This window comes from Lissotriton vulgaris, chromosome 2_1 (assembly GCF_964263255.1).
Source record: "Lissotriton vulgaris chromosome 2_1, aLisVul1.2, whole genome shotgun sequence".
Lineage (NCBI taxonomy): Eukaryota > Metazoa > Chordata > Amphibia > Caudata > Salamandridae > Lissotriton > Lissotriton vulgaris.
In genome coordinates this window covers 521553844-521625932 of record NC_141687.1, presented here as the reverse complement: position 1 = coordinate 521625932, position 72089 = coordinate 521553844, and positions in this window count along the sequence as shown.

Below are 72089 nucleotides of genomic sequence, written 5' to 3'. Positions count from 1 at the left end.
AATGACCCGAGCGTTCCCGATCTATATAAGAAGAACTTAGGGCCAGATGTAGGTAAGTATATTTTACCGATTCATAAATACTGAATTTTACCGATTCGGTATTTATGAATCTGTAAAATAGAAGGGGGGAGATGTAGGGAAAATCGGTAATTGAATTACTGATTCTGTAGGAATCGGTATTTACCGAATCGGTATTTACCGATTCGGTAAATACCGAATTCTGCAAGGGTGCAGGGGGTGTCACTTTGACACCCTCTAGCACCTCGATTTTAGGCATGTGTGACATGTGGCACACAGACTTGCCCTAAGGGCATGTCCGTCTGTCACATGCCATAGGTGTGCATGCACACATGTGCATGCACACCTGGAATCGGTATTTTACCACCCAATTGGATTGGGTGGTAAAATACCGATTCGGTAAGGCCTGTGGGACTCAAAAGAGTCCCACCTACATTTCAAAATTACCGATTCTGTAAAAATACAGATTCGGATTTTTTACCGTTTCGGTAAATTTACTGATTCGGTAAATTTACCGATTCGGTAAAATAGGCCACCTACATCTAGAATAGCCATTTACCGTTGGTAACGGCCGAATCGGCCGTTACCGGTCGGTAAATGTCTACCTACATCTGGCCCAATAACTCTTAAACTTATAGAAAATGGACTGACACCACGAGGTGGTACAGTCATATTCGTGGTTGGGGCACATGAATATCGGCAGACAGAGGTATTCTATTCATGGATACATTTTCCAGCAGCACACGCTGTGACAAAAGACTTCCACTATTACAAAATAGAGGACACTCCGGGAGAATACACTCCTTTCGAGGAGATCGAAATCCCACTAAATTACCAAGAGCACCTGCTCTGATTTAATGGCGCCCTAAAACATAATAATCACATCACCAGGCTCGGTCCACTAGGTAGACCAGGAGCAACGTGGTCGGTTCTAGCCAGCTACACACCACATCCAGACATTGAAAAAATGTTGACCGTGGAACTTTTAGCTCAGCTAAAACTCTTAAATAAAATACATAGACAATTGGTCCAATATGTCATGCGGACTTCAACAGTCCAACCCACAATTAATATTCCACAGTTGACCCCTCATCAGGGGAACACAAACAAAATCACACCACAGAACATACAATCATGTCTTGGTAAAGTACCCAGAAAACGGGAACAAATTCCATTCTGGTTAGCACAAAAAATTACTCAAATAGAGGCAGTATTTCCAGATACTACTCCTACTGAGAAACACAGAATTCTGACTATCTGTCTTCCAATGGGGATCGCACCACATGTGGAAGACTGTGACACTTGGGGCACAGTCTTTGCTTCCATCTACACAAAAACACATAACCGGTCTATGGCGGTCATACCAGATGTACTAAGACAGATTCAAAATGAATACGGTCCAGAACCTGCTTTAACTCTGGGTATGAAATTACTGAAAGACTTCAAGCAGGTCTCGGCTATATTATTAGCCAACATAAAAGGAGAAGCAGCATCTGTGGCGATCTGCCAGAAATTGAAGGAAACATATAGCAGACCAACCATTTGAACTCGCCAGAATCATAGAAAAATCCTATGAAGAACTAGGAAGAGATAGTTTGGGTAGGAACCCGGTAAAACCCCAACTAACTTAAAATCCTGAAAAAACATTTATTAAAAATAATTTGAAAACTCCAAAAAAGAGTTTGGATGGTAATAAACAATCCACTCCCAGGGAAAAACGTTTCCAGTCCAGAGGAAGGTCTCCTCAGCGGAGAGAAAGATCTCCAGGCCAAGAAGACAAGTCTCCCCAAAGGGAGCCCTCTGAAAAAAGATATACCTTAGAGATAGGGATAAAATAAGAAAACCTGACAGATATCAAGATGTTGATACACGTCCCTCTCGATCCTTCTCACTCAATCTTTCTCGATCTTCCTCACAGAAATCGGAAAGAAGAGGACGGTCAGAACACAGAGAAGAGCACGTCAAGTCCAAAGACAAGGAACCTGCTCATCAAAGTAAAAAATTACAATTTCCCAGAAAGAAGGTAGCAAGTATTAAAATTAAACATGCCGAGAATTCTGAGGACACAACTGAAAAACGGAGAGTGGGCACAGACAATGCTAGACAGCGCAGCAGAAGTGACAATAGCTCGCAAGATCCTGACAAATGGAAAGGGGCGACCGCTCGGTCCCCCCGAACGTATGGTGGAGTACCCCGATCCCCCCGGGAAGCCATTTTTGGGCGGGAGGCGAGTCTCGGCTGGTATGCCCGAAGCGGCGTAGCCGGGGTGCGCCTTTTTCCCGCCCAAGGAGGGGTTGTCCTAGACACCTACACCGTTGGCCACGCCCTGGAGGCGGATTGGAGGAGGGTCCACGCCCGCCCGAAGGAGGATAAGAGGAGCGACGATCCAAGGAAGCATCCTCTTGTTCTTGTGCTCAGAAGCTGCACCTCCCCGTTGCACGTGAGCTCGAGACAGAACAAGGAGCCAATTTTGAGAATTTGTAATTCTTGTGTTTTCTCTTCTAGCGCTTCGAACTCAGAGAATGCCGGGCAAGAAGGTCGGAAAGAAGGTTAGCACCGACCAAATGCTCCGTATGCTGGTGAAGGACATGGCGAACATGAAGAAGCAGATGGCGGCCATGAACGGTACGGGCCGGCCTAAGAAAGTCATCGGACCAGCATTGCCGGGGGTAGTCCCTGCCGGGAGTGGTAAAAGGGCCAGGAACAGGCCCCAGTTCCGATTCCGGATGCAGGACAGCCGATCCCTGTCGTTGTTACACCTGTGAACGAGGGGGATATGCCACCCGAGTTAGCCGCACAGTTGGCGGCGTGGTTGGGCAAGAATAATGAGGGTGCCATAGCTCCAGGGGATACGGCCGAAGAGGCCAAACTAATAATGAAGCAGTTGCGGCAGTCTCGAGATGCTGCGAAGGCACCTTCTCCTTTTGTTCCCCCTCAGGTTCCCGCGGAACAGCCGTCTTCGGGCGTTGGAACAGCGGCAGCAGCGAGTTCAGCTACTGATTCGGGTAAGAAGCCGTTGCCAATGGCTGGGGAGGGGTCGGTACCCTCAAGAAGGGAAAAGGTGGTACAACATATCCCGTTGGCCACAAAGGAAATGATATGGGCGGATAAATATGTGAATATATTTTCGCTATTAACTGATCATTATGAAATAGAGCACGTTAAAAATCAGAAGGAATTGTTGCATCCAAGTGTATGGCGAGCAAAGATGGCGGGTTTCAGAGTTGATGAGACAATCGCTAATTGGGCCAGGGCTTTCGGGATGTTCACTGCAATCATGGGGGAACGTAGGCCTGAGGTATTGACTGAGTTGGCTTGTTACCAGACACGAATAATGGAATTTTATGAATCTTACGATGGTGATCAATGGTTGGGTTATGATAACAAATTTCGTAAGGCCAAGGAGCACGACTCATCCCTGACGTGGGATTGTTTCGACTCCATTTCCTGGCAGAAACAGGTCAGGTCAAACCCGACAAAGCCGTCTTCGTTTGGCGGGAACGGGGCAGAGCCTTCCCGCCATTCCCCGGCGGTGCCCTTTCGAACGGGCGCCGGTGGTGATCAGCACACAAGGAGTAATGGGAACTCTGGCAAAAAAGGGGTCTGTTGGAGCTTCAACAGGGGCAAGTGCACTAGGCCACAGGGGACGTGCAAATTTAGGCATGAGGGTGCGGACAATCTTCACACCCCGAGAGTTCATGCAGAGCCAAGAATGGCGATTCAGGGGGCAGAGGCGGCGCCAAACAGGTCTAATGACGGCCGAGGGGCGCTGCTACCTACTCCCATCGACATCATGGCAATGATCCCTTGGCTGAACGAATACCCTGATCATGTCTCCGCTGGGGTGTTGAGGGACGGTTTCTCATGTGGTTTCCGCATCCCGGCGGGGGATTTTCGGGGGGAATCGCTGTGTGACAACCAACTGTCGGTTCGTCAGAATGCGATTGTAGTACAGGCAAAGATTGCAAAGGAGGTGGCCCGAGGTCGGGTTGCGGGTCCATATGCGAACCCGCCTGTCCAGAATTTTGTTTGTTCACCATTGGGTGTAGTCCCCAAGAAGGACCCAGGTGAGTTTCGGTTAATACATAATTTGTCCGCTCCTAAGGGTCTTTCCGTGAATGATGCGATTGACCCGGGAGTTTGTTCGGTGCGGTATGCTTCCTTTGATGAGGCTGTCGCCATGTTGAATCGCCTGGGGCCCGGAGCGCTGATGGCAAAGTCGGATATCGAGTCAGCGTTCCGGTTGCTCCCGGTACACCCACAGGATCAGCGTCTGCTAGGTTTTGTGTTCCAGGGACGCTATTACATGGATAAATGTATGCCAATGAGTTGCTCCATATCTTGTGCGTATTTTGAAAAATTCAGTAGTTTTTTACAATGGGCGTTCACCAGAGCCACAGGCTTTACGCAGGTTATGCATTACCTTGATGATTTTCTGTTTCTGGGGGCAGCTGGGGACACGGAATGTGCACAGGCGTTGGGAAAATTTTGTGATCTCATGAGAATATTTGGCGTGCCACTGGCACCGGGCAAAACAGTGGGGTCGTCTACTTCGCTCGAGTTTCTAGGAATTGAGCTCGATTCCGAAGAGGGGTGCTTCCGTTTGCCTAAGGAAAAGGTATTGAAATTTATGGCCTCACTCGAGGCATGTGTTGACGAGACGAAAGTAACGTTGCACCAGTTGCAGCAGGTTGTGGGTCAGCTTAATTTTGCCCTTAGAGTGATACCAATGGCTCGCCCCTTTTCTCGCTCTATTGCTCAAGCCATGGTGGGCCTTAGGGAAGGGCATCACCGCACAAGACTCTCGGCAGAGGTTCGCCAGGACATGCGCATATGGTTGGCATTCCTGGCGGATTTTAACGGTCGTGTCCTGTGGAACAAACCACCGGTTTCCCCCGAGGAGCTGGGTTTGTGGACCGACTCGGCAGGGAGTGTGGGTTTTGGCGCCATCTTTGGTAATCAATGGTCGGCACAAACATGGCCGGCATGGTGGCACGAGAGTGGGCTCACAGGTAACATTGGGTTTCTTGAACTGTTCCCTATTCTAGTGGCCTTGAAGACATGGCCGGAGGGATTTCGTGATCGCACTGTGGTGTTCTGGTCGGATAATATGACTGTGGTAGAATGTGTCAATAATCAGGCAGCTCGCTGCAAATTGATCTTGAGATTGATGAAAGAAATTGTCCTGCTATGTATGAAATTAAATGTACACTTTAGAGCAAAACATGTGCCTGGGGTACTGAACCAGGCGGCTGATGCACTCTCTCGTTCCCACATGCAGGCCTTCCGGGGCCATCTGCCCTCTGCGGACTTGGTGGCGGCACCATTTCCCGAAGTTCTCTGGTCTCTCGTGCCCCGGATTACAAAACCTCGTGGGAGAGAGTCTAGCCCCCAGGACGAGGAAGGCATATGAAGGGGCGTTCCGTTCCTATTGGGCATTTTTGGGTCCAGCTAGGGGGGAGCACTGGGGGCTGGAGGAGTATGTCCTGAAATTTCTAGTCTCATTGCATCAGGCAGGCCGATCAGTGGCAACAGCCAATAGACACCGAGCCGCCATTGCATTCATGGCGCAGGCTCATGGCATTCAGGACCCCACAGCGTCCTTTCTAGTAAAGAAGGCGTTGCGCGGGTGGCAACGCCTTGAGGGTCGTAGGGAGGACGAGAGGCGCCCGATAGGGCTAGCAATGTTGTCCCAGTTAATGTCCGTACTCCCTGCGACTTGTTCATCTCAGTCAGAGACAGTGCTGTTCCGGGCCGCTTTTACATTAGCCTTCCATGGGGCTATGCGGATAAGCGAACTGGTAGCAAGGAACAAGCGGGATACGGGGGGAGGTCTGTGTCGAGAACACATCCAGATTAGAGGTGACCCGATGGTAGTCACTATAGCCAAGTCCAAAACCAATCAGGGAGCGATCGGAGACAGTGTGGTTGTTCAGCGCATGCGGGGATCCCTCATGTGCCCAGTGAAATGCGTGGAGGAGTACTTAGCGCAAAGGGCGGCATCATGGGGGGGGGGAGCTTGCTGAGGCATACCGACGCCACCCCACTGACCAGGTTTCAGTTCCAGCGGGTGTTAACAATGGCAATCGCGGCAGCGGGCTTGAACCCGGGCGATTTTGGGACCCACTCATTCCGGATAGGTGCTGCTACAGAGGCTACAGCCAGGGGGTTGAGTGTGGATAAAGTGAAACAGTTGGGGCGTTGGTCCTCGAATTGTTATAAGAGGTATGTGCGGTTGCACATGTTGTGAAGCTAATGTCAGGCACTCACGCTTCTTGTTTTCTGTTGGGTTTTTCAGTTTCGCGAGCAGGCTTTGCGGGGCGGACTGTGCAGTTGACCCGACACCTGGGGACCAGCGGTCAAAGATCACCGGCTGAAGGAAGAGTGGTGTGGGTCGTCGGCCATTCATACGTGAGGCGTGCCGCAGACGTATTCAAAGCAGGTGACATGATTCACATGGCTGGGGAATACGGGTACAGGGTGACCTTCTACGGAAGGGGCGGGCTCTGTATTGACCAGTTTCAAAATTTTATGGAGGGTTTGTTAGGGCGGACAAGGTCACCGCCATCTGTAATCATAGTGCATCTTGGGGGCAATGATTTGGTGACCACTGGTCGACGAGTACTTCTCGAATTAATCTTATCCACAGTAAGTTGGTTGGCGAGAAGGGTTCCGGGGTGCACGATTGCATGGTCACACATGATTCCGCGGAAGGTGTGGCGGGGGGCTATCTCTGTGTCAGCTTTAAATCAGTCGGTGAAGAAAGTAAATAACAAACTTGGTAGGTTGTTTCGTACAGGTACATTGCATTGTATTCCTCATGGGTGTATCCGGGGGGACCATATGTATCTGGAGGATGGGGTCCATTTGTCCCGGGAGGGGAATGTTTTACTCATAGGAGATTTTGTAGCTTGGTTAAAGAGTTTGTGCAGCCATGACCTTTAGGTAGGAATTTTGTGGGGGAGTCCGGATAGCCGGTCAACTATCCGGCCTGTGGTGGTAAGGTCATGATCGGTGAGCAGTAATTGGAAGATCCCTAGAGGTGGGGGCGTCACCCATTATGGATGGGAGCGCCCGGGGGGAGGCGGCCATTGGCCCCTCAAACGGGGAGGCGGTCCCCTCTAAGGATAGGGCCGCCGAAAGGGAAGGTGGTCATAGGCCCCTCCCTGGGGAGGAGGGGCTACGGGCCCCTCCTGGGAATTTCCCGGGGCCAGGACATCTGCGACGGCAGATGTGGTAAGCAGTGTGGGGTGGGAGGGGGGTCTACGCTACCTTCTAGACACCTCACACGAGTCCTCGGACGACCACTAAAGATGGCGTCGAGTAAATATGGGGCCCCCATTAAGACAAGGGAAATTGGAAGTTGGCACAGAGGGACAGTCCTCTGTGCACCCGCCCCTCACAAGTGAGGGGGGAGTTCTGGTTTAGGGATCTGACACCGGTTACGACCTTGCCGTTGGCCCGTAATGTTAGGATGTACAATTTGAATTTTTGAAATTCATTTACAGGATGTTTTAGAATCGGCTAGTAGAACCTTTGTATTAGAGATGTGTTAAGGTTAGCCCATGAAACATCGTAATGTGTAAATGAAATTGTACATGATATGAAACTGTTATTTTTAACGTTTTAATTTTGTTTCATATTTTAATAAATACGGCCGGGAGGGTAACTCCCTCCCGCCTTCCAAAAGTTCAAGAACCGTTTCCGTCTTCCCATTCTTGGGGAGTGTGTTGGGAGGGGGTGACGGGTATCCCAACCATATGGAAAGGGGCGACCGCTCGGTCCCCCCGAACGTATGGTGGAGTACCCCGATCCCCCCGGGAAGCCATTTTTGGGCGGGAGGCGAGTCTCGGCTGGTATGCCCGAAGCGGCGTAGCCGGGGCGTGCCTTTTTCCCGCCCAAGGAGGGGTTGTCCTAGACACCTACACCGTTGGCCACGCCCTGGAGGCGGATTGGAGGAGGGTCCACGCCCGCCCGAAGGAGGATAAGAGGAGCGACGATCCAAGGAAGCATCCTCTTGTTCTTGTGCTCAGAAGCTGCACCTCCCCGTTGCACGTGAGCTCGAGACAGAACAAGGAGCCAATTTTGACCCACCCACCAGCCCCTGATGACAGCGATTTGTTTTGGAATAAAGTCGAGTGACACGATACTGTTTCCTTTTTAGGTTGTTTTCGAATAAAGTTCGTAATTTTTGGTATGTAAATAAAGTGGTTGCTCTTTCTGCATGTATGTCGTCAAAGCTTAGTAGGAGTTTATACTTTGAATCGCAGTATGTCTGTCTTTTTCCATCCTCTTTAGTTTAAAAAATGTCGTATTTATTTTGGTCGGGCGGTAAGGTCATGATCGGTGAGCAGTAATTGGAAGATCCCTAGAGGTGGGGGCGTCACCCATTATGGATGGGAGCGCCCGGGGGGAGGCGGCCATTGGCCCCTCAAACGGGGAGGCGGTCCCCTCTAAGGATGGGGCCGCCGAAAGGGAAGGCGGTCATAGGCCCCTCCCTGGGGAGGAGGGGCTACGGGCCCCTCCTGGGAATTTCCTGGGGCCAGGACATCTGCGACGGCAGATGTGGTAAGCAGTGTGGGGTGGGAGGGGGGTCTACGCTACCTTCTAGACACCTCACACGAGTCCTCGGACGACCACTAAAGATGGCGTCGAGTAAATATGGGGCCCCCGTTAAGACAAGGGAAATTGGAAGTTGGCACAGAGGGACAGTCCTCTGTGCGCCCGCCCCTCACAAGTGAAGGGGGAGTTCTGGTTTAGGGATCTGACACCGGTTACGACCTTGCCGTTGGCCCGTAATGTTAGGATGTACAATTTGAATTTTTGAAATGCATTTACAGGATGTTTTAGAATCGGCTAGGAGAACCTTTGTATTAGAGATGTGTTAAGGTTAGCCCATGAAACATCGTAATGTGTAAATGAAATTGTACATGATATGAAACTGTTATTTTTAACGTTTTAATTTTGTTTCATATTTTAATAAATACGGCCGGGAGGGTAACTCCCTCCCGCCTTCCAAAAGTTCAAGACCCGTTTCCGTCTTCCCATTCTTGGGGAGTGTGTTGGGAGGGGGTGACGAGTATCCCACCCATATCTTCTGGAGACAGTGGACACGAATGAATACATTCAGGTGGAAACTGCAGACACACGAGTTAGTGTGCCCCATAAACTATATGAAATAACATTACGTATAGAGGGAGATAAAACTAGGAAAATAAAAGGTCTCTTTTGGGAAAAACTTTCTAAAGGCTATGACATCCTGTTAGCTGAGAAAGACTGGCCACCAGAGTTTGTCAGGGAGTGCCCTCATGGCGAAGAAATGATTATGCCTGCCTTCTCAAATCATATTCCGATTCATAAAAAATACACATTGTCGGCAAGAAAATGAGCAGTGGCCCAAGCTCCTGCTTTTGTAGTGTAGTTCCTAGTTTCCCACTAGGCCCTGCGCATTGGAATAACATAAACAGTAGTATCGACGTGGAACTGCTTATATTCCAGGCCTCCACTGACTATGCTAAACTTAATTGGGTTGTGTTACCAACTAGCTCAGAGGTCACTGGAAACTTTCTTCTCTGCATAGGAAGTGATCAGCTTCCTTGGCACAGACAAGAAGGGATTCAGCTTTCCAACAACCGTGCAACATGACAACTTTGCTCCTCAGATCAAGAGTCGATCTCTAGGGTCGTGTGAAACAATAGACATAGATTTCACTCAGTCAGTCTAGTGCAGTTTACTTTCACGGTATGTAGAGAATAGAGAGACGGGCGTTAGTCAATAAAGGTTAACATTTATTGAACAGTCTTTCTTCTCATACAAGAGAAATGTATTGCCACAATTGCAATAACTGTTATTATGAAAAGTACGTACAGTAAGATAAGTATTGCGAAATAGAACTGTAAAAGCATTGATATGGTTTCTTAGCCATACAATGGTTTAAAAGTAATAAAACATATATACAGTCATATATACATTAGGCTAACATACTCAACTGGTGCTTCTAACTAAGCCTACCCCAGTGTGCCTGACCTAAGCCTAACACGTGAGAGGGGGAGTAAGTAAGTAGCTTAAGTTAAGTTGGTTTTGCCAAGGTTTGTTTCAAGAATTCTCGTCTAAGGGTTTAGTCAACACCATACCTCTGAATAGAATGATGGAGGATTGGTATCTCCTTCAGGGGTCTCTCTCGATATCCCAGTCACCTGCGAGGGTAAACTGGAAGCGCCGGGACTGGATTTCTCTGCACGAGAAAGGCAGCGGCTTCTCTCAGCGCGTCTGGAGGAAGGAGGGGTGACAGCGTCCGCGGGCAGCTGGGCTGGATGTCTTCGCAGAGGACGGCTGCACGGCTCCTCAAGCGTACTGCACCATAGGTCGCGCTGTAGCGGCGATAATGGTAATCAGTAGCTTCACCACCACAGGATAGCAGGCTGCAGCGACAGCAGTTAGCTTCGCTCTCACAGCTCACAGCTTCGTATTGCTTAAGGCAACGTTGGTAATATTTATACCTGACAGGTGCCGGGTTTGACGCAAGTTTGCTGGACATAAGACGTCAATTAAAGATGTCACTAGGAAGTGGCAGCTATCAGTTGCTCATTAGAGTTCCATTACTAATCAAAACATAGCAAGCGGGGATTTCCAGGTTTGCTAAGTTTTTATCTTGTTGAAGAACTCGGAGTGTTATCTAGGAATATCAGATAGTGACTGCTGCTCTGTCATTGCACTAATTGGTCGCAAAGGAAGTAGCAGAGAGTCATGCTGGAATGTGGCTCTGTGGCTCTGCTCGTGTGAGGCCAGAGATGACTTTACAGAAAATCGCACTTGAACGGTTATGCCAATATAGGGAATAACTGGATTTATAGCCGAATAGGGGCATAAGGTCACAGTATCGATCAGGAACCTAGATAAGCACATGACACCCACTCCACGAATTCATGTCCATCAAAATTACTAAAACTAAGCAATTTAGATGTATGTGTAACATTGTGTAACATAGCCCACCCCAAAAATACATAAATGCATTCGAAATAGGCGTACTTGTAATACATGGAATTTTGGTACTGTACGTTTTTTAAAGCATAGTAATCATTCAAAAGGTATTGCATATGAAGTCAATGAACGATTATGCAAAAGAATTACACATGAAGTATCTCTGACAGAAGAAATGCGAGATAAATCATCACATAAAAATGCATTGTAATAATATGTGTGCTAGAGGCTGGTGTTATGTTATTATGTCTCTAGATGTGTTTAGAAATAGAAGTGTGAAGCTTCTGTTCTCTAAGAATAGTTTTTACGTTAAGCAAAGAATTGTTCGTGCCAAAAAGAGAGGGTCAATATTTTAAAAAAATTGTCCAATTCAAAGAAAAATCAGTTTACCAAAGCTCCTGGCAGTTTTATGTTGATCAAAACTGAAGGCCGAATTCAGAGTTCATGGGAACGCTGTGTGTCGGAAAGCTTCTCAAAAGTTATTGTTTCTCTGTGGGTGAGAACATCGTATCAGACAGGCTCGCAAAGAATTGGTCTACAAAATCAGGTGATAGTTCAACCAAATTAGATAGCGCTGAAACTTGGCAGGTGTGAGAATGATTGCTGTCATCGAATGCAGGATCAGCAATGCTCACAGAACGTTGTACCTGGATGATGTTGCTTTTGTCACTCGCTCCACTGTTACCACTTGGATGTAGCACAGGAGTCTCCACGAATGCCGTCATCAGGATTGGTAGCCGCTGGGGACAACACAATGCGTGAGCCGTTATTGGACTTAGCAAAGTATCGACGTCCATTGGTACTGCTGATGGAAGTGAAAGACAGATGTCCAACACGCATTCCTCGCCGCAAAGCATACACCGTAGCACAGGTAAAATGCAATTTTGCCATATTGGTCTGAATGAAAGGAACCAGGTCATGTTTAGATCTCTCAGCCTGGCCAATCCGAGGACGTTAGTTATCCTGTCCCTGTAGCGCATTGCTAGGATTGTCTCTTCCATTCCCATGGGAGCTATGTCTGAGCCGAGGTTTGCCATAACGTAGCAGAAGGGTCAAAAATAGAATCCCTGCGATGAGTCCAAAAAATAGTGGAATACCACCAAAGATGGAGTGCACAAAATTAGGAAAGATTCCCAAAATTGCCTGGAAGGGTGTTAGCAGTCCCGTAAAGACTGTCTTAAATATGCCTGGGATGCTTGTAGCACTAGACATGTTAAGGAGTTGGTCGAGCATTTGTACGAAATGCACGGGGCAATTTGTTGCGCTTGAAGACTAGAAGATCATACGTCTCTTTAGATGACGTTATAGGCACTGTTGTCTGTAAAAGCACAGATTTCATTTTGCTTAATGTATCAATTCGTATAGAATAGAGATTCAGACGAGGCCAGAGGGGAGTCACTGTGTCTGGAGGCCCGCTCGGGAACAATGCTTGCATACAACATTTGACCATGGACGTTACTTCTACTAGATAACTTAGTCCGGGCGCGAGGCCACAGCACCTGTGATCCGTTCTTAGAATGTAACTCCCGTTTGCGAGTTGCATAAAGAAGGGCTCTATCTGAGTTGCAGGTGTGACTAGCTGGTGGCATGAAAGGTTGTTTGAATTGCCATCACATGCTCCGTGTAAATTAATACCCTGACACAAAAGTATACCGCTTAGTGAGTGTTTACAGTTGTCACCACTAAGAAATACATTTTTGTCGCTGTCACTATAGCAAGAATGAGTGTATGGTAATTTCCATTCGGATTTAACATATCCCTTACCCAATTGTTCATACTGGCCAGCAGGTATGTATTCAAGGCATTTATGAAATCGGAAAGTTGTTATCGGAATTGTGATAATTCCGTGTATTATCCATTCAATGACAGGGCTCTCTGACATTGTCAATGATAATCTCTCGAGTTTCTCGATGCTCAAAATTGTATAGTCTGCTCCTTTCTGTGCCAAACTGATCTGTTTATCAGTAAGGTTAAAAATGGAAAATAATGACGTTGTGTTTATCAGACGCCAAGGCACATAGCCTGAACGAAGATTTTGCAGCGTCCAGCCTAGTTCTATAATAGAGCGTAATTGAGACTGGCCATGTTGTAACATTAGCAAATCTCTGTCTATCACATCAAAGGCAGAGGATACAATATTGTCCAAAGAATATATTCTTGAAGACAGAGTCATTAACCCATTGTCTACCACAGAAAGTGATTTCTCCAAATTAATACGATCAATTTCTCGTATTTTTTCAGCAGTTTCAATTTGCTTTACTTTCCAAGCCTCGTTGTAAGCAGCATAGATACTGGTCGCTATGAAACGCTTTTGACGCTGTTTGCGTGGTCCAAGAATGAAATCGCGCAAATCAGCACCATCTTTTAACAAAGACAAGTGTTGCTTAATTTCAGCCAGTGTGGATGAAGTTAGCCATTCTAGGCAGAGTTTACCTACACTGTATGTGGTTACAATTCCTGGATGTTGTCTCTGGGAATATCTAGGGTCTAATCTGGTCATTTTTAAACCCTGTGTTTTGTTCAGGAATCTATCTTGACAGCTATTTGTGTCTGTAGGCCAGATTAACCACTTTTTCCAATCAGGATGTGTTCTGTTGAAATGTAAAATGTGTGACACGTCTAACTCATTATCTGCAGTTGTATTCTCAGCTATTGGCTTTGGTATAGACGGTGTTTTCATTTCTTTGTTCTTAGCTAGGCCAAGACAAGATGTTTGGTGTACAGTGTCATTTAAAAATAACATTTGTTCTGGTATCATGCAGGTTCTAAACAGTGCTTCTATGCCTTGCACCTGCCAATCTTTTGTACCCCAAATTGATTTCGTTTCAATATTATTTTTCCAATAATCAAAACCAAATGTCATCATTTTGTCATAAAATGCTTCTGAATATATCAATTTAGAATTTGTCAGCATTGTTTTCATTCCTGTTTTATCTAACAGTTTATAATAAAACGTTTCTGCATCACTGGTGTTAAACCCTGAAAAATATTTGAATTTCTCAAAAAATGCTATAGAACTGCTTTTAGGTGGTGTAGAACAATGTTCCCATTGATTATACATAAAAACATTTCTAGGCTGTGCAGATTTATGCAAGTAATGATCCCCATAGTGGGTATAACAGAATAACTGCTCATAACTAGATGAACCTTGTAAATAATCATGATCTGTGAATCTAGCTGACATTACTAAATCAGACATCATGTCATTAATACTGTTAAAGTCCCAATCATCAGAGAATGTACTAGGTGTAACAAAGTCACTTAAGGAAACCTTTAGTTGATGAGGATACTTCAGGATTTCGACCGGACCATAGATCTCATAGTCTGTTTTCTCCCATACTACCCCACCAGGTATTGGAATTGCTGTGACATTTACTGTTGACAGTTCTCTTTTCTTCACGTGGGATGATCTGTGTGGTTTCAGGACTAGGTTGATGTTCTGACTTGCTGTGTCCATTGTAATATATTTTCCTTCAATGAATTTTCCCAAACACAGTACCATGATGAGCCAAAGCAGGAGGAAAAATACACCTAGACCGAACCAGAACTCTAGCCAAGGGGAAACGAGGTAGATTTCCTTCAGTTGATAAAAGAGTTCAGTTGCTTTTTCTTTAAAAGACTTTTTTGTTTCTGGCATCACTTCGGGGTCGTTAAAATCTTCAGAGAAGTTGTCGAAGTTGATGAAATAACCAGAGGCAGTTCTGTCAATTGATGGTATTGTTCTTTCAATCTGTCTCTCGGTAGCACTTTCTGATGCCACATTATTGTAGACTGGTGCTGTTACTTGATGAACTGTTTCAATCTGTGTTTCAAGAGGCACGAGTTCCATGGCATTATTGCATAGTCCTTCATTGTGCACTGCAGGCTGATCGAATGTGATTAGTCTTTCAGTTTGAACCTCTTGGATTGTTGCAAGTTTGGGTATTCTGTTGTTTCTTGGGAGTCCACTGGGCCTACTGTTGATTATAGGCCACATGCTTGTGGTTTTACCAGATCGATGGACACGACTCTGTTCTCCTTTTTACCAGCAAGGGGCGGTAGCACAACTGATCTTGTTCCGGTGACTGCTAAGACAGGTACTGCTTTTCTGTAAGAAGGCCCAAATTCCTTCTTAACCGCGATCTTTTCTCTGACTAGATCCCCAATCTTTGGAATCCAGACAGGCCTTGCTGGGGCTGTTGCGGGTGGTGCCTCGTCAGTGGTATTTGGCTGTTGCTTTAACTTTATGTTGCTTAATGATTTTCTTGTTTCATTCAGTTCCTGTAAAACAGCCAAACGGTCTTTTACTTCAAACTGCTTTGTTTCTTCTTGTACCACTGACATCTGACTATCGAGGTCCTGAACGTTCATTCTTATTCCGAACAATAGTTCGTATGGGCTGAAACCTTTTAGAGAATTTCTTGGCATGTTGTTAAGACTAGTCTGGACACTTATTAAATGTTTGACCCACCCAGCGCCTGAACCTAATACCTTCGCTGTTATAGATTGCTTTATGTCCCGGTTTTTTCTTTCTACCACACTTGTGCGACGGACAAGAATACCGCAACCCAATTCCCATGCTAGCCATGGCCTCCTTATAAGCTTGAGAGCTGAAAGCAGGACCCTGGTCAGAATGGAACGTGGTAATTGCGTATGTGCCGATATGGACTCGCAAATCTTTTATAACCGTTCTAGCGTCAGCCGAGTGCTGGAAGCCTCATTTTTTTAAGTGCTTTTCGTCTTAACTGTTAATAGGACGCAGGATGGGGTGTAGGCAGCGTTACGCTCTTTCTGACTGGTAGCCGGTAGCAAGGTTCGCTACTGCGATCCCTATTACAGTTTTCACAGTTGTTTGCATATAGTTGGTGTTCTACACTCATTCCCGGCCACCAGAATACTGATTGTAATTCAGTCAGTGATTCCTTGATCTCTCTGTGCCTAAGACCCAAACCCATGTGTGCGTCTGCTATTAAAAATATTCTCCTGTTCATGTTTGGAATTACTCTATCCCCCACTCCAGGGATTCGAGCAAAAGGAACGGAGTTTGCATCGATTATGTATGCATAATTGAGTGGATAGTTTACGGGTAGTGCTGCACAGTCGCCTTTTACGGTCGTTTTTACTGCCAGCATGGTTTCCCCGTCTATGTACTTATCTGTACGCTTTTCTGTGGCTACGGAAGCCGGGTTAGTTGCTTCCGCGGTGGCTGTATTAGCCAATGAATTCCCTGCAACGTGAACGCCATCACGTTGAAGACTCTGTGCGTGAATCACGTGAGTCTTTTGTAGTTCTTTACTTAAAAGAGCTACCTCGTTCCAGAGCAATTTATGCTTTATTGTGGCACCTGTGTCATCTTTGTAGTCGTTTTCGATCCAACTCTGCAGTTTGTTGTTGTAAGAATTGACGCAAAAATGAGAATCGCACACGATAAGTGTGGGGAATTCGCGTTCTGCATTTTCGAGCGCCATCTTTAAAGATCTGATTTCAGTTCTCTGAACCGAACAGTTTCTTACAGATTCAGTTTTTGTTACTTTCGGTCTGAATTTACCGCATAGCCAACGACCTTTAATGATCGCACATGCTGCATTGTAGGATTTACTCTCTACATTAAAATGCTGTACAAAGCTATCTGTATAGATTATACAGGCATATTGTGGGAGAGGCAGGATTTCGATTGGCAGAGGATATTCTTCTTCATATTCTAAATCATTCAGTTCTTCAAATTGCGGGGCGAAATAGTATTTCACGTCTTCCGCTCCTAGAGAATCTATGCACTGTATCCACTTCGGATCCAGTGACACTGTAGGCAGGTTTACTGAGCTGAATAGCGCCTCGAAGGCGGATTCCGCTGTAAGGATATTAATCCGTTTGCCGTGTGCTAGTTCTCGTTCATTTGCTAATGCGATTTGCACTGCGTTCACAGTTCTTTCTGTGCGACTGAATGTTTTTTCTGCTTGTGTGTACAAGTGAGATTTAATTGAAATTGGTACCTTTTCTCCCTCATTAGAGGTCAGGTACGTGAATCCGCATCTTCCTGGGATGACTCGGATTACAAGATCGATCGTGTTGTCACGTGTATCTAATTTTGTTTTTGCTAACATGTCTGTTTGCAGTGATCTCAAAATTTCTGTGTGTTTTTGAGTCCAATTGATTTGTTTTAAATCAGGTTTTATTAGTTCGTAGAGAGGTTTAACCCTCTCTGCGTAATTTAGGATGTAAGTTCTTCCGAAATTCAGAAAACCTAGTATTGATTGTAAATTCTTCAGCGTTTTTGGAGCTTGGAGTACAGCGCACTTCTCTAAGAAGTTGTCTGCTAGGCTTTTCCCTTCACTTGATAATTCGTACCCTAAAAACAGTACTGTCAGATGGGCAATTCGGGACTTTTTAAAGTTGAATTTATAACCCTCTGCTGCGAACCCAAGTATAATGGTGTTCACTCTTTTCAAGTGAGTATCCAAGTCGTCGTCTGTGAGATAAATATCATCTACGTAAGATAATGCTTCATCATCATAGATTTGTAGTAACTCTGTTACCCTAGCTGAGAATAGTCCTGGGCTGTTCTTGAACCCTTGTGGGAGTCGACAGAATTTTTTCTGTGACCCAAATGCGGAGAAAGCGGTCAAATACCTGCTTTCTGGTGCAATGTTTTGACAAAAGAAACCATTAGAAATGTCTAATGTCGTTTTATATTTTTTCCTAACTATATTATTCATTAGGGCTGCACTATGCGAGTTTTGTACTGCAAAAGTTTTGCAACATGTATTAAGGTGTCTGTAGTCCAAAACTAGACGATATGAATTGTCTGGCTTGGAGACAGGAAACAAAGGATTGTTCATTTGAGAGGTGCATGTTTCAATCACCCCCTGGTACTCAAGTTGATCTAAGATCTCCCTGACCTGTTTTTTAGCTTCTTGCTTTATGGGATACTGCCGTTGGGCAGTTGGTTCACTTTTTAGTTGGATTTTGTGAGGAGGTGAATCCTCATCCCATCCTACATGATTTTTATACAATGCAGGTGCCTGGGCTACAGCCCATTTCCTTGCATATGTGTATTTTTTGTGAATCGGTATGTGATTCGAGAAGGCAGGCATAATCACTTCTTCGCCACGAGGGCACTCCCTGACAAACTCCGGGGGCCAATCTTTTTCAGCTAACAGAATATCATAGCCTTTTGAGAGCTTATCCCAAAATAGACCCTTAATTTTCCTAGTCTTATCACCCTCTATACGCAATGTTATTTCGTATATTTTATGGGGCTCGCTAAGCCTGGCGTCGGCAGTTTCAACCTGAATGTATTCATTCGTGTCCACTGTCTCCAGATGACTCATCAAGATCTTGCGCGCTATACTGATTTCTGCTGCACTGTCCAACATTGTCAATGCCCACTCCCCGTTTTTCAACTGTGTCCTCAGTATTCTCGGCATGGTTGATTACTCTAATACTGGCTACCTTCTTTTTCTGAAATTGAGATTTCTTATTTTGAGCAGGTTCCTTGTCTTTGGACTTGGTGTGCTCTCCTGGGTCTGACCGTCCTCTTCTTTCCGAATTCTGTGGAAAAGATCGAGAGGGACGTGTATCAATACTTTGATATCTATCAGGTTTTTTTATATTATCCCTATTTCTAAGGTTATATCTTTTCTCAGAGGGCTCCCGTTGGGGAGACTGGCGTTCTCGAGTCGGAGTTCTCTCCCTCCGTCGAGGAGACCTTCCTCTGGACTGGAAAACTTTTTCCTTGGGAGTGGATTGTTTATTTCCATCCCAGCTCTTTTTAGGAGTGTTTAAATTATTTTTAATAAATAATTTTTCAGGATTTTCGAGCAGTTGGGGCTTAACTGGTTTCCCACCCAAGCTGTCTCTACCTAATTCTTCATAGCATTTTTCTATGATTTTTGCAAGCTCAACAGGATCTTTTATATCTGTTTCCTTCAACTTCTGGCGAATCGCCACAGATGCTGCTTCTCCCTTTACGTTGGCTAATAATATAGCCGTGACCTGCTTGAAGTCTTTCAGTAATTTCATACCTAGATTTAAAGCGGGTTCTGGACCGAATTCATTTTGAATCTGTTTTAGCACGTCTGGTATTACCGCCATAGACGGAACACCGTGTGTTTTTGTGTAAATGGAAGCAAAGACTGTACCCCAAGTGTCACAGTCCTCCACGTGTGGTGCGATTCCCATAGGAAGGCAGATGGTCAAGATTCTGTGTTTCTCAATAGGGGTAGTATCAGGAAATACTGCCTCTATTTGAGTGATTTTCTGGGCTAACCAGAAAGGAATTTGTTCCCGTTTTACGGGTGTTTTACCAAGACATGACTGTATGTTCTGTGGTGTAATTTTATTTGTGTTCCCCTGATGAGGGGTCAGCTGTGGTGTATTAACAGCTGGCTGGACTGTTGCAGTCCGTATTACATATTGGACTAATTGCCTATGTATTTTTATTAATGTGTTTAGCTGTGCTAACAGCTCTTCTCTAGACATTTTTATAATGTCAGGATGTGGTGTGTAGCTGGCTAGAACCGGCCACGTGGCTCCTGGTCTACCTAGTGGACCGAGCCGGGTAATGTGATCATTGTGTTTTAGGGCGCCATTAAACCAGAGCAGGTGCTCTTGAAATTTAAGTGGAATTTCAACCTCCTCGAAAGGAGCGTACTCTTCCGGAGGTTCCTCTATTTTGTAATAGTGAAACTCTTGTGTTATAGCGTTTACCGCTGGAAAGTTTATCCATGAATAAAATACCTCTGTCTGCCGATACTCGTGAGCCTCTATCACGAAAATTACTGTACCACCTTGAGGTGGCAGTCCGTTTTCTATAAGTTTTAAAGTTATAGATCTTCTTAACTGGACCGGGATGATAATAGCATCCGGGTCTGCCTGTAGGAGACTCGTGTCTTCCTCTATTAGTATGGAAGCCAGCCTAGCTGCTTCCCTTTCTTCTTCATTGTCCGACATTTTAAAAAAATTGCAGGCTTTTGCAGAGTAGGTCTCCAAGGAGACAAAGATTAGATGCACAATATTTTGGAACACTGTATCCTTCAACGTTGAATAAACCAGAGCTTTACATAGGAATCTCTTCCTACTAAGGTCGGGCGGATTTTAACCTTTCACCCACTCCAGACGTCTATTGGAGTATTTACGGGAGAAAGGGGTGTGAAATATGCACGACTGAGTTACTCTACAAGTCTTACGTTAGTTTATCGCCTTACCAAACGTTGGGCGCCATGTAGTGTAGTTCCTAGTTTCCCACTAGGCCCTGCGCATTGGAATAACATAAACAGTAGTATCGACGTGGAACTGCTTATATTCCAGGCCTCCACTGACTATGCTAAACTTAATTGGGTTGTGTTACCAACTAGCTCAGAGGTCACTGGAAACTTTCTTCTCTGCATAGGAAGTGATCAGCTTCCTTGGCACAGACAAGAAGGGATTCAGCTTTCCAACAACCGTGCAACATGACAACTTTGCTCCTCAGATCAAGAGTCGATCTCTAGGGTCGTGTGAAACAATAGACATAGATTTCACTCAGTCAGTCTAGTGCAGTTTACTTTCACGGTATGTAGAGAATAGAGAGACGGGCGTTAGTCAATAAAGGTTAACATTTATTGAACAGTCTTTCTTCTCATACAAGAGAAATGTATTGCCACAATTGCAATAACTGTTATTATGAAAAGTACGTACAGTAAGATAAGTATTGCGAAATAGAACTGTAAAAGCATTGATATGGTTTCTTAGCCATACAATGGTTTAAAAGTAATAAAACATATATACAGTCATATATACATTAGGCTAACATACTCAACTGGTGCTTCTAACTAAGCCTACCCCAGTGTGCCTGACCTAAGCCTAACACGTGAGAGGGGGAGTAAGTAAGTAGCTTAAGTTAAGTTGGTTTTGCCAAGGTTTGTTTCAAGAATTCTCGTCTAAGGGTTTAGTCAACACCATACCTCTGAATAGAATGATGGAGGATTGGTATCTCCTTCAGGGGTCTCTCTCGATATCCCAGTCACCTGCGAGGGTAAACTGGAAGCGCCGGGACTGGATTTCTCTGCACGAGAAAGGCAGCGGCTTCTCTCAGCGCGTCTGGAGGAAGGAGGGGTGACAGCGTCCGCGGGCAGCTGGGCTGGATGTCTTCGCAGAGGACGGCTGCACGGCTCCTCAAGCGTACTGCACCATAGGTCGCGCTGTAGCGGCGATAATGGTAATCAGTAGCTTCACCACCACAGGATAGCAGGCTGCAGCGACAGCAGTTAGCTTCGCTCTCACAGCTCACAGCTTCGTATTGCTTAAGGCAACGTTGGTAATATTTATACCTGACAGGTGCCGGGTTTGACGCAAGTTTGCTGGACATAAGACGTCAATTAAAGATGTCACTAGGAAGTGGCAGCTATCAGTTGCTCATTAGAGTTCCATTACTAATCAAAACATAGCAAGCGGGGATTTCCAGGTTTGCTAAGTTTTTATCTTGTTGAAGAACTCGGAGTGTTATCTAGGAATATCAGATAGTGACTGCTGCTCTGTCATTGCACTAATTGGTCGCAAAGGAAGTAGCAGAGAGTCATGCTGGAATGTGGCTCTGTGGCTCTGCTCGTGTGAGGCCAGAGATGACTTTACAGAAAATCGCACTTGAACGGTTATGCCAATATAGGGAATAACTGGATTTATAGCCGAATAGGGGCATAAGGTCACAGTATCGATCAGGAACCTAGATAAGCACATGACACTTTATACAAAAATCATGTAGGATGGGATGAGGATTCGCCTCACCACAAAATCCAGTTGCAAAATCAGCCCACTGCACAAAGGCAGTACCCAGTTAAACAAGAAGCTATAAAGCAAGTCAGGAAGATCTTAGATCAACTTGAATATCAAGGGGTGATCGAAACATGCACCTCTCAAATGAACAATCCTTTGTTTCCTGTCTCCAAGCCAGACGATTCATATCGTCTAGCTTTGGACTACAGACAACTTAACTCCTGTTATAAAACATTTGCAGAACAAAACTCACATAGTGCAGCACTAATGAATAACATTGTGCACAAAAAATATAAAACGACATTAGATATCTCTAATGGATTCTTCTGTCAAAACATTGCACCTGAAAGCAGGTATTTCACCGCTTTCTCAATAATGGGATCGCAAAAACAATTTTGCCGACTCCCACAGGGATTCAAGAATAGCCCAGGTTTATTCTCAGCAAGGGTAACAGAGTTACTACAAATATATGATGATGAGGCATTATCCTATGTCGATGACATCTATTTATTTATTTATTTATTTAAGTAGCTTATACAGCGCGCAGCTACCCCCGGAGGGGTGTCCCGGCGCTAAAAACAGAACCTTAGGGAAGGAGGAGTGGAACAAGCTTATTACAAGACAGGAATCATAATCTGGAGAACAGCCAGGTTTTTAATTTAGCACGGAAGATGGATTCAGACGGGCAGAACCTGAGGTCGAGTGGGAGGCAGTTCCATAGTTTGGCAGTGATTACGTTGAACCCTCTGCCGCCCATTCTGGAACGTCGAAAGCGAGGAGCAATCAAGAGGCGTAAGTTGTTAGATCTCAGTGATCTGACAGATTGAGAAATTGACACTCGCTTTTTCAGGTAGCTAGGTCCAAGGCCGTTGATAGCTCGAAAGGCGAGGGTGAGGATCTTAAATTGAATGCGGCTTGCAATGGGGAGCCAGTGGAGCTCTTTGCGATAGGCGGCAACCGACTGACCGTAGGGGATATTTCCGATCAGTCTGGCTGCCGCATTCTGAACGATCTGAAGTCGATCGATCAGATATTGAGGAGCACCGGCACATAAGCTGTTGGCGTAGTCTAGGTGAGAAGTGATGAGGGCCTGAGTGATTGTTCGGCGGGCGTCCAAGGGAAGGTAAGGAAAGATCTTCTTAATCATGCGCAGCTTCGCGAAGCAGGCAGAGGTGACTTTGTTGACTTGTGCTTTGCAAGAGAGTGAGTCATCGAACTGATAGCCCAGGTTACGTGCTGATTGAACAGAGGTGTGCGCAGGGTCAAGTGCTGTGGGCCACCACAGGCTGGGGGAAATAGGTGTTTTCTGGTTAAAAAACAGGACTTCTGTCTTGTCAGCATTCAGTCTTAGGTGATTGTTGGTCATCCAGTCACAGATGTTGTTCAGACATTGGCGGAAGTTGGCAAAGGTGGAGTCTGAGTGGTCTCTAAAGGAAAATATCAACAGAGTATCATCAGCGTTAGAGACCACTCTGACTCCACAAGACTCCACCACTGAGGCCAAGGGTGCGAGATAAACATTAAAAAAAGAGGGCTCAGGGCAGAGTCCTGCGGAACACCACACAGCAGGGGTTTACCCTCTGATTTGAAAGGCCTAAGCACCACCTTCTGAGTTCTGCCAGTGAGGAAGGATTCGATCCTGGCGAGAGCGGAGCCACCGATTCCGACCTGCTTTAGACGGTTTAGTAGGATTTTGTGAGAGACCGTATCAAAAGCAGCGGATAGGTCGAGGAGGACCAGCATGGCCTCCTCGCCCCTATCCACGCATTCACGGATAGTCTCAGCCACTTCCAGAAGAGCAGTCTCAGTGCTGAAACCTGCTCTGAATCCGGATTGGGAGTCGTGCAGCAGGGAGTTATCTTCCAGATACTCTGTTAGTTGCAGCTGCAACGGCCTTTTCCAAAATTTTTGCGGGTTTGGGGAGGAGGGAGATTGGGCGATAATTGGAAAATTTAGTAGGATCGGCGTCAGGCTTTTTCAGAATGGGGACCAGCAGAGCTTCCTTCCACGTAGTTGGGAAGATGCCATGATGGAGGGAGGCATTCCAGATAGAAAGAAAAGAGTTGGCCAGTGAGGGGGCTAGGTCACCCATGGTCTTGGCAGGGATTGGGTCGGAAGGGGAACCAGATCTGCATTGGGTGAATAGCCTGAGTGCGGTCTCAAGAGTCAGCTCGTTATAAGACTGCAAGGAGGCGGATTCCGGGGCCATCACATGGGGGGATCAGGGGGGTACCTCAGTAGGGAACGAGGTACAAATTTTTTCAATTTTTTCAAGGAAATAGTCCGAGAGTCCATCGCATAGTGCCTGGCTGGAGGGGTTCTGCGTGGCCCTGGCGGGGGGGGTTTACAAATTCTTTGTCACAGATGATGACCTGGAGACTCACTTAAAAAGAGTGAACACCATAATACTTGGGTTCTCATCAGAGGGTTACAAATTCAACTTTAAAAAGTCACGATTTGCCCATCTAACTGTCCTGTTTTTAGGATATGAATTATCAAGTGAAGGCAAGAGCCTGGCAGACAATTTCTTAGAGAAATGTGCTGTACTCCAAGCACCAAAAACGCTGAAGAATTTACAATCAATACTAGGTTTCCTGAATTTCGGAAGAACATACATACTAAATTATGCAGAGAGGGTTAAACCTCTCTATGAATTAATAAGACCTGATTTCAAACAAATCAATTGGACTCAGAAACACACAGAGATTTTGAGGTCATTGCAAACAGACATGTTAACTAAAACAAAATTACAAACTTGCGAAAACATACGCAATCTTGTAATCCGAGTCATCCCAGGAAGATGCGGATTCACATACCTGACCGCTAATGAGGGAGAAACGGTACCTATAGCCGCCACCTGTTTTGGGCTAATGAGGATGCTTCGGAAGGTGCTCCCTTTGCTCCCATTCCAGGCGAGGAGGGTCATGGTCCAGGCCCTGATACTCTCCCGCCTGGACTATGGGAATGCTCTCTATGTGGGAGTCCCAATCTCCGTTACTCAGAAGCTCCAAATCACACAAAACAGTGCGGCGCGCCTACTCTACAACATCCCCCGCTGGCAGTCAGCTAAGAACGCCCTGAGGGAGCTCCATTGGCTCCCTGTGGCGGCAAGAGTGCAATTTAAAGCCATGTGTATTTTACACAAATCGTTCCATCGAACGGGCCCTGTAATTCTACACCCTATGGTCACGCCATATGTTCCGTTCCGTTCCCTTCGCTCTTGCACCCTCCAGCTGGCAACGTCCGTCAAAATCAAGAAAGCTCGCTGGGGAGGCCGCTCTTTCTCTCATACGGCGGCGAGACTTTGGAACTCTCTCCCGCTCTCTCTTTGGGAATATAACAATCACATGTCCTTCAGGAAGGCCCTGAAAACGCATCTGTTTGCTAACACCTGCTAATCTACCCCAAGCCCGCACTAAGTAATCATTCACAAGCGCTGCGAGGCCTCCGGGTAGCTATGCGCTATACAAGTGCAATTTTCATTTCATTTCATTCATTTCATTCATAGCTTACAAATCACATTTGTACACTCAAGCTGAAATGAAATGTAGCTCTACAGAAAAAATTCTGACTGCGGTTAAAACTGCTGTAGCAAAAGAAAGGACCCTAGCCAAAGGCAAAAGAATAGCAGTTTTTTTCAGCAGAATCAGCCCTTGAGACATTAACAAGTCCACGTAATCTGAATACAGTGGCCCTAGATCCAAAATGGATAGAATGGGAAAATTCTTTTGCTACAGAAGACGTGAAATACTGTTTTGACCCGAAACTGAAAAAACTACATGATCTAGAATATGAACGAGAATATCCTCTGCCAATCGAAATTCTGCCTCTGGAACAATACACCTGCGTAATCTACATGGACAGATTCGCACAACACTACGATGTAGATAAAAAATCCTACATTGCAGCGAGCGAGATTGATAAAGGTCGCTGGCGCTCTGGTAAATTCAAACCGATGATCACCAAAACTGAATCACTCAGAAACTGTTCAGCTCAGCGAGCTGAAATAAGATCTTTAAAGATGGCTCTTGAAAATGCCGATTGCGAATTCCCCACACTAATAGTGTGTGATTCGTATTTCTGCGTCAAATCATACAACAGTGACATGCAGACATGGAGTAAAAATGGTTATAAAGATGACACAGGTGCCACAATAAAGCATAAAACGCTTTGAGAACAAGTAGTTCTTTTAAGAAAAGAACTACGAAAGACTCACGTGATACACGCACTGAGTCATCGATGTGATGGCGTTCACTTTGCAGGGAATTAATTGGCTAACACAGCCACAGCGGAAGCAGTTCAACCGGCTTCCGTAGCCACTGAAAAGCGTTCAGAAAAACAAAAAGATCGGGAAACCATGCTGGCGGTAAAAGCCTCATTAAAAGGCGATTATGCAGCATTACCTATCAACTATCCACTCAGTAATACATACATAATTGATGCAAACTCCGTTCCTTTTGCTCAAATCCCTGGAGTGGGGGATATAGTAATTCCAAACACGAACTGGAGAATCTTCTTGCTACAAGAAGCACACATGGATTGGGTCTGAGGCACCAAGAGATCCTGAAATCTCTGATGGAATTACAATCAGAGTACTGGTGGCCGGGAATGAGCATAGACATCTACAATTTTGCAAAAAATTGTGAGGACTGCAACAGAGATCACAGTTGTGAACCGGGCCAGCCAATAGCCCAGATACCACTATTAGATAGCATCAGGCTATCTATAGCGCAGAAATCCAGCCGGAGAAATGCGTCCCCATAATATTAAGACTTAATTCACTTAAAAATGTAGACCCCATCACTCGGCTGACGCCAGAACTGTTATAAAAGATTTGCGAGTCTTTATCGGCACATACGCAATTGGCATGCTACATTCAGATCAGGGTCCTGCGTTTAGCTCTCGAGCTTACAAAGAGGCCATGAACAGCATGGGCATTGCATTGCGGTACTCTTCTCCCTTCCATCCTGAGGGAAATGCAGTAGTGGAAAGAAAAAAACGGGCCATAAAGCAATCTATAACGGCGAGGTTTTTAGGTTCCGGTGATGGGTGGGTCAAACATTTAACAAGTGTCCAACGTAGTCTTAATAATCTGCCAAGAAATTCTCTAAAAGGTCTCACTCCATACGAACTATTGTTCGGAACTAGAATGCGCATTCAGGATCTTGATTGTCACACTTCAGTGGTAGAAGAAAAATCCTTTGATATCAAAGATCGTTTGGCTGTTTTACAGGATTTAAATGAAACAAGAAAAAACCTGAGTAGCATAAAGTTGAAGGGTTGAGTGCGCTACTGAAGCGTAGGCGCATCCCTGCGGACGGGCACACTTATATGGTTCGTTGTGCGGGGAGCACAGTTGATTCCACCAAATTTCAATAAAGAATTTCAAGTTGTCATATTGCTGTGTTTATTTTGAAGTTTTATACTTTTTTCAAGTGAATCATCAATCAATGGATGTAGTCGACATGATTACAGAGAATTAGGAGTGCTCCGATGCATTTCGGACTCGGAGAGTCCTTTCTCAAGGAGCGCTGCAACAAAGAACAAAATAAAACTCAAATCAATGATTATGCCAATAATGCAATTAAGTCATCCTATAAGGTTAACATTGGTGCGTGGGTGGATTAACCGCATGCATCCACATGAGATAAAAAAACCTCAACTAACGCAGTGCGCCGCACCTACTCCACTGTTCTGAATTAACATAAAGTTGAAACAACAGCCGCCAGCCACTGAAGAAAAACCACCTGTCCCAGCAAGACCTGTCTGGATTCCAAAGATTGGGGATCTGGTCAGAGAGAAGATCGCGGTAAAGAAGGAATTTGGGCCTTCTTACAGAAAAGCAGTACCTGTCTTAGCTATCTGCGGAACAAGATTAGTTGTACTACCGCCCCTTGCTGGTAAAAAGGAGAACAGAGTTGTATCCATCAACCTGGTAAAACCAAAATCAGGTGGCCAATAATAAGTAGTAGGCCAAGTGGACTCCCAAGAAATAGCAGAATACCGAAATTTGCTACAATCCAAGCGGCTCATACTGAGAGACTAATCACATTCGATAAACCTGCAGTGAATAACAAAGGACTATGTAATAATGCCATGGAACTAGTGCCTCTTGAAACCCAGATTGCAACAGTTCGTCAAGAAACACCAGTCTACAATGATGTAGCCTCTGACTATGCTAATGAAACAAAGAAAAATGCAAAAGCAAATGAAAATCCGGAAACAATTCCAACAATTGACAGAACTGCATCTGGCTACTTCATCAATTTCGACGACTTCTCTGAAGATCCTAGCGAGCATGAAGAAACGCCTCCAACAAAAACTTTCAAAGACAAAGTAATTGAACTTTTTCACCAACTAAAAGAAACATATCTGATTTCACCATGGATTGAATTTTGGATTGTATTAGGTGTACTTACTCTCCTGCTTTGGCTCATCATGGTTCTATGTTTGGGAAACTTCATTGATGGAAAATATAGTACAATGGACACAGCAAGTTAGAACATCAACTTGGTCCTAAAGCCTCACACATCCTCACACATCGAGAAAAGAGAACTGACATCAGTCAACATCTCAGCCAATCCAATACCCGGTGGGGTAGCATGGGACAGAACTGATTATGACAATTTTGGCCCGGTTGAGCTCTTGAAATATCTACACCAGTTTAAGGTTTCATTAAGTGACTTTGTGACACCAAGTACCTTCTCTGATGATTGGGACTTTGAAAACATTAATAATATGATGTCAGATTTAGTAATGTCAGCCAAATTTACAGAACATTATTACTTACAGGGTTCATCGAATTATGAAGAGTTATACTGTTATAATCATTATGGTGATCACTATTTGCATAAAACTGCTCAGCCTAGAAATCTTTTATCTTATAACCAATGGGAACACTGTCCAACTCCGCCAAAAGGTAGCTCGAAAACATTTTATGAGAAATTCCAGTACTTCTCAGGGTTTAATAACAGTGATCCAGAAACGATTTTTTAAAAAATGTTATTTAGGACAGGAATGAAAACAATGTTGACAAATATTAAATTGATTTATTCTGAAACATTTTATGACAAAATGCCTACATTTGGTTTCGAATTTTGGAAAAACACCATTGAAACAAAAACGATCTGGGGTTCCTAAGATTGGCAAGTACAATGCCTAGAAGCATTATTTAGGGCCTGCATGATCCTAGAACAATTGATATTCTTGAATGACACAATTCAACAAACTACTTGTCTTGGCCTAGCTAACATAAAAGACTTAAATACACCGTCTTTTCCGAAACCCATAACTGATAGTGACAGCACTACAGATGTGTAGATAGACGAATCTCATATTTTACACCAAAACAGAACACATCCTAATTGGAAAAAGTGGTTAATCTGGCCAACAGACATGAATAACTGTCAAGATAGATTCCTGAACAAAGCACAGGGGTTCAAAATGACCAGACCAGACCCAAGATACTCCCAGAGACAACATCCAGGGATAGTTACAACATACGGTGTAGGGAAACTATGCCTTGAGTGGCTAGAGAAATCCACACTGGCTGAAATTAAGCAACACTTGACTTTACTTAAAGACGGTGCTGACTTGCGTGATTTCATATTGGGACCACGCAAACAGCGTCAAAAACGTTTCATAGCGGCCGGTATATACGCTGCGTATAACGAAGCTTGGAAAGTAATGCAAATTGAAACAGCAGGAAAAATACGAGAAATTGATCGTATACATTTGGAAAAATCACTTTCTGTAGTGGACAATGGGTTAACGACTCTGTCCTCCAGAATATATTCACTGGACAGCATTGTATCATCTGCTTTTGATATAATAGAGCAGGACTTACTAATGTTACAACATGGTCAGTCTCAATTACATTCTATTGTACAGCTTGGTTGGACGTTGCAAAATCTGCGTTCAGGCTATGTACAATGGCGTTTAATCAACACAATGTCATTATTCGATATCTTTAACCTTACTGATAAACAAATCAGTTTGGCACAAAAAGGAGCAGACTATACGATTCTGAGCATTGAAAAACTTGAGAGATTACCATTGACAATGTCAGAGAGACCTGTCATTGAATGGATAATACATGGAACGATTACAATTCCGATAACAACTTTCCAGTTTAAATACTGCCAAGAGTATATACCTGCGGGCCAGTATGAAATGTTGGGTAAAGAATACATCAAATCAACCTGGGATTTACCTTATACACACAGATGTTATAGTGAAGGGAACAAGGAGGTATTCCTTAGTGGTAAAAATTGAAAAAATCACTAAGCGGTACACTTCTGTGTCAAGGTATTAATTTGCATGGAGCCTGCGAAGGGTCTTCGAATAACCTTTCATGTCACCTGCATGGCACGCCTGCAAAACAGATAGAGCCATTTTTTAGACCACTTTCTAACGGCAGTTACGTTTTAATAAGTGACCACAGCTGTTGTGGCATGCTGCCAGGAAAAGCCTATCTGAAAACTGTAACTTCCAGGGCCGTTTGCTGTATGCAAGTTTGTTTCCACACAGCAATCCAGATATGGGGGCTGCGTTATGGCCTTCGTTGAATATCTCTTCTATTCGAATTGATACTTTAAGCAGAATGAAGTCTATTCTTTTACAGACAACTGTGCCTTTAACGTCATCCAAAGAAATGTATGATCTGCAGGTGGCAAGGACATCGGCAGGGATACATTCCCTTTTACCAACAAATTGCCCCGTGCATTTCGTATGTTAAGCCAAATCTTAAACATGTCTGATACCAGTGGCATCGCACATGTATTTAAGACAGTTTTTTCAGGACTGTTAGCACCCTTTGAAACAGTTCTGGGCATCTTCTCGAATTTTGTCAGTTCTGTGTTTGGCGGCCTGCCCTTAATCTTGGGACTCGTGGCAGGAATTTTTTTTTTGCTCCTTCTGCACCGATATGGCAAGCCAATCCACAGACAAGACTCCAGCAACGATGGAAGAAACGATCCTAGCAAAACGATACCGAGACCGTATCACTAAAGTCCTCGGATTGGCTCGGCTAAGAGATCTGAATACAACCTGGTTTCTTTCATTCAGACCAATCTGGAAGAATTGCATCTTACCTGTGCTTCGATGTCTGCTATGCGGAGAAGAATGCGTGTTGGACGTCTGTCTTACACTACCATCAGCAGTACCAAAGGATATCGATACTTTGCTAGGTCCTGTAACGACTCATGCATCGTGTTGTCCCCAGCGGCTACCCATTCTGATGACGGCATTCGTTGAGACTTCACCACTATGAGTAGGTGGCGGTGAGATATGAGAGGAAAGCAGCACCAAACAGGAACAACCTTCTGTGAGCATTGCTGATCCAAACATCGATGATAGCAATCACGCAGAGAACTGCACAGTTGCAGTATTTTCGAACTTGGTCGAACTTTCACCTGATGTTATAGACCAATTTTTTGCGAGTCTGTCCGAAATTATGTTCTCTCCAGTCAACGAGAATAACTCTTAAAAAAACAATGAGCACACAGCGTTCCCTGAACTCTAAATTCGGCCTTCAGTTTTGAAAAACAAAGTTACAGAAAATATTTGGAACTATTTTTTCCCCTGAAAGCGAAATAATTTTTTCCATTTTCCAAAATATTTACCTTTTTTTGACACATGGTACTCTGCTTAAAGTAGAACTATTCTTAGAGAACAGAGCTTCTATTTTTAGGATACTAGAGACAATATTTTACCTCAGCCTCTAGCACATATACAGCATTTTGTATAAATATGTGATGGAATGGTCTCGACCTTCTTTTCTGTATTCAGAGCCATTTCATGTGTAATTTTTCGCAATTCATTCAGCTGATATATATATATGCATTTATCTGAATGATGACACTGCTTGAAAAGTGTACAGTACCAACACTCATTTTCCTGTATTTACCATATACCATTTCAAATGCGAAATATGTATTTTGGGGTGGGTTGGAAAACACACATGCATCGTTACATGTTGCTTAGTGTTTTAGTAATGATAGACATTAATCCGTGGAGTGGATGTTGTGTTTCAATCTAGGACACTAATTCGATATTCCCGATTCATGCCCTTATGTGGTTATAATCAATAATATCGTGATAAAGGCATAAGAATCATATCCATATTCAGTAATAGCCCATGCAGACCAAAGCACAGCACGGCTACTCCCATCGACTCCTAGAAAGCACAACGCGTTCTTTAAACAAACCAAGCCTCCAGCAGCCCGGGAAATCCCCCCTGCTTTTGTTTTGATTTGAACAAGAACTCCTGGAGTCCAGAAAGAACTGTTAGTTCTTAGTGACGTCTTATGTCCAACCTTACGTCAAACTCGGTACCTTTTTAGGTATAAATATACCAACAGTTGCCTTAAGCAAAGACACGGTGGTTTGGAGCAGAGCGGCCATCTACTTGCCCGAGAGCCCAGCTGATGCGAGAGCCCACGGAAGCCGCCCCTCCCGTTTGGCGCACTGAGAGAGACGCTGTCTTTTTCTCCTGCCGAGAAAAACCAGCTCCGGTTTTTCCAGCATACCCTTGCGGGTTGCTGGGAGATCGAGTCCTGAGGAAAGAGATACCAGACCTCCCACATTCTATTACCAAGGTACGGAGCTGACTAAACCCTTAAGAGAATTCTTGATGCAGATTCTTGGCAAAACAATCTTAACCAACTTAACTTAAACTGCTACTTACTTACTCCTTCCCAAGTATTAGGCTTAGGTCAGGTACACCGGGGTAGGCGTAGTTAGAAGCACCAGTTGAGTACGTTAGTCAATGTTTTTATGTATGTATATATTTTATCCATTTTAAAGTATCATATGGCTAAGAAACCATATCAATGCTTTTACAGTATTATTTCATAATACTACTTTTACTGTACGCACTTTACTTTATGATAAGTATTTCAATTGTGGCAATTCATTTCTCTTGCATGAGAAAGAAGACTGCTCAATAAATAACACTTATTATTGAAAACGCCCGTCTCTCTATTTCCCTGCACTCTGGTGAAACTAAGTATGCACGGTTGACTGAGTGAAATAGCTGCCTATTGTTTTCACACAACTCTAGAGATACACTCTTATTCTGAGGGAGCAAAGTTGTCATGTTTATGCGGTTGTCAGAAACTGAATCCCTTCTTGTATGAGTCAGGGAAGTTCATCCCTCCCTATTCATTCAAGAAAGTTTCTAGTGACCTCTGAGCTAGCTGGCGCAAACCTAAATTAAGTTTAACATAGTCAGTAGAGACCTAGATGACCTCAGTCCTACGTCTACACTGCTGTTTATGTTATTCCAATGCGTAGAGCCTATTGGGAAAATAGGAACTATACTACACCAAGAAGAGTTCTGTTCCTGAGCAGAATCCCTCCAATATGGCAGCGCTAATGTTTGGTCTGGTACTTATTTGCAGGAACCCTGATTAGTGCTTGTCCACAATACCCTTGCACCACTCTGTGGAGATGTCTGTGGTGCATGGGACTTATCATCCACAGTTTTTAGGGACTACCTAGTTGCATTGGTTTTTCAAACTTGAATATTAAAAGGTGTATACCCTATTTTGTGCTGCCTCTTGACTCCTTTGCTTCTGTATTATGGTCATTGCCATTGTGACAAATTGCTACCCAGGGGTTACTCAACACTTCATCATGGTGTCCCTAGTGCAGGGGCTCCTGTATTTTTTGTCATTGAAGCAGACGCAGCATACTGCTTAGAAGTTTTTTATTCTTGGATCACCTTCCCGGCCAGCAACGCTTATGATTGATTAATTGATTTATTTATAGAGCGCAACTGTCACTCCGAAAGGAGCATCCTGGCGCTGTGCGGAGTAAGAAGGAGGGATCAAAACGTGTACAAGTTGCATCGTAATATAACCAAGTGAGGAACAGGGGTGTTGGAAATGGCCCTTTTTGCAGGGTCATCCCTAAACTTTTTGCTTTCCTCTTGTATTTTTTCTGACCTGTTGTTGCTGGTTTTATGACTCTGGGCACTTTACCACTGCTGATCAGTGTTAAAGTGCATATGCTCTCCCTGTGTAAATATGACTGTGAATTGGTATATCCCTGATTGGCTTATTTGGTTTACCTTTTAGTCCCTAGTAGTGTGACCTGTGTGTGCCCAGGGCTGGTAACTCAAATGCTGCTGGTGGGCCTGCAGCGCGGGTTTGCGCCACCCACAGAAGCAGCTTGTAAAGTGTACCTCAGACCTGCAGTGTCTGTATGCAGCCCAGAACTGCCATCTTGGCTGTGAAGTGCCCACACTTCCAAGCCCCTGAACCTTCCCTTGGCATCATGTCAGTCATCCCCATGGTAGGTGCATTGTGCGTGTGAGGTAGGACATGGCTTGATATGTGTAGCATGTCCTGGTGGTGAATTACCCTCCATTTTGTTTTTCACTGCTGCAAGGCTACCTGTTCTCCATAGGTTAGAATGGGCAGTCTGGCAATTACATCTTATAGTCCTAACTGTCTCAGGAAACATGGTAGAAATTCGAGTTTAGTATGCCTGAACTCAGAATAATAAAATACATCCTTTAGCAAAGTTGGTTTTAATATTATGTGTTTGAAAATACCAGCTTTAGAAAGTAGGTATTTTCTTGCCAAGCCTTCCAGTGTGCTCTGCTGTTATGTGTATTGAATGTCTGGGTTTAGAGGGGCAAGGCAGGCTGAGTCAGACCTGGGTTGAATAGAAAGATCTTCATTGAGTACTGGGGAGGGGTAGTTTCCTTGACCTGAATAGGGCTGTGCCTGGCAAGGTGAATGCTGGCTCCACCTCCTAGTGTGGTTCTCATGGCAGACCCCCTCTTTCTGAAAGGAAGGATGCAGCCTGGTAAACAAAGTGCTCCAGGCCTGAGCAGAACTGTTTCTGGCTGGGTTCAGTGACTAGAGACTTTTGAGAACAAAGACGTTTGGGGTATAAATATCTGTGCCCAAATGCCTGATTTTTGTATTGCTCCTGGATGTCAAGAAGAAGGAGTAGTTTCTTTTCTGTAACTCCAGTTCTGTAGTAGGGGTATCTCTGTTATAGTCATAATCTAGTGAATAGTCCCGCCCATGTGCGTGGACCCCGGAGCAATCAAAAATAATCTCTTACAGTGTCAAAAAATGCAGAAATGCATAGACACTTAAGAGAAAATTTTAAGACATATAATGCAGCCCCCAACAGGCTACACTGTCCAGTACTTCAGCTAGAAATTCCACCAAAAAATCCACAAAACAGCAAAGCCTGTCCAGATTTTCATTTTCTTCAGTACAAACCCCTCTGGGAGATAGAGAGGAAGACCTGGACAGACAAGCCCCATAGGCTGCCATTATGTGTCTCAGAATAGGGTACTGTGCCTTTAAGAGAACTTTCCAGAACTTCACAGTATCCCAGAATGCCTTGCAGGTCTCTCTTACTTTCAGTTCTTTTTGAAGGCGTAACACGCCAGACCTGTAGCATTTCTCGCATGAATATCTCTCTCCACCGGGGAGGAGGGCGGGCGCTTATGACTATAACAGAGATACCCCTACTACAGAACTGGAGTTACAGAAAAGAAACTACTCCTTCTGTAGTAGGGGATCTCTGTGTATAGTCATAATCTAGTGAATAGAATGGCAAGCCCATCCCCACACCAAAGCGGCGGTGGAGAAAAGAGAACCAACACCACTATTGCGCGAACAAATTCCGCAGCGAAGCCTGTCCCACCTGAGCATCTGCTCTGGCATCAGCATCCAGACAGTAATGCTTAGTAAAGGTATGAACAGACTTCCAAGTGGCGGCCTTGCAAATTTCTGCAATCGGCACATTACGGAGCAAGGCTGTAGTGGCAGCTTTGCCCCTTGTGGAATGAGCCTTAGGCTTACCTCCCAAGGTCTTATTAGCTTTCTGGTAACACAGTTGTATGCAGGACACAATCCACCTAGAGATGGATTGCTTAGAGGTCGCATGACCCGTCCTGACCGATCCATAATTGATAAACAATTGGTCTGACCTACGAATACCTTTAGTCTTATCCAGGTAAAATTTCAACACCCTCCTAACATCCAGGGAATGTAACAACCTTTCCGCTGGAGACGAAGGATCCTGAAAAAACGTAGGTAAAGTAATGGTTTGATTGACATGAAAGTCAGAAACAACCTTGGGAAGAAATTTAGGGTGCGTACGCATAACAACCTTAGCAGCATGAAATACAGTATAAGGTTCATTACAACACAACGCCTGAATTTCACTCACCCTGCGGGCCGATGTAATGGCCACGAGGAACGCCGCCTTCCAGGATAGGTGCTGCAACGAAGCCTTATGAATGGGTTCAAAAGGCTCCTTCATCAAACTGGACAGCACCACATTCAATTCCCATGAAGGCGATGGAAGCCTGACAGGAGGGAACACTTTCTTCAAGCCTTCCAAAAAGTCTTTGATCAAAGGGATCTGAAAGAAGGAAGTCTGTGAAGGGCTTTTCCTGTAGGCAGTCAATGCAGCGAGATGAACCCTAATAGAATGAACATTAAGGCCAGATCGCGCCAAATGTAGAAGGTAAGGAAGGATGACATCTTCCTTGCACGTCGTAGGATCCAAGTTCCTGGATACACACCAGATACAAAACCTCTTCCACTTGTAAGCGTAGGACGTTCGAGTGGAGGGCCTCTTAGACTCCTTCAGTATGTCCATACAATCTTCAGGTAGATTCAAATGTCCATATTGCACTACCTCAGGAGCCATGCCGCCAAACTCAAGGACGAGAGGTTGGGGTGCACCATCTGACCCCCGAACTTCGTGAGAAGGTCCGGCCTGCACGGCAACAGAATGTGCGGAAGGAGGGACCGGTGTAGAAGGTCCGTGAACCACCACTGTCTGGGCCATTCCGGGGCAATCAGGATCATCCGTGCCCTGGACCGGGACAGCTTGATGAGCACTGCTGGAATCAGGGGAATGGGCGGAAAAGCGTAAACAAAGCTGTTCGACCAGTTGATCCAGAGTGCATTCCCCAGCGTCCCTTGCTGGTAGTACCTGGAGGCGAAGTCTCGGCATTTGCTGTTTTCGGCGGTGGCGAACAGATCTATGTCTGGAGTCCCCCACCTTGCGAAGACTTCTCCTAGTACGTCGTCGTTTATGACCCACTCGTGGTTTTCCTGAATCAGCGTGCTCAGTGCGTCCGCCTGAACATTCTGTACACCTGGTAGATGGGTAGCCGTGATCGTCAATCCTCTTGCCAGAAGCCAGTGCCAGATCGTCTGCGCCTCCCGAGACAGGGTGCGCGATCTCGACCCCCCCTGCTTGTTGAGGTAATACATCGTGGTCGTATTGTCCGTCTGTACAAGCAGAGAGTTGGTCCGGAAGGACGGATGAAAGGCCTTCAGCGCCAAGTGAACAGCTCTGAGTTCCAGGAAATTGATGTGATACGTGGACTCCGTCTGAGACCACGTGCCTTGGATCTGTAAGTCTCCCGAATGCGCTCCCCAGCCCTGGAGAGAAGCATCCGTCACAATCGTCTGAGTAGGAATGTCCTTGTGGAAGGGAACCCCTCTGAGGAGATTCTCCGCCGAACACCACCACTTCAGAGACTGAAGAGCATGCAGCGACAGTCAAACCTTGTCGTCCCAAGATCCTCTCCTCTGATCCCACTGGTCCTCCAAGCACTCCTGCAGCGGTCTCATGTGCAGCCGTGCGTGTGGCGTCAGGAAGATACAAGAGGCCATCGACCCCAGTAGAGAAGACACCATCCTCACTGTTGTAGATGGAGCGGTCATAAGAGCCTGAGCCTTCCGAAGGATCGATCTCCGTCGCTCCTCCGAAGGAGACACGCTTGCTGACAGCGTATTGATAGAGGCTCCCAAGTACTGAATGCACTGGACCGGGATCGGGACAGACTTGGACATGTTGATGTGCAACCCCAGCTTGTTCAAGAGAACGCACGTCTTCTGGAAGTCTGCCTGAGCTTCTGAGAAGGAGGAGGCCTTGATCAACCAATCGTCCAGGTACGGGTAGACAAACACCTTGCCTTTCCGTAGGTGTGCCGCTACCACTGCCATGCACTTCGAGAATGTCCTGGGTGCAGACTTCAGTCCGAAAGGCAGCACCGTGTATTGGTAATGATTGGCGCCGACTTGAAATCGCAGAAACTTCCTGTGCTTGTGCGCGATGGGCACGTGGAAGTACGCATCTTGTAGGTCTATGGCACAAAGCCAGTCCCCCTGTTGCAGCTGAGGATAAATCTGATGCAACGACAGCATGCGAAACATTTCTCTGCGAATTCACTTGTTTGCCTGCCGCAAGTCCAGAATGGGCCTGAACTCGTTCTTGTCCTTTTTTCGAACCAGAAAGAACCGAGAGTACAGACCTCTTCCTCTTTGAGACAGAGGTACGTCTTCTATCGCCCTTTTCCTCAACAGGATATCGGCCTCCGCCTGGAGCTCGCGCAGCTGATACTGCGAGCTGACCGGAGGGATCGCTGGAGGAGGGCTGATGAACCGAAGACTGTATCCATTGCAAACAATATTCAGCACCCACTTGTCCTGAGTAATTTTTCTCCACTCTGCCAGGAAAAATTGAACGCTTCCCCCCACCGGAGTGGGTAACGGATGACGGGGAAGTAACCGCTCAGGGTCGAGACCCGGCCGGGCCCTTGTTCGCGGTAGAGGGCTGCTTTCCACCTCTACCCCTCTGACGTTTTTGGAAAGGTCTTCGGAACTGCTGCTGTTGTTGTTGCTGCTGTGGTCCCGAAGACTGTCCTCTTCCTTTCCCTTGCGAACCGAACCGCCGTTGGAACTGGCGGTATGGCTTCTTGTCCTTGGGCTTTTCCAAGCCCACTGCCGTCAGGGTTTCCGCCTCGGCCTTCATCCGGGCCATCTCGTCATCCGCGTGTTTTCCGAAGAGCGTGTCCCCGGAAAACAGCAGGTTGGCCACCCGCTGTTGTGCCTCGGGCTTGAGAGACGTAAGCCTGAGCCATGCATGGCGGCGCTGGTTGATACCGTGGCAGTAGCCATGTGCCGCCAACAAGGAAATATCCGCCGCGGCACTGATGGCCTGGTTCGAAACCAGCATCCCCTCCTTGACGATCTCCATAAAGTCCTACTTCCTGTCGCGCGGCACAAGGTCCGCGAACCGTTCCATGGAATCCCAAAGCGCCCGGTCATATCGTCCCAGTAATGCCGAGTCGCTGGAAGCCTTCATCGTGGTGGAGGAAGTCCCGCATGCTTTCCTTCCCGCCGAATCAATCCAGCGGCTCTCCTTGTCCGGAGGCACGGTGGAGGACGGGGAGGTAGAGTGTTGCTTTCTGGCTGCTGTAACGATCACTGAGTCGGGGACTGGGTCCATCCTCAGGAAGGCAGGGTCAGAGTCCGGTGCCCTGTATTTCTTCAAAAGCCTAGAAGGGGCGGCCCTAACCACCGCAGGCGTAAGAAATAATTCTTGTGCCGGTTCAACCAGTCCCGGGACCAAGGGCAACAGAGGGCGAGACAGGCTCTTTTTGTGTAAAGTCTCGAATATCACGGACGTCGTAGGTGTAGGAGCCGTCACCGTGATACCCAACTTCGCGGCCCCCCTCAGGAGAACATCCTGGAATGTACCGATGTCATCGATAGGGGACACCCTAGTGTCTGGGGAATCGGACAGAGTAGGGGAACAGGAGCGAGTCCTGGAAGATGTATCCGTCCTGGATCTATACCTCCTATGGCGCCGTCTGGAACGAGTGGAGGACCTGCGCCTGCTCCTCGATCGGTCTCTCCGTCTGGAGCGAGACTTGGACCTCCTGGGCTTCGGCCGGTCCACCGGCCTGTCCGGGGTGGCCGACTCGGGCTTACGCGGTTCATTAGACTTAGGAGTCTTCTTGGGAGGGGTCGGAAGGTGAGGCAACGAGGCCGACCTTGGTGGAACCGGTGGAGGCTTCTCAGGTAGAGGAGGCAACGGAGGAGGTGTAGTCATCCTCGGACGCGGCCCTCTAGGCAACGGAGGAGGAGGTGTTACGGACTTCTGTGGAGTATAAACCTCCGAATGCACCGATCCCGGTGAACCACCATCCTTCCTGGGCTGAGGGGAGCCCCCCACAGCCTCAGGGCGCTTAGTATGGGCATCCGGCACCTTTGACCGGTGTTCAGGAGTCGACCGCCGGTTCCTCGACGTCGAACGGCCCTTCGGCGTCGACCGTCTCTTCCTCTTCGGCGTCGAGCGACTCGCGTGTCTCGACGTCGACCCGGACCATCTCGACGACGATCTCCTGTGCCTTGATGGCGACCGCTTGCGCCTCGACGGCGACCGCCTCGACGTGTGGCGTCTCGACGTCGACCTTGACGACGATCTCCTTCGCCTCGACGGGGCACGCCTCCGTCTCGCCGGCGAGTGCTTCTGCGTCGACGGCGGGCTCGACGACGAGGATCCCTTCGACGACGATGAAGCCTTTCTGGAAGGCGATCGACGGTATTGCCTCGGCGGCGTGCGTCGACGCCGATCCTGTCGACGTTGGTCCTGTCGACGCCGTTCCTGTCGACGCCGATCGCTCGACGTCGACGCCGAAGACAGCGACGACGACACCGTCTCCACGTCCGACGGCGGCCTATGCAGGTCCCTCGACGTCGACGGTCGGCGTGTTCTCGACCCAGAGCCCTGGGGAGAAGGGGAGCTGGCCTTGGACTTCTCTCTCGACGTCTTGGAGGGTGCCACCGACCCAGACGGAGAATGGGGACGTGTGCTGGGCTTCCTGCCCCCGGGGAGCCCCCCAGGGGCCTCAGCATGTCCAGACCCACCTTGTGTCTTCTGTCTCCTTTCTTCCAGTCCCTGAAGCCTGATTTTCTTTCTGTCTTTCAGGGTCCTGCCAGAAAAACCCTGGCAGATCTCACACTCCTCAGGGATGTGGGAAGAGGGAAGGCAGAGAATACAGACCTCATGGGGATCTGTCTTGGCCTTCTTCCTGGAGCACTCCGGGCATTTATCAAATAATGCAGGCATTATTTCGACCAAAGGGTGCCACAAGCCAAGAAGAAAGCTGTAAGGTACAGATAAAGTACACAAAAAACGAATTTAGTGCAAAAACACCAACAAAACCCTTGAAAAGGGAGAGCTCAATGCTCCAGGGTCCTGCTTGCAGGAGCCGGAAAAAAGAACTGAAAGTAAGAGAGACCTGCAAGGCATTCTGGGATACTGTGAAGTTCTGGAAAGTTCTCTTAAAGGCACAGTACCCTATTCTGAGACACATAATGGCAGCCTATGGGGCTTGTTTGTCCAGGTCTTCCTCTCTATCTCCCAGAGGGGTTTGTACTGAAGAAAATGAAAATCTGGACAGGCTTTGCTGTTTTGTGGATTTTTTGGTGGAATTTCTAGCTGAAGTACTGGACAGTGTAGCCTGTTGGGGGCTGCATTATATGTCTTAAAATTTTCTCTTACGTGTCTATGCATTTCTGCATTTTTTGACACTGTAAGAGATTATTTTTGATTGCTCCGGGGTCCACGCACATGGGCGGGACTATTCACTAGATTATGACTATACACAGAGATCCCCTACTACAGAACATATGTCCGTTTCACTGAAGGACTCTGCAGGAGAGGACTTTCCATGGGCTTGCGTGCTCTTTCTTGGATTGGCCTGCAGTAGTTTCCCCTGGACTTAGAAGAAGAGTGAAAAGGACTTTTGAGATACTTTTATTTTGCTAAAGCAATCATCCAAGGGTTAGAAGAGAGCTAGCCTCCAGTATTGTGTCTTTTTACCGTTATTGATCTTGTGTTAAGTCTATATATATATAGATACTTATTTTGTTTATAACTACTTGGGTGGTGTCCCTCACTGTGTTACTGTGTATGATCATAAATGCTTTACACACTGCCTCTGAGATAAGCCTAGCTGCTCCTGCTACGTTGCCACAGGGTTGAGCAGGGGTTATCAAAGGGTGTAGCCCTCTTACTCTGATTCTGGAAGAAAGGGTCCCTACTTGGACAGTGGCCAGCCATTGCCAACTCGAGACCCCCATTTCTAACAAGAGGGCATTTAGTTCAGCAGTCTTAGCTTACTAGGCAGGAGGTTCCATGCTCTGGTTCCAGGGTATTTTCCACCTTTGCCTTTGGTTTTATATCTGAATATATGTGGGGGTCGGGGGGGTTAAGAAATTTTGCTGAGGATGATCTAAGTGTCTGGGCGGTGACATACAGTGTAAACTTGCCATACAGGTATTTAGGCCATGATGCTCCAAAAGCTCTAAAAGGGATTAAAAGAAGCTTGAATAATATTTTTTGAATAGGCAGCTAATGAAGGATTGTTAGGGCTGCAGAGGCCGAGGACGGCAGGGCAATTTCAACACGAAGCGGGCAGCTGCATGTTGTACTATCAGTAACTTTTTAACACTTGTTTGTTTACACCAGCAAACAGAAGCAGTAGCATGCATTTTATCCAGATTAGACTACTGTAATTGTCTGTCTTCCTTGCAGAGCACGGAATGAGATCAAAAAACTTCTTAAATGATTTTATTAAATTAAAACACACCCCTGCCACTACAAGGGCCTGTGGGCGAAATGAGAGAGGCATCGAATTTTACACCAAGATTTTACTACTTCTACCGTATTTGGGGAGCAGGAGCATCTTCTGGCCACAATAGGGTCAGATTAAAGGGATTATCTATGCCTATTAAGATGATTTCAGTCTTATCTGTATTGCTGCTATGTTTCATATTCATACTGCTGATCCTGCACCAAACGTATATCGTCCTTAAGCACTTTCTTGAAATTCCTCTTATGGTCTGGGAACACCTTTTGAACACCTTATTTTTGAGCTTTTACTATGGGAGAGCCTCATAAACTGGAACTCACCCACGGTAAATTCATGATAAAATGGACTGCATATGGGTTCCACCAGTGTCTGCTTTGTGAGATAAGGCCACTGCGCTGCAGCAAGGGTATGTAGCACCAGACGGGTTACATGTGGACACGTGTTCACACATGTGTAAGGGCTGTGCGGGGGAGATTCCTGTTGTGCTCAGCCCAGGAGCTGGGCACAGATAGGATGGTGTGGAAAGGATTATGCAGAGTTGGGTGGTGACATGGAATCAGCCTTATAATGGGGGGAGACATGGGTGAGGGATAGTCAGTGTGCTTCAATGTAGGAACACTCTATTATGGAGAAATAGACCACATAGGATAGTTTCAATTCTCTAAGGCCTACAAACTCCAGACACGCACCAAAATACACTGTAAGTTGTATGAAAAGAACCATTCTGCGAAATCCAAAGCCATATCTGTACAGCTGTCATATTCCTCTGAGTCAGCTCAGAACAAGAGTCCTGCCTGATGTGAGCCTGCCAGGCTGGATTAATTACCTTCCTCCCCAAGTTGAAGCATCAGAGGCCTAGCCCTTCACTGCAAGCATTCCCAAAGGTGAAGGTCTTCTCTCCAAGTTGGGACACTTTTTCGACTTTAGGAATTCACCCTGTCCCTATTCTAATATTAGGGTACCTCCCTTTTTTGTTATATTTGACTTGCTGAGGAAGACTGGTGCTGGAGACTGGCGCTATTGGCAGTTGGAAGGAGTAACCCCCCCCCCGCCGACTTCCCCAGGACTCTGGACGGTGCCTCCGAGGGAGTCCAAGGCCAATGAGAGGACGCCTAGCCTTTTTCGCACAGAGAAGAAAGGCCCAGAAGGAGAGGCAGGTGAAAGTCTGCTGCAGGGAGCCAGTGAAGACCGCTCTTGTCTGAGTTCACCCTCTTGGCAGCCAGGAGGGCGTCGAAAAGTGCTCCAGGACGCTATGGCTGGCCACCAGAAGTGAAATGAGACCAAGATCAGTGAAATCAGTCCACCGGAGGCTGAGATAGGCCCCTCCAGAGAGTAGGTGTCCTTTGACCTTTCATCAGACCTATGAAACACATGGGGGCTTGGCCACCGGTCTCCCGTTGACGAAGCGGACATTTCTATGATACCAAATACATATGTTTTCAGGCATATAGTCTTCTTTGAGATACTAAAGAATTGACACCAGCAGGAATTCACAAAATGGTCGCGCGCTCCAATTTGTGTGTCAGTCAGCTGCAACGTGCAAAGCAACGCAAGGTTTCCGAGAACAAACACGCCAGCTTCCAGCTTGCTATTGCAAAATCTCACATTTCGGTAATCATGTCGACATGACCTGTCCGGTCACGTCCGCGCCAAGTCCACGTATACCAGAGGCACAGATTTCACCTTTAGGGGAAAGCCCAAATCTGCTCTTGTAGGTGGCACGTGGGCAGCAACACCAGGGTATAGACATATTTCGAGCCTTAAAAGGGTATCACACCACATTTGCACTTCACTGATTGGTCCAGCAGGACATAGTCTGATCCAGATTACGTATGCTATGATGCCCATCCTGTGAGGGCTTATACCTATAAAATGTCTCTGCACTGTCATACCAATTGGACTCATTCAGTCAGGCACAGTGGCACTCAATATGGGATGCATTTACGTACGTCCACCACACAGAACACGACATTTCGATCTTAGAGAAATGTTTGGCAGAAACGGAGTTGACCACAGAGAAGAAAAGACGAGGCAGCTTGGGGGGAATGGTGGGAGGAGCTTCTGCGTCCAATCCAAACTCACCAAAATTGATGTTAAAGAGCGATTCTTTAAATTGTCAAGCGCTATTACAGTGGCTCGTGGAGGGCTCACTAACAGTGGACTCCTTTATACAATCACAGAATAGGAGGTACTTAGAGAAAACACTGTCCTTAGCACGAGCAGAGTTACTGAACAAAGCACCCCAGGCCCATTTAGCATATGCTAAGCAAGCCGACACCCAGACAACCACAGGTAGTCGTGCCCAACTACCAGAAAAATATGATTGGGAAGTAGGGAAGTTCGGATTCACAGACTCAGATTTAATAACATGGGAGGAGTCTAAGTTGCAGGACACGCTTAAATATGCTATAGATAAATTACAACAATGAAAGAAGCTAATACACACATGTGCAGTAATTGATGTAGCTCACTCTCTTGCCCACTCCATCACCACAGCCAACACAACAGGCAACTCTACCACAACAGAGGTCCCATCACTTATCATGCCCCTACGAGAGATACCGCCACCACCTGGCAGCGCGCCAAATGATTTAGCATATGTTTATGTCCCATGGTCAAGGCAGGACATTAGCAGTTTGAGTTTCCCAGGCTAAGAGAAGAACCACGAAAATGGTATGAAGAGCTTAGTAGAATGTCAGCGTTAGGAGGTTTACTATGGAGAGACCTGGACACATTGTTCAATTTCATTATCCCAAAGGACCTTTGGGAAGATTGTAAAGGAAAGGTCGGTTGGCCAGATGTGGAACCAAGGAGGGGCAAGGGAGGGATGCCAGGCCCAGAAGTAGATGAGTTATACAAAAAAGTGGTGGAACACTTGAAGGAGAAGGTACCTGAAGATAGGGTTGATTGGAGCAAAATTACGAGTACCAAACAGGAGAAAGATGAAAGTGTGAAGACATACTTTGACCGCCTCCTGCAAGTATATAGGCAGAACAGTGGATTGAAAAACCCTATGGGGGATGCGATGCCAGCCCTGGTAACTACATTTGTACAAGGCCTCACACCACCTATCAGAACACACTTGTAGACTTCTTTTATCTGCTGGCAACAAGAGCCGATAGAGAAAGTGCTCTCAGCGGCAAAATACTGCGCAGATTTCCAGTCTAGTGCGCAGGCGATGGAGACAGAAAATTTAAAGAAAGAAAAAGTGAGGTTAATGGTAGCACAAGAATGGTTTTACAGCAATAACAGGGGAAGGCAAAGAAATAGAGGAGTGGCGCAAGGCGCAGGAAAACAGCACACCGGTAGGACACCTTCCTTACCCCGCAGATCAACCTCCCTGCCACCACAAGGAACAGCATGCTTCTATTGTAAGGACCCCAATCATTGGAAAGCAGATTGCCCAATATTGAAGAAAAGAAATGAGGACAGTAGGTACAAACAGAACAGCGGGCAAGAGGGCAGACACCAGTACACCAACTACACTCGGCACACAGGGTACCAAGACAACCCGCAACAGGAAAGAGAGTCCCAGCAGCAATGGGCAGGGGGGGAAGGGTGGACTCCAGTAACGACCGACTGGCCTCCACCCCCAGCATCATTCTAGGGATGCCTAAAAGTGGGAAACTGCGTGATAGCACCAGCTATAGCAGTAGATTAATCCGGACCATATGTAGAGGGAGAGATATTGGGCAGGGTTGTTCCATTTCTAATTGACACAGAGGCTCCAAGATCAATGCTGAAGGCACTAACAACGCCCGAGGCTCCACTTTCTAGGACTACGATAACCGCAGTAGGCATGACTGGCCAACCTATAACAGAATATCTTTCTGAGCCACTACAGTTTGTAGTAGGCACAATAACAGTGCACCACCAGTTTATTTTTAGCAGGTTTTGCCCCGTGAATTTGCTGGGGAGAGATTTGTTATGCAAATTGCAATGCACCATACAATGCTCACCAGCAGGGGTCCTTCTGGTGAGCAAGGCAAATGGCCTAATGGTACAAGCCTTCATGAAATGCACAGACCCCAAAATACCACAACCAGAACTACGCCATTGTGTGCCACCTGAAGTAGTCTGGGCAACAAGTGCCAATGACGTAGGGTGGGTATTGAACTACCCACCAGTACAGATAAAACTAAAACCAGGGGCAATTCTCCCAAGAGTGCCACAATACAAAATCTCCAAAGAGGGGGAGGAAGGCATCGCACCAGTGATACAAGACCTCCTGAAGCAAGGAATTTTAATAAAGATTCAATATAGTCAATGTGACACCCCGATTCTCCCAGTGAAGAAAGCCTCCAAGGGCCCGAACGGGGCCCCTGTCTACAGATTCACCCAAGACCTGAGAGAATTGAACAAAATAGTGTTGCCCTCTTTCCCAGTGGTCCCAAACCCAGCAACAATATTATCTAACATACCAGTGTCAGCCACCACCTTCACAGTGATGGATCTTAGCTCCGCCTTCTTTACCATCCCCTTGCACCCGGACAGCCAACATTTCTTCTCCTTTAGCTTTAGACAGAAGAGATTTTGTTGGACAAGGCTCGTTCAGGGCTATACAGAGTCACCTTCCATCTTCACACATGCCTTAAAAACAGATTTAGACTCCCTGGTACTAAAGGAGGGATCCACGCTTATCCAGTATATTGACGATTTACTATTGGCCTCACCTTTGAGGGAAGCTTGTGTAAAAGACACCATCGCTGTCCTATGCCACTAAGCACTAAAGGGATACAAAGTCTCCCCAAAGAAGTTACAGTTTTGCCTCACCTCTATGTAGTACTTAGGCCATGAGTTAACAGAAGGAACAAGAAAACTGTTGCCAGACAGAATCATGACGATAACACATTTTCCCAGACCCCGCACGCAGAAGGAAGTTAGGGCGTTCCTAGGGGTTGCAGGATACTGTTGTCACTGGATACCGAATTTCTCTCTCATTGCGACACCCCTACAAGCACTGACACACAAAGACATACCTGACACTGTACCCTGGTCACAAGGATGTGAGACAGCTTTCAATGAGCTGAAAAGAGGATTGAAGGAAGCACCAGCACTAGGCATACCAGATTATAGCAAAGATTTTCACTTGTTTTGTCACGAGAAGGGTTATTGTTCAATGGGGGTCTTGGCTCAGAAACATGGGGCTTTCTACCGCCCTGTGGCATATTACTCTGCCACGCTAGGCCCAGTGGCTTCAGGGCTCCCACCGTGTCTGAAAGCAGTGGCAGCTGCAGCACTTGCCGTGGAACAGTCAGACAACTTAGTGTTAGGACACACACTAGTACTACACGTTCCACATGCCGTGGACACACTTCTCACATCCACTAAGACACAGCACCTCACCAATGCACGCCTCACCAGGTATGAGTTGGTACTCTTGACACCACACATTATCATCAAGAGATGTACCACTTTGAACCCTGCATGCTTGCTACCAACTGAACATGAGCTGGAGGATTTTGATTCAGATGATTCCTTTCATGATTGTGCCTTGGCCATAGATAGCCATACTAAGTTACGCCCAGACCTTAAAGATACACCACTCCCAGATGCTCAAGGAGATTTATTTGTAGATGGGTCATGCTTAAGGGATGACACAGGAGTATTACAAGCATCTTATGCGGTGGGCACAGCTACTAAATTATTGGAAGGGGGAAGGCTGACAGCAGCAAAGAGTGCACAGGCAGCCGAACTCGTGGCACTTACACGGGCATGTGCGTGGGCTGAAGGAAAGAAAGTGAATATATACACGGACAGCCAGTATGCCTTTGTGGTGGTCCACGACTTTGGCCAGCTATGGGCAATGAGGGGGTTCCTTACATCAGCAGGCCAGCAGATACAGCATGCACAATTGATTTGTGGCCTCCTCCAAGCTCTGCTACTACCTTTCAAAGTGGCTTTCATAACATGTGCTGCCCACACCTCGTCAAAAGACCCCATTTCCATGGCAATGCTTTCATTGACCAAGAAGCGAAGAGAATAGCACTTACAGGCTGCCATCAAACAATGGTACAATTAGTAGGCAGCGGAACAAAAACTAGAGAGGATAGTGGTTCATTATATTTTGACCCAAAACATATTCTGATGAATGCAGCTGGCCAGGAAAAGGAGGAGTGGGCGCAACAGGGATGCACACAAACAAAAGAGGGGCTTTGGGTAGGGCCTAATGGCAGGATATGCTTGCCTTCCACCATGCTCCCTTCAATGTGCAGACTGTTCCATGGGCCCTCACATGTAGGACGTGATGGAATGATCAAATTGTTTTCCCAGTGTTGGTATAACTCAAAATTTCGCCAGACAGCAGAAAGGCTTTGTAAGCAATGTTCTGTCTGTGCCCAATACAATACCGGAAAGGTACACCAACTGCGCCTGGCCACTTCCCACCTCCCCATGGGCCATTTGAAAGCCTTCAGCTTGATTTTATAGACATGCCCCCCACCCAGTCATATAAATATGTTTTGGTCATTGTCGGTATATTTAGCAAATGGACTGAGGCCTACCCCACAAAACATTGTGATGCACAGAGCGTGGCCAAGTGCCTACTGAAGGAGCTACTGCCAAGGTTTGGGGTACCCTCCCTCCTCGCGTCCGACAATGGGCCTGCATTCATTTCCAATGTCATAAAGGGACTATGCAAGGGATTGGTCATAAAACAAAAATTGCATTGTGCTTACCATCCACCAGCAGCAGGCGCTGTAGAGAGGAGAAATGTAGTTTTGCAAAATAAGATAGCTAAAATTTGTGCGTTAATAGACCTCTCATGGGCAGATGCGCTGCCTTTAGCGCTTCTAGCAATGAGATGTACACCAGACAGAGTAACAAAGCTGAGCCCACATGACATCGTATTTGGAAGGCCAATGCACATACCTGGACATATGTCAACAGCCCCTCTGTCAGTAACGGATGACTTATTATTGTGTTACTGTAAGAAGTTAACCGATATTTTACGTTACCTCCATTGTCAAGTGCTGAAGTCCCTTCCAGAGGCCGCAACGCCACCAGCCCACGATCTGGATCCCAGGGACTGGATTTGGGTTAAAGCCCACACACGGAGGAATTGTTTGCAGCCCAGATGGAGGGGGCCAATGCAGGTCATTCTTACAACGGCTACAGCAGTGAAATGTGATGGTCTAACTTCGTGGATTCACGTGTCCCACACGAAAAAAGTGACCCCCGAGGACGGAGAACGGTTCACACCGATTCAGATACCAGCAGCAGGGCGTAGCCGAGGATATAACCTTCGCTCCTCCAGCAAACAGAAAGCTAAAGAAGTGGATTAATAATTAACGGACTGCTGGCTAAATGCAAAGGCTCCGGACAGATAGACTTCGATCTGTGTCAATACAAGCCTGCGGACAACGGTCTAGGACAGTCCAGGATACAATTAACCATTTTGTGCCCAGGGAGAGACATAAGTGCAACTTTAACATTATTTGTCCCGAGGCCACTATTGCTCAGTGAGCTAATAAGATTAATTTTTAATGAGATTGCCTTTCCAACGGGCCCAGAGCAAGTCCCTGAGCAAGAATTAACAGATCTACGTTTTGACATTCTCAATGGTGCCATTTTTGCGATAGAAAGTACTGGTTCTAGCATTATTCAACACCTTGAATATTCTCCATTTTGCCGTTTTTGCAACAGAGGTCACTGGTCCTAGACCTATTAGAGACATTAAAAACAAGAGAAGAACAGTGGTTAAATGCTTGACTCTAAGGGACAGCTAGCATAGCGCCAAGAGGAAGAAGAACAAAATTAGGGCCAATTCACAAGCCCGAGAGGACTAAGAATAAACATAGGGCCTATTCATAAGAAGATTGCATAGCATAGGGAAGGGCAAGGTTTTTACAGAGTCATGCAGTCCACTAAAAGACACACATGTAACTGGAGAGCAGTGATTCTTGCAATATTGTTACCAGTACCAGCAATAATAGTAACAGCAATAATAATAATGTATTCTGCTGAGCTTGAAATACCACATCTTAATGGAAGGGTGGGGGATGGTAGTGATGGAACTGAGCCAACAAAACCACCAAAAGACTATGAACAGAATATAACAATGAACATTACTGAAATGGGGGTGGGTGTGAATAAAGGGGACCAAGAAGGATTGTGGGATACATATGAAGGAAACCAGTATATAGAAATGCTGAAACAGTATGTGACATTTTTGAATATATCAGACTGCTATGTTTGCACACACCTGCCCACAGATGCCACACATAGTTTGAAGTACCACGTGCTGCCAGTATCCAAATATGTAGGCTGTGTCTTGTTGCGTGACATGTTACAAAGTCAACACAGCATGTCTGTGTCAGTATCGATAGGTATGACCTCATCTGAAATACTGACTGCTGATCCCAGCGGGAGCAGGGGCTATAGCTATAGCAGAAAAACAACAGGCCCTCCTCTCAGACCTAAGAGGATCCCTTGTATGAATATGCAGCCAATTAAGGGAGACTTAGAGATGCTAAAAGGATTCAACATGGCTTCTAGGAATGAGGAATGGCAAGGCCGAGCAGGCTGGGATGACATAGAAACAGGCCAAAGTGCCAAGGTTCAGGGTAGGGGAAGTTTCAGCCCCCTCCTGCATCCTCAAGGATGAAATGGTAACACCCAAAAGAATACCGGTTTTGCCAAAAGGAGATGCCAGAACATGCAGTTTTTCAGAACTGCTGTCCAGAGACAACTGGAAAGAATGCATTTCGTTTGGATGCACCTTCGAGGAAGTTGCTCGAGGAGAGCAGGGTTTATTTTACTGTGAAGACAGGATAAAAGGCATACTACCAACAAAGGCAGCTCCCCAGATTTACGTGGGGACGAGTAGCAGTAACCAGACTAACTCGAGTTAAGAGTCGTGACGAGCCGTCACCAGGTCTGGTAGGTTACAAAGGCCTTTTCTTTGTCTGTGGTCCATGGGCATACTTCTACCTGCCCCCAGGATGGTATGGAAGTTGCTACATAGCATCCATCATCCCACAGATGACCCACTTCACAAAATTAGTGCCAGCAGAAAAGACAGAGTTGACACTAGTTAGGGCCAAGAGAACAGCCGCATGGGTAGACCACATGTTAACAGGTGTTGTGGCAATGATTCCAGTACTAGGCAATATCTATACCTCAGAAAGGATACACCAGGTATCCAGGATGATTGAGGATCTAGCAGACTCTACCACTGATGCCTTAGGAAATATAACAGAGGAACTTACCTCCATGAGGGCAGTCGTGATCCAGAACAGGATTGCTCTCGATATCATTCTGGCCAAGGAATGTTCCGTCCTTCACGAGACATCTTCCCTGGCTCAGAGCCAATGCTGTTTATTTATTCCGGATAACAGTGGGAATATAAACAAAGCTATAAAAAAGATCAAAGACATTAGAGATGGGGCTCACGGTATACACACAGGTGGCCTATGGGAAGATGTGATGAACTGGTTCACAGACTGGGGTTCTTGGATACTTAAGGAAGTTATAATAGTGGTAGCAGCCTTTTTGACACCATGCCTCCTGATCAAGATATGCCCAGTTTGTTGTACAGTAATTTCCAGCTCCTGTGACCGCTGTCTATCCAGGGAAGGTAATTCAACACACCACACCCATAAGGATGAGGATGAGGGACAGGAGATGATGAGGATGGATGACTTCTGATTAACATATGATTTATATGATTTAGTATCAGATTTGGGGATGACGAAGCGGACATTTCTATGATACCAAATACATATGTTTTCAGGCCTATAGTCTTCTTTGAGATACTAAAGAATTGACACCAGCAGGAATTCACAAAATGGTCGCACGCTCCATTTTGTGTGTCAGTCAGCTGCAACGTGCAAAGCAACCCAAGGCTTTCCGAGAACAAACACGCCAGCTTCCAGCTTGCTATTGCAAAATCTCACATTTCGGTAATCATGTCGACATGACCTGGCCGGTCACGTCCGCGCCAAGTCCACGTATACCAGAGGCACAGATTTCACCTTTAGGGGAAAGCCCAAATCTGCTCTTGTAGGTGGCACGTGGGCAGCAACACCAGGGTATAGACATATTTGAGCCTTAAAAGGGTATCACACCACATTTGCACTTCACTGATTGGTCCAGCAGGACATAGTCTGATCCAGATTACGTATGATATGATGCCCATCCTGTGGGGGTTTATACCTATAAAATGTCTCTGCACTGTCATACCAATTGGGCACTCAGTGAGCTTTGCTGAGGTCTCCGTGTGCACGTATATTTTTGCATTCTGATTGGGTTCCCAATAAACCTTGCAAACAAATGTGCTGAGAGCAAATTGTTTATTTCAGTGATTTTCACAGTTAAATGACTGAGCTTCAACAATGTGTGCCACCAGGGTTGGTCAGGTCTCCGGGGCTGCCCCTGAAGTGAAAGTCAGGAACGGCCATTGCGCCCCCAGTGAAGGTACCTGGGTGCCCAGGATCCCAACCCTAGGCCCTAACCAAGAGAGCCGTAGTGCCCCCTGTGAAGGTGCCTGGGGCCCCAGGATCCCATCCCTGGGCCCCAGCAAAGTAAAGTCAGGGACCGCCATGGCCCCCTGTGAAATTGCCCCTCTGGTCCAGGAGCCCAACGAAAATTAAGGCAGGGAGCGCCATGGCGCCCCCGTGAAGAGGACTCAGGGGCCCAGGACCCCATCCCTGGGCCCCGCCAAAGAGGAGAAGAGGGAGTCAGGGAGCGCCATTGCGTTTTCCATGAAGTGGGTGAGGGCCCAGGACTTATTTCTCGGCCCCGGGTGCTGGTAGAAAGATGGGGGGACTGCCATCCCACTCCCCTGCAGCAAAAGGAAGGAGTGCCGTTGCACACCCTCGAGACCCTGCCTGGCCAGCTACAGCCTCTGCAGTACAGACTCCCCCAGCACCGAAATGGAAAGTCCCACCCTGAGTCTGAAGCGGGCAGACCAAAATGAAGGGCTGGCTCCCACAGCAGAATGAAGGGTGCTGGCCAGGTGGGGAGCCGGTGAGAGCAGCCAGGGGTGGGCTGCTCAAGCTGCTCTCCACCTTACCTGATCGCAGGGTGCGCAGGTCGGACCGAGCCCCCGAAGAAGTGCAGAAGCGGAGTGAGGCCACCATCCAAGGTAGCCCGGCTCTACACGAAGCAGCGGGAGAGCCCGTGCTCAAATATTCACGCACTGGAGGGCATGGGTAAGCTGCTAGAAAAACCGGCTTGTTTTCAGCGTGTGGTGACCCCAGGAAGATGAGGTCACCACCATTTAAATGTTAAGGTACAGGGGGAGCTGCAGGAGCAGTGCAGACTCCCCCAGCACTGAAATGGAAAGTCCCACCCTGAGTCTCTGGTGACTTAAAGGAAATAACCCATCAAGGGTTCATCTATGTTTTAGCCTACCTGATGCTGGAGCTTTTGTTCTTCAGCGAGGGAGAACTGTTCTTCTAAGAAAAAAGAGGATTCTTTTGTGGAGACATCATCTAGGGGTGGAAGGGTGTATTTGCACAGAATAGGCATTTAATAATATTCCTTTTCGGGACTGGAGGTCACAAGCAATATGTGATGTTAAAAGTGAATTGGAATATGTTGCCAGCATCCTTGCCAGGATGCCTGGTGGTAATTGCATAGCCATGTGATTATAAAAGTGATGCCTTTTAGGGGCTTTGATTGACTTGCATTGTACATGTTACCAGATATAAGCACCCGTCATTCCAGGTGATGTTTAGACATGTATTCTTGCATTAGTTGAACACCCAGACTGTCAGCCACTGTGATTTAAGTGTGTATACTAACCCTGGGCGTAGGACTACACTACGCTCGCGGAGCGTGCATAGTTTGCGCTACCATGCGAATTGCACCCTGTATATATCCAAGCCTTCAACAATAGATGAAGGCTTGGATATATACACAAGTATGTATTGTATCACAAATCTGTGTGTGTTTTTTAGGATTAGGGAATTTTGTAATTTATTAGCACTTATTGTGCTGGCAGTATATGCCAGGATGGAAGAACTGTTATCTGTATATATTATCATATATGTGTTTTAGTTCTTTTGAACTAAACGCGTTGGCTGCCTGATGAAATTTGAATAAAGAAGAATAAAAGCAAATATACTTTGGATGGACATTTTTTCCTTAGATTTATTGAAATTTGAGATATTGTTGGATGGTGGTGCAACTCACATTGGGTGGAATCACAGCTCTACATATATGTATGTACATATATCATTTTTTCTCATAACAATGCAGCTCCCCATAGGAGGCTAAACAATGGAATTGCCCATATAAATATTATTTGCAAACATATAAAAAACACATGAGGGCAAGTAACACTTGAACTCTGTTTTTTAATGAGCCACTCATATATCATGAAAACTGGAAATAAAATAGACATTGTTAGCCTACAGGCTGCATTGCAAACCAAAAGCATAGAAAATGCATTTTCAACAAAACTGGCACCTTGCCCTTAAGACAGCCATGACCCTGGGCTTCCCATCATGCCTCAGGGGTGACAATTAGGTCAGTTGTTCTTTACATAACCCTGAAAGTCAGGGCTCAACATTATCCATTAACACTTAGACAACGTCTCATTTACATGGGGAGGCGGGTGGGTTGCTTGTGACTTTGATGAGGATACCCCTGGAAGAGAACTAGGATTACAGGTAAGTAACTTATCCTTCTCTTCCAGGGTATCCTCATCAATAGTCATAAGCACTGAATAGAATAGCAAGCCCATCCACCACCTGCAGGTAAATGAGAAAAAACATGACCCAACAAAATGCAACAGCCGAAATCAGCTGTTAAACAAATTCCGCAAGGAGGCCTGGCCTACTTGGGTGTCTGCTCTGGTGTCTGACTCCAGACAATAGTGTCTGGTAAACGTAAGGACGGACCTCCAGGTCGCCGCCTTACAGATTTCAGACATGGGCACATTCTGGAGAAAAGCTGTAGTAGCCGCTTTTCCTCTGGTAGGATGTGCTTTGGGAGAAAACCCCAGGGGCTTTTGCGCCAATTGGTAAGCAAGTTTGATACATGAAACTATCCATCGGGAAATGGAATGTTTCGAAGCTGCAAAACCAGATCTGATCGATCCATAGTTGACAAACAGTTGATCAGATTTCCTTATAGATTTGGACCGATCTAGATAGAATTTTAAAACCCTTTTCAGGTCCAGAGAATGCAACTGGAGTAGAGGGATTGGGAAAAAAGGTGGGTGGAGAGATGGTCTGGTTCACATGAAAATCTGATACCAGCTTAGGAAGAAACGAGGGATGTGTCCTCAACACCACCTTATTTAGATGGAAAACTGTATAGGGCTCTTTGAAACAGAGTGCCTGTATCTCGCTCACTCTGCGAGCTGACGTAATTGCTACCAAAAAAGCAGCCTTCCAAGAAATATGTTGCAAGGTTGCTTTGTGTATGGGCTCAAAAGTTGGACCCATCAATTTCGATAGCACCAGGTTTAGCTCCCAGGGTGGCGACGGAGGTCGTACCAGAGGGTAGACTTTTTTCAAACAGTGCAGAAAATCCTGAACAGCTTGCAATTGGAAAAAAGAGGGTTGAGAGGGTGAGCGTCTATAAGCCGTTATAGCCGCCAAATGCACCTTAATGGAATGAAATCTCAACCCTGCTTTCGCCAGATAAAGTAGGTAAGGGAGAATGCCCTCTTCCTGACCCTTGATAGGATTACAATAGTTCTGCATACACCACAAGTAAAAAAACGCTTCCACTTGCATGCATAAGAATGCCTTGTGGAAGTTCTTCCTGCTTCTTTCAAAATGGAATTGCAGTCCTAGGTGGCCATATTGTTGGACCTCAGGAGCCATGCTGCCAAGTTCAGTGATGGAAGGTTGGGATAATGAATCCTCCCGTTCATTTTGGATAGCAGGTCCGGCAGCTTCCTGTGAGGACACTCTGATAGATTGTATAAGGTCCGGGTACCACCACTGTTTCGGCCAGTCTAGGGCAATGAGAATCATCCTCGTAGACAAATGAGCTAGCTTGTTCACCACCTTTTGGATCAGCGGAAGGGTGGAAAGGCGTACACAAATGCCCCTGACCAGTCTATAAAAAGGGCATTCCCTTTCGCTCTTGGTCGGTAGAACTGTGAGGCGAAGTCTCGGCATTTGGTATTTTCGTCGTCCGCGAAGAGATCTATGGTGGGACGACCCCATGACTGGAAGATGTCTTTGACGACCTTGTAGTTGAGAACCCAGTCCTCTCTGTCTTCAGAATGATGGCTGAGAGCATCCGCTCTCACATTTTGCTTTCCTGGCAGATGGACTGCTGTGACTGACAGAGCCAGAAGCCAATGCCACAGATTTTGTGAGTCCAGGGAAAGGGTGCGGGAACGTGTTCCTCCCTGTTTGTTCAAGTAGTACATGGTGGTGATGCTGTCCGTTTGTACTAACACTGATGTTGCTTGAATCGAGGGTAGGAAAGCTTTGAGGGCTAGATAGACTGCCCTCAGCTCCAACATGTTGATGTGGTAGGAGCGCTCTTTGGGAGACCACATTCCTTGTGTCCGGAGATGTCCCATGTGTGCCCCCCAACCTTGTAGCGAGGCATCTGTGATCAGTGTCTGGGCAGGCGGAGGTTGATGGAACGGAATTCCGACTTGCATATTTCGTCTTTTGGTTCTATACTGACTATGTTTTAAAGTTACTCGTGTGAGGAATGATATATGTGTTAGACATTACCTCTAGCGGTCTCACGTACTTTAGATATTACTATAAATTTTCCTTTTTAGGGCTCGGGCCTACGTCACACTGCGTAGCAGTGTGGGCAGAGCCCAAGAGTCCTGTAGTTAGCGTCTCCGAAAAGCTACCTACAAAATTCCTGGCTGCTCGTGATTTTTCGTCCTTTTTGCCAGCTGCATGGCAAATGGGCCTCGCATGCGTGTTTTTTAGAAGAGAGCACGCAATAGGCCATAGGCGGTAGAGTAGCTTCGCCTATTGCATATTGTGTGCGGTCACGCACACGAGAAGGGCATATTTCTTCAATTTCCAGCTGTCAGGGGCGCGGTAATTGAAGACAGATGCTGGGTGCACGTTTTTTTTTTTTTGTAATCCATTTCACGGAGCTCTCCCTGTCAGCGCCTCTTCTCTGTGTGTACGCTTTCTGTGTCTCTCTTCCATTGGCCTCTAGCCTTCTGTTCCTTTGAGGTCACTCCGGCTTCCTTCGGCTTCTACCTCACTGTTTCTCTTGGCGCGTGTCTGTGCATCTCTCCACCCCTCGTTTCCCCTTCACCTCCTCTTCTCCCTCGCTGGCTGGCTCCCATACTTTTCTCTGACTCTCCCTCTGTATTTGTAGCTCTCTTGTCTTTGCGCGCTCTTCCCGTGAGCTTAGTTCGCTCTGTGTGTCTCGCCATAAATGACCTCACGATCTGTGGCTCTCTCTGGGTAGCGCGTGTCGTGCTCCGCAACTTTCCCCTTTCTCAATCTCTCCCCTTGTTCTCTCCGCGTTTCCCCGACCCTCTCAGAGCCCAGTATCTTTCACGTCTTCTTCTCAGTCTTTGATCTCATTCACCCTGTCACGGCCCCTCTCTCTCTACATAGCCCTCCCCTTCTCTCTCCCTGCTCCCTCTGTATTTCTCCACGGTGTCACCTTTTCTCCTCTTTCTTTCTCTCTCGGTTCCCCTTCTCTTCTCTCACTTATCCTCGCTGCGCAGTCTTTTTCTGTCTCCCAGACTTCTCCGTGCCCTTCCCTCACGTCTGGCTCCTCTCACTTTCCATTACTCCCCCTATCTGTATATTATTTTCTCTCTCTCCCTCTCTGCCCCTTCTCCTCTTTCATCACTCTCTTTTTTTAAGACATACCACTATTTCTTCTCGGTATCTAACGATCACTGCGCCCTCTCTCTACATCTTTCTGCCCCCTTTCTCTCTCACACACACCATCTCTACCCCGTGTCCTGTGTTCTTTCTCCTCCACCTCCCCTAACGCCCCTCTGTCCCTATTTCCCTGTCTTTACCTCACTTTCTCACTCTCTCCCACTTGCTTCTCTGTTGACCTCTACTTCTATCTCACTCTCTTACTAACTCTCCCTCGTTCTTCTGTCGGTGTCTTTCCTCTCTGTCTATCTTCTCTTTCGCGCACCCCCTGTCGCGCTGTTACTTAAGAGACAGTCTTCTGCCCTCCCCGTCGCTCCTGTCTCAACCTCACGCACGTGACTCACTCTTTCTACAATGGCAGTCTCTTCTCCCCCTGTCACTTGTAGTCAGCCTCTATATCCAGTCAATTCCTCCATCTGTCTCTTTCGCTTTCTCCGCTCCTATCTCTGTTGTTGTTCCTCACACCGTCTCTTCCCCTTCCTTCTATGAGCCTCTCTCCCTACCCTTCACTCTGTCTGCCTCTTTTTCGCTCCCTCTCCCTTCTATGATTTCTTCTCTCCTGTGTCTTTCTTGCCCTCTCTCGCGCCACCGTCAGTCTCGTGTCCCTCTGCCCCTGTCGCTGTCCCTTTCCCTTTCCTCCTATCAGCCTCCTGCCCTGGGCCGTCGCCCCCTCGCTCCGACTGCCTCTTCTTATTATGAAAAGAACACAAACCGCGGAGGGGCTTAAACTGAGCCGCGTCTGGCGAGCACAGCTTGGCGGGCACCGGCCCCGGGCGCTGGTGTCTGCGCCCCGTCACAGCACCACAAAGGCCCTCGGTTCAGCGCTTTCAATCTAGCGCTCAAAAACGGTTTTCGGTGTTGATTGGTCTATTCATAGATTAAGTAATCGTCATAAATTTCGATCTATTCACCACCACCTCCATTTAACCACTGGTACCCAGCGACGTCTTTCAATGGAGCTATTGTTCAAATCTTTTACCAAAACATGTCAGTCTTGCAACGGGTCAACCTACTGAGTGTTGTATGTCATTTAATCTATTCGGTTCAAAAAAATGTTGTTTGTGTTCATCCACATAAAGTTTCACCAAACTCATCCACCCACCAACCCCAACAATCAATCTATCCATTCACCCACCCATCCACCAGCCCCAACATTCAATCTATCCATCCACCAGCTCCCACAATCAATCCATCCATCCATCCATCCACCAGCTCCAACAATCAATCCATCCATCCATCCACCAGCCCCAAAAATCAATCCATCCATCCACCCACCCATCCACCAGCCCCAACAATCAATCCATCCATCCATCCACCAGGTCCAACAATCAATCCATCCATCCACCAGCCCCAACAATCAATCCATCCATCCATCCATCCATCCATTCACCAGCTCCAACAATCAATCCATCCATCCACCCATCCACCAGCCCCAACAATCAATCCATCCATCCATCCACCCATCCACCAGCCCCAACAATCAATCCATCCATCTAGTCACCAGCTCCAACAATCAATCCATCCATCCATCCACCCATCCACCAGCACCAACAATCAATCAATCCATCCATCCATCCATCCATCCATCCATCCATCCATCCATCCACTAGCAAAACGTCTGGCGTTGGCAGGCCAGCGTTTCCTTTTTTCACATTTTTGGGGGAATAAATATATGCAATAGACATTAGAAGTGCAAAGTTAATAAGTAAAGCCGTTGTTGCCTAAAGGTTATGCACGTACGAGTGCAGAGTGAGTGCAGAGTGAGAGTGAGTGCTGTAGAGTGTGAGTGAGTGCTGCAGAGTGTGAGTGAGTGCTGCAGAGTGTGAGTGAGTGCAGAGTGTGTTCAGAGTGAGAGTGTTATGCAGAGTGTGAGTGAGTGCTGCAGAGTGTGAGTGAGTGCTGCAGAGTGTGAGTGAGTGCTGCAGAGTGTGAGTGCAGAGTGAGCACAGAGTGAGTGCAGAGTGAGAATGAGTGTAGAGTGCAGAGCGAGTGCAGAATGAGTGCAAAGTGAGAGTGAGTGCAGAGTGAGTGCAGGTACAGAGTGAGTACAGAGTGAGTGTGAGTCCAGAGTGAGTGTGAGTCCAGAGTGAGTGTGAGTGTAGAGTTAGTGTAGAGTGAGTGCAGCTGCCGAGTGAGTGCAGAGTGAGTGCAGCTGCGGAGTGAGTGCAGAGTGAGTGCGAGTGTAGATTGACTGCAGAGTGAGTGCGACTGCAGAGTGACTGCAGAGTGAGTGTGAGTGGAGAGTGAGTGTGAGTGGAGAGTGACTGCAGAGTGAGTGTGACTGCAGAGTGACTGCAGAGTGAGTGTGACTGCAGAGTGACTGCAGAGTGATAGTGACTGCAGAGTGATAGTGACTGCAGAGTGATAGGGACTGCAGTGTGTGAGTGTGCAGGGTGAACAGTGTGTGACTGTGTAGGGTGAACAGTGTGTGAGTGTGCAAGGTGAGCAGTGTGTGAGTGTGCAGGATACGAACACTTGAAATAAGTCCACCACACACACATACATAAGACCACACACACATCAACCACACACACCACACACAGACACCACATACACCACACACACACACCAGTCTCTCACCACCACACACTCACCACCACTCACTCACCACCACTCACTGCAAACTTACACACACTCACCACCACACACTCACCACACACACACAACCACCACACACACAACCACACACACCACCAGCCATCAGTGCACGCGTTCACCAGGCACAAACACCACCAGGCATCAGTGCACGCTTTCACCGCACCAAGCACACACAACACCAGCCGTCAGTGCATGCTTTTACCAGGCGCACTCACCACCAGCCGTCAGTGCACGCTTTTACCAGGCGCACTCACCACCAGCCGTCAGTGCATGCTTTCACCAGGCACACACACCACCATCCATCTGTGCACGCTTCTACCAAGCACACACACCACCAGCCATCAGTGCACGCTTCCACCAGGCACATACACCTCCAGTCGGCAGTGCACGCTTCCACCAAGCACACACACCACCAGCCATCAGTGAACAATTTCTACAGGCACACACACCAACAGCCATCAGTGCACACATCAATTTTTAACGAATCCACAATAAACTATTCTACCAATTGCAGTATGGTGCACTTTACTTTTAAACATATTCATCTTAAGCGCAGCATGCCACCATTGATACTATTCCAATACAACTCACATCTTTCTACTACACACCACATGCATACACTCCATAAGACATGGATAAAACACATTGCCATTTACAATCCTATTACCTCTAACTCAAATAAATCCAAAACCTATTGCATTTCTAATGCTTGTTTTCTTGGGTCAGGAGTTTTTATAGTTTTTACTGGTTTAGAACCATCTGCTAATGGGTTCCAGACCTTTTTGGGTCTGCGCTTAAACTTATAAGGAATGTTATTATTGAATCATGTTATTTGTTATTATTCATTAGGTCAGGACTTACCATGGTTAAGACTGTTTTCTGAACTATTTATCAACTGGAGGCTGCGGTAGTTACACATTATGCCACAATACTAGTACGTTGTTTTTTCCACTGTGCAACTCTGGTAAGCTGTCTTCTTAGCCAACACTTAATCAGTAGGTTGGATCCTCTTATTTTTGCCTCCATGCTTACTAAATTCTATCTCCCGACTTGTCAATGCAGGTGAATTTCGGTATCATTGATACCTATAAAGGATTTTAGGCCCATTTAGGATCTCAATGCCTTTTGTTTGATGGCTCACTACTGGTGAGTGTGTGTAGTTCTGAAGTGGTACCGACCTTATAGAGTTTACGAATTACAGTTAGGACACTTTAATCACTATTAGTCTCCAGATTACTTTTACCCCGTTTGGCAGCTTAATCATTCTCCGCTTACAGCTGCAGACCATCCACCAATATGGGATTATGGAGGGTGTGGCCATTTAGTAATTATTCTCACTATATAGGATGCCTTTGATGACACCTAGTACTTGCTATCCAACTATATGCAGACAATGGTACCATCAATATTAGGCACTGCTTAACCCACAGGAATCTGTTTTACTAGACCAGGTTCTGTTCAGGTATTATAACTGATCTTCTGTGTCTCTTTTTAGAGCACTCTAGCCTGAACTTACCAGGGAGATCTCTTGTGAAGTTCCTACTACTATTGGAGACGAGAATTTTATGTTCTTCGGTCGTCCGGATGACTAAGACTTTCATATCTCATTGGTGGGTTTCATACTTGCGTATCTCTCAATCCCACACCTACCTATGGCCACTCACAAATGATTTATTCGGGTGTTTCACAATTTTGACTTGTTCTCTTACCTAATTTCTCTTACTTTACTTCACTACTTTCTCCCCCTCTAGCTTTAGGGTGATGTTGACAGCTTATGTTGTTCTGTGTTTGAACGTAATGTGCTTTAGTGTCTATTTTCTTTTTTGATTACTCATTGCCTCATTTGAAAGCTGCTTTTGTGTCCATTATGCCCATTATGCATTTGTACATTTATATATATTATCTATATATGTGATGGTACTAAACTATGTACAGTAATTGTAATATATATGTTGTCTTATGTTATTGTATGTTTATATGTATGTAATATTTATTGGTGTATATTTTTATATTTCCAGCCTTGAAAAGTCTTTGTAAGACGAAACACGTGTCGGCAAGCCGTGTGCTGGGAACTTTTATTGAAGTGATTTTTTGGGAATAAAGAAACTCAAAGAATACGCCTTGGATCCTCATGTCTGACCACAGCTGTGGAGAAGTGTGGCACAATGGTTAGAGTGGCAGATCCTGATGCAGAGGTCTGGCCCGGGACCAGGGTTCAATTCCCGCCTTGGCGGGTCTTGGGCTCGATTTCCTCGGACCTGATAATTCTCGCCTCGGTGCCTATTCTAATCATGGGTCCCACTCTGCAACTCTGGGTAACAGCTTGCTTAGTCTCCCCAACGGCCCCAACAGCGCTGGGATGCCTGGCTTCACCTTGGGGGTGCCCAGGAGTGGACATTTCACAGGGAAAAGCCAGGAAGGGTTCCACAGCGGTATGCGTACAGCGCCAGGAAACCCCGGTTGGGGTATAAGTGCGCTTTACAAGTACAAATTCATTTAATTTCAGCTGTTGTTGTTGTCCTTATGCCTAAGTTAAATGGGGTTACATATACCCACTAATATCATTGATGTTTACATAACTAGCAGGTGACCAATGGCGTGCTGTCCAAGCCCTTTCCTTGTTTACGCGTATGATTGCACACTTTGAGTGTATAGAACACCGCTGGGTAGTTGGTGTAGTGAGGGCAAATTGAGCACTCAAATCTTGACTTCTTGGATAAAATTGATACATTATACGTATATATCAACGGATTTTTCACGAATGTGCGGACGCTTCCCTATCAAGAAACACTACTATCCATCTTTGTGACAATAAAACAACACCACACACAACACAGCCGGCCCAGTTTCTACCATAGAGAAACTTGCCTCTACCAGTAAAAGACTCTGGAATGATAAAGAGGAAGGCATGGACAGACAAGCCCCATAGGCTGCCATTATGTGGTTTAAATAGGATACTGTGCCTTTAAGAGAACTTTCCAGAACTTTCTCCCAGTATCCCAGAATGCACAGCAGGCCCTTTTACTTTCAGTTCTTTTTAAAGGCGTAGCACGCCAGACCTGTAGCATTCCTTACATGAATAATTATCTCCGCCGGGGAGGAGGACGGGCGCTTATGACTATAACAGAGATACCCCTACTACAGAACTGGAGTTACAGGACAGAAACTACTCCTTCGGTAGTAGAGGATCTCTGTGTATAGTCATAATCTAGTGAATAGAATGGCAAGCCTATCCCCACACCAAAGCGGCGGTGGAGAAAAGAAATTAACACCACTATTGTGCGAACAAATTCCGCAGCGAAGCCTGTCCAACCTGAGCATCTGCCCTGGCATCAGTGTCCAGACAGTAATGCTTAGCAAAGGTCTGAACCGACTTCCAAGTGGCCGCCTTGCAGATCTCTGCAATCGGAACATTACGGAGCAAAGCTGTAGTGGCAGCTTTTCCCCTGGTGGAATGAGCCTTAGGTTTACCTCCTAAGGTCTTATTAGCTTTTTGGTAACACAACTTTATGCAGGACACAATCCACCTAGAGATGGACTGCTTAGAGGTAGCAAGACCTGTCCTGACCGATCCATAATTGACAAATAATTGGTCTTACCTACGAATATCTTTGGTTTTATCCAGATAAAATTTCAACACCCTCCTAACATCCAGGGAATGTAGAGACCTTTCCGCTGGAGATGAAGGATTCTGAAAAAACGTAGGCAACGTTATGGACTGTTTGACATGAAAATCAGAAATAACCCTGGGAAGAAATTTAGGGTGAGTACGCATAACAACCTTAGCAGCATGAAATACAGTATAAGGTTCTTGGCAACACAACGCCTGAATTTCACTCACCCTGCGGGCCGATGTAATGGCCACGAGGAACGCCGACTTCCAGGACAGGTGCTGCAACAAAGCCTTATGCATAGGTTCAAAAGGCTCCTTCATCAATCTGGACAGCACCACATTCAATTCCCATGAAGGCGAAGGAAGCCTGACAGGAGGGAACACTTTCTTCAAGCCTTCCAAAAAATCTTTGATCACAGGGATCTGGAAGAAGGAAGTCTGTGGAGGGCATTTCCTGTAGGCAGTCAATGCAGCAAGATGAACCTTAATAGAATGAACATTAAGGCCAGACTGCGCCAAATGTAGAAGGTAAGGAAGGATGACGTCTTCCTTGCACGTCGTCGGGTCATAGTTCTTAGACTGGCACCAGATACAGAACCTCTTCCACTTGTAAGCATAGGAAGTCCGAGTGGAAGGTCTCTTAGACTCCTTCAGTATGTCCATGCAATCCTCGGGCAGATTTAGATAACCATATTGCACTATCTCAGGAGCCATGCCGCCAAACTCAAAGACGAGAGGTTGGGGTGCAACATCTGCCCCCCGGATTTCGTGAGAAGGTCCGGCCTGCACGGCAGCCGAATGTGAGGAAGGAGAGACCGGTGAAGCAGGTCTGTGAACCACCACTGTCTGGGCCATTCCGGGGAAATGAGTATCATCCGAGCCTTGGACCGGGCCAGCTTGATGAGCACCGCCGGAATCAGGGGAATGGGTGGAAAAGCGTACAGACAGCTGTTCGCCAGTTGATCCATAACGCATTCCCCAACGTCCCCTGCTGGTAGTACCTGGAGGCGAAGTCTCGGCATTTGCTGTTTTCGGCGGTGGACAACAGATCTACGTCTGGAGTCCCCCACCTTGCGAAGACTTCTCCTAGTACTTCGTAGTTTATGACCCATTCGTGGTTTTCCTGAATCAGTCTGCTCAGTGCGTCTGCCTGAACATTCTGCACACCTGGCTGATGGGTAGCCGATATCGTCAGTCCTCTGGCCAGAAGCCAGTGCCAGATCGCCTGCGCCTCCTGTGACAGAGTGTGTGATCTCGAACCCCCCTGCTTGTTGAGGTAATACATCGTGGTCGTATTGTCCGTCTGTACAAGCAGAGAGTTGGTCCGTAAGGACGGATGAAAGGCCTTCAGTGCCAAGTGAACAGCTCTGAGTTCCAGGAAATTGATGTGATACGTGGCCTCCATCTGGGACCACGTTCCTTGAATCTGTAGGTTTCCGGAGTGCGCTCCCCAGCCATGGAGAGACGCATCCGTCACGATAGTCTGCGTGGGAATGTCCTTGTGGAAGGGAACCCCTCTGAGGAGATTCTCCGCTGAACACCACCACTTCAGAGACTGAAGAGCATGCAGAGACAGTCGTATCTTGTTGTTCCAAGATCCTTACCTCTGATCCCACTGATCTTCCAAGCACTCCTGCAGCGGTCTCATGTGAAGCCGTGGGTGTGGCGTCAGGAAGATACAAGAGGCCATCGATCCCAGTAGAGAAGACACCGTCCTCACTGTTGTAGATGGAGCGGTCATAAGAGCCTGAGCCTTCCGAAGGAGTGATAATCGTCTCTCTTCCGAAGGAGACACGCTTGCTGACAGCGTATTGATGGAGGCTCCCATGTACTGTATGCATTGGACCGGAGTCGGGACAGACTTGGACATGTTGATGTGCAACCCCAGCTTGTTCAAGAGAACGCACGTCTTCTGGAAGTGTGCTCGAGCTTCCGAGAAGGAGGATTCCTTGATCAGCCAATCGTCCAGGTACGGGTAGACAAACACCTTGTCCTTCCTCAGGTGTGCTGCTACCACCGCTATGCACTTCGAGAATGTTCTTGGTGCAGACTTTAGTCCGAATGGGAGTACTGTGTATTGATAATGATTGGCGCCGACTTGGAACCGCAGGAACTTCCTGTGTTTGTGTGCAATGGGCACATGGAAGTACGCATCCTGTAGGTCTATAGCACATAGCCAGTCTCCCTGTTGCAACTGAGGATAAATCTGATGCAACGACAGCATGCGAAACTTTTCCCTGCAAATCCATCTGTTTGCCTGTCGCAAGTCCAGAATGGGCCTGAACTCATTCTTGTCCTTCTTGCGAACCAGGATGAACCGGGAGTACAGACCTCTTCCTCTCTGATACAGAGGTACGTCTTCTATCGCCCTTTTCCTTAACACGATATCTGCCTCCGCCTGAAGCTCGCGCAGCTGAAACTGCGAGCTAACCGGTGGAATTGCTGGAGGCGGGCTGGTGAACCAAAGACTGTATCCATTGCAAACAATATTCAGCACCCACTTGACCCGAGTCATTTTTCTCTACTCTGCCAGAAAAAATTGAATGCTTCCCCCTACCGGAGTGGATAACAGATCCGGGGGAAGTAAGTGCTCTGGGCCTAGACCCGGCCGGGCCTTTGGTCGCTGGTGCCGACTGTTGGCCTGCTCAGCCCTTCGGGCGTTTCTGGAACGGCTTACAGAACTGTTGATGTTGATGAGACTGTCCCGAAGTTTGGCCACGTCCTCTGCCCTGCCCACCGAACCACCGTTGGAATGGGCGGTACGATTTCTTCGCTTCTTTGGGCTTCTCTAGGCCCACAGCCGTGAGCGTTTCGGCCTCTGCCTTCATGAGGGCCATTTCGTCATCCGCATGTTTCCCAAAAAGGGTATCGCCAGAGAATGGAAGGTTGGCTACCCTTTGCTGTGCGTCCGGTTTTAGTGACGTAAGGCGGAGCCAGGCGTGACACCGCTGGTTAATCCCATGGCAAAAGCCATGTGCCGCTAAAATGGATGAGTCTGCTGCAGCGCTGATAATTTGATTCGCTACCAGCATCCCTTCGTTTAGCACTTCATGGAAGTCTTCCCGCTTATCGCGAGGCAAGTGTTCCGCAAACTGCTGGAGGGAGTCCCAGAGGGCGCGGTCGTAGCGCCCCAACAAAGCCATGGCACTCGCAGCCTTCATAGAGGTCGCCGATGTTCCACATACTTTCCTTCCAGCTGAATCCATCCATCTAGACTCTTTATCCGGGGGAACCGTGGATGACGGGGGGTGGCATGTTGTTTGCGGGCCGCCATCACAATCACAGAATCCGGAGGAGGTTCCGCCCATAGAAAAGCCGGGTCCGAATCGGGAGCCCGGTATTTTTTCAGCAATCTCGATAGGGGCGCCTTAGTCACTGCAGGAGTGAGGAAAAGGTCCATGGCCGGTTCCTCCAGGCCCGTCACCAGAGGCAGTAGTGGACGAGACAGGTGTTTTTTGTAGGAAGGTACCTCCTGACTATGGTTGCCCCCAACTTTTTGCCCTGTGTTTTAGCTGGTTTTTGACATAGTCGACCTGGGATCCTGCCAATCAGGACCCCAGGCCTACTGCTCTCTCTGTAAAATGGATTCCATGTACCCTAGGTACATTTCCAATTGGTACTGGGCCACCCTATCAGACCCTGTAACTCAGGGCATGGGTGTACCCAGGGCTGCCAGGGGCTGCAGCATGTATTATGCCACCCCTGGCTGGCCTCCTAAATTTGACACAACTGGCTGCATGACAGCTGGGGCAAAGTCGTGTAATCACTCTTTGCTGTAGGTGTAGTATACCTATACCTAACCCTAAAATGGACACACAGATTCCTATCAGTCACTCCTATGGCAGGCCTTGACAATCCTGAAGGCAGAGTGCTTGAAATCGTGTGAGATGGTGCTCTGGCATGAGCTGAGCCTGTCTGCAGCTTGCGGAACCAAGTCCTAATAGCTGTTCCATGATAACGCATACCATATACTCTTAAGTGCATTATAATCCTCGCGGTTAAATGCTAACTTTGGTATTGCTTTATCAAAACATGTCGAGTAAGGTGTCATACGAATTGGAATACTAACCCCTCGCCAATTCTGGCGACGGGGTTAGCATTCCACCCTTCTAGAGGGACACGACATGTACGTAACTGTGAACCCCGGTTAAAGTTAACTGAAGCCTCAGCTCCACAAAATGGATGCTGCCACCACAGACACGAGTCTGACCCCCTGCAGCTGGGAGTCCTTCCAGCGAGGGGAGCCTGGACAAAGGGTTTCCTGTCAGGGGCGGTGCTAGCACCGTCCCAGACATGGTTTTGTGTATCCTGGGTAGGCAGGGCTTTACAGGAAGGTGACTGCTGAGTGGCACCCCGGTGCTCACTACGCATAGGCCGGTCTGAACCAGTTCCAGGGGCACACCAGCCCCTGGCCTGGGGAAGTCCGGCATGGCTGAGGGGTGTAACCACCCCCCACCTAGTCCCACCCATAGGCAGGACCTAGTCACCGGGTCAGCCCCCTTTTTTAGTATAAAGATGGGAGCGGGCCCCCTGTTCAAATTAGATCATCTTTGGAATCAAGACACGACTTTCTTCGAAAGGACTTCAAGATTTCTTCTTCAAGATTCTCCCTTGTGGCTAAGGAGTAGTCACCCTGCATCAAGCGGGCACCATCCTAAAGAACACTGCGGTCTGCTGCAAGTCCTTCATCACGAATCCGACGACCCAGCTCGACGAGACCCGGCTTCCCTGGCACCTCTGACCTCTACTCACCTCTACAGCAAAGCTGAGAACCGTGAGTGCGACGAGACCTCGAGGGACCGACGATCGCCAAGACTGCACGACATCTTTATTACAAGCCCACCGTGTCCTCCACGGGTGAGTGCTTTGGGGTCCGAGAAGCCCCAGCCCTGCACAGCTCCAGCACCCAAGATCAGCCTCCCTGCATCTCCACGATCGGCGTGGGGCCCTTCTGCTGTTTGCTGTGCACCGCGTTGTTTGGCTACTAGCCGGCTGGCTTGTGGCCTTCTGAACGACACCCGACGACAACTCTTCCGCTGGTCTGGTTGCTCCAGGCTGGCCCTTGCTTCCTTTTTCAAGAGAGGCACCCCGGACCCTCCTGGTCCACTCCAGACGCCATTTTAGGTCCACCGCGTGGGCTTGAATTTGCCAAGGCTTTGTTGCCCAATCCTGGGTCCAGCGACGCCGACAGCTTCTATCTTCGTGGGACAGCTCGATCCGCCATCCTGGTCGCCGACAACGCCTCCTGGTCCGTGAGATCTTCGAGTCAAGCGTCACCCACTCACCTAGTCGAGGTGGCTACCATCCGGTGCCCTCCTGGTGCCCACTGACTACTGGCTAGTAGTCTCGAACTTGGTCCCCTCTGCTTTCAGGTGTCATCCATCTTCAAGATCCAGGCTTGGATCCGACTGAACTTTCTTCACTGGTCACCGGCCAGCATCTTTTCTTCCGGCTCCTGGTCCGCCTACGAGGATTCCCGACGTCTTTTCAGACCTATGCAGCTGCAGCCCCTGGGCTAGGTAACTTCGGCATTTCGGTGCCCCAGCATAGCCTCACTATCTAAGGGTCAGGATCCACTGTCGTTTTCTTCCTACCAGGTCGGGTTCGCCTGAGAACACTAACTTTCCAATTTCTAGCTACCATAGACTTTTGTCCCGCATCTCGCGTGAGAGTGCACACACTGCACCCGAGTCCCCTAGGCCTCCTAGAAGTAATCTAACGATTCCCTAGTCCAGTCCTAGCGATTCCAAAAGCTATTAGTACTGTACTTACCTGCTAGTAATTTCGCATTCCACTTTTCTAGTATATGGTTTTCCGTGCCCCTCGGGCATTTGTATATACTGTGCTAACTTAAGTATTTTTGTAAGAGTCTTGGTTTGTGCTTAGTACCCTGTCCTCATAAAGAGTACAGGGCTGTTGTGATCTTTAATAAATAACTGTTTATTTTCATAACACTTGTGTGGTGTCCTTTCACTTGGTATTCAAGGGGTATATGTGTGGTATAACAGCTGGCTTAACACGCCCTCTCGAGTCTTTAGCCTTAGACTGCTCGTATCCACGCTACTAGGATAGCTGGTCTATAAGGTTGACTTACAACCAATCATCAATAAGGGTTGCTGGACTGATACATAGTGTTCACTAGAATAGTGACCACTGCATATCAGGCCACCTTCTCACATTGGTGAGAAGCGGTTGGGATTTGAGCTTGCTGTTGTTTTACCACACGTATCCTAAGAATATCTTGTTGAAAGATCACATAAGTACTGTTAGGTACATATAACTAAAGCTTAGAATACTCTGAGTTCTACTGAACCAGCTGTTGTAGCTCCTCAAGGCTTAGCACACCTTGGCTGCAACTCTTAGCAAGGGATCAGTAGGTAACACATAGTGTAGGTAGGTGCATCACTTACACCACACTAGAATCAGCATGTCAGACAAAGGAGGAAACTCTGAGTATCCCCTTGTGTCAGTGGACCCTCCACAGGTCCTTACTTCAAAATATGCTGCTCTTAGCTTCCATGAGATGAGACAAGTGTGTACTCTCAGGAAACTAAAACAGGGGTCTAACCCCACCACTTCCTTTCTGATTGGTCTCTTAGAGGCTTATGATGCCAGTAGGGCTGGCAACCCAGACCCTTCTAATCCAGATGGAAGTTTGCCCTCCTTACAGGGACCCTTTGATAGCCAGGAACATCCCCTCCAGGAAGCAGATGATGCTGAGGAGGAGGATGAAGACCAGTTGTCAGGGGATGAGGCAGATAAGGGACAGCTAGAAGTCAGTAGACTAAGCAGGTCCAACTTAAGCAGACATGAGCTTGGTACTGGGGGACTCCTGGGCCCACTCTCAGGTCAGCTTAACATTGGGAATGGACGAGTTAGGTCTCTATCAAGAGGCTCTAACAGATCCTTTCGAACCAATGGCTCTCTCAACTCTTCTCACAGAGGGATGTCTTCCCCTAAGAGGAGAGTGTATGAAGCTGAAGAAAGGGCAATCAAACTGAGGATTGAAAGGGAAGAACTTGCCCTGGCCAAAGGGAAGAACTTGCCCTTGCTAGAGAGCAAGAATTATGTGGGCTACAGCCCACTGGTGGCAGCAATAAACCTAGCAATAGGGAAAGGAGTTTTGATACAAAGCACCTGAATAAGATAGTGCCCCCCTTTAAAGAAGGGGATGACATCCACAAATGGATTACAGCTTTGGAGAGAGCCTGCACTGTGCAGGGTGTTCCCCAAAGTAAGTGGGCAGCTATCTTGTGGCTCTCCTTTGATGGTAAAGGTAGAGATAAGCTCCTCACCACAAGGGTGGAGGATGCTAACAATTACCAAATCTTGAAGAATACACTGGTTGATGGGTTTGGTTTAACCACTGAACAATACAGGATGCTGTTCAGAGACACCCAGAAAACTCAGTCTCAAGATTGGACTGACTTTGTTGATTGTGCCACTAAGGCTTTTGAAGGCTGGCTACTGGGTAGTAAGGTTACTGATTTTAAAGGATTGTATAATCTAATTATGAGGGAGCAAATCTTAAATAATTGTCAGAACCAGCTATTACATCAGCACCTGGTAGACTCTGAGTTGACCTCTCCACAGGAATTGGGTAAGAGGGCAGACAAATGGGTCAGAACCAGGGTTAGGCCTAAAAACCAGGGTGGTGACCAGAAAAAGGAATCAACCAAGCCTCAAGAGAAGGGTGGGGATAAATCCACAGAGAAGACTTCCCAAGGGCCCCAAAACTCCAACAAGGGTGGTGGGTCCCAGAACACTCCTTCAGAACAGAAGAAACCTTATTGCCATACCTGTAAACAGGTGGGCCATTACAAAAGTGATGCCAAGTGCCCTAAAAATAGCAATAAGGAAAACATACCCCCAAGTAACACTCCCAGACCTCCTGTTACCACTAGTAGTAATCCCCCAGGTGGTGGGA